General features: G+C 44.7%; 4 protein-coding genes and 1 long non-coding RNA gene across 8 annotated transcripts in view; 4 read left to right on the plus strand and 1 right to left on the minus strand.

The window, feature by feature from the left end:
- The first annotated feature begins 2,018 nt into the window (after positions 1–2,018).
- LOC132473328 (transmembrane protease serine 9-like) lies at positions 2,019–52,021 on the plus strand. Of its 2 annotated transcripts, XM_060073405.1 has the most exons (19): positions 2,020–2,153; positions 5,150–5,170; positions 5,563–5,722; positions 5,850–6,121; positions 6,457–6,590; positions 6,905–7,172; positions 21,363–21,522; positions 21,650–21,918; positions 22,327–22,463; positions 22,791–22,999; positions 44,273–44,331; positions 47,861–48,020; positions 48,147–48,415; positions 48,823–48,956; positions 49,269–49,536; positions 49,966–50,134; positions 50,577–50,833; positions 51,010–51,107; positions 51,554–52,021. In XM_060073405.1, the coding sequence occupies exons 1-19, from the start codon at positions 2,102–2,104 to the stop codon at positions 51,881–51,883; spliced, it is 3,426 nt and encodes a 1,141-aa protein (XP_059929388.1). In that variant the 5' UTR covers positions 2,020–2,101; the 3' UTR covers positions 51,884–52,021. The 2 variants fall into 2 exon arrangements, with proteins under 2 accessions (XP_059929397.1, XP_059929388.1); XM_060073414.1 differs by lacking the exons at positions 21,650–21,918; positions 22,327–22,463; positions 22,791–22,999 and adding exons at positions 39,228–39,496; positions 39,896–40,029 and having other exon boundaries at positions 2,019–2,153; positions 44,064–44,331.
- LOC132473983 (uncharacterized) lies at positions 26,502–28,791 on the minus strand. The gene is made up of 2 exons (XR_009529537.1): positions 28,489–28,791; positions 26,502–28,184 (listed from the first exon to the last, which is right to left on the minus strand). It is a non-coding gene; the product is annotated as an uncharacterized LOC132473983 (long non-coding RNA).
- A 5,045-nt stretch (positions 52,022–57,066) lies between the features above and the next one.
- Positions 57,067–60,932, plus strand: si:ch211-198p11.6 (uncharacterized). Its single transcript, XM_060068050.1, has 6 exons — positions 57,067–57,304; positions 57,574–57,630; positions 57,756–57,865; positions 58,934–58,983; positions 59,491–59,500; positions 60,011–60,932. Exons 3-6 carry the CDS (start codon positions 57,767–57,769, stop codon positions 60,095–60,097), a joined length of 246 nt encoding a protein of 81 aa, XP_059924033.1. The 5' UTR covers positions 57,067–57,304; positions 57,574–57,630; positions 57,756–57,766; the 3' UTR covers positions 60,098–60,932.
- A 1,288-nt stretch (positions 60,933–62,220) lies between these two features.
- Positions 62,221–70,422, plus strand: LOC132473578 (fructose-bisphosphate aldolase A-like). The gene is made up of 8 exons (XM_060073787.1): positions 62,221–62,381; positions 63,076–63,194; positions 64,924–65,190; positions 65,574–65,734; positions 66,693–66,776; positions 67,737–67,911; positions 68,629–68,828; positions 69,708–70,422. Exons 2-8 carry the CDS (start codon positions 63,083–63,085, stop codon positions 69,801–69,803), a joined length of 1,095 nt encoding a protein of 364 aa, XP_059929770.1. The 5' UTR covers positions 62,221–62,381; positions 63,076–63,082; the 3' UTR covers positions 69,804–70,422.
- A 388-nt stretch (positions 70,423–70,810) lies between these two features.
- Positions 70,811–71,232, plus strand: part of cln3 (CLN3 lysosomal/endosomal transmembrane protein, battenin) — a 9,947-nt gene continuing 9,525 nt past the window's right edge. For 2 of the 3 annotated variants that reach the window (XR_009529445.1, XM_060073717.1), the window contains exon 1: positions 70,811–71,096. Coding sequence is in view for 1 of the 3 variants with exons in the window: in XM_060073717.1 (XP_059929700.1) it covers positions 71,064–71,096 (33 nt within the window). In the remaining 2 variants the exon portion in view is untranslated. The other variant, XM_060073729.1, reaches the window with a different exon arrangement.

The raw sequence follows: 71,232 nt of genomic DNA on the forward strand, positions 1-71,232 counted from the left end.
GTTGAAGTAAGGGTGTAGATAGGCTATATGCAACGTTTTATCTATTGCTTTCTGTGTAGGAAAGGAGTAAATGATTTCAATATAGTTTAGTTTTACCATGGCAACGAATGTCACGTAGCCGAAGAGAGCACCGCAATCCATCTCTGTTTGTGGAGAACTACCTCTTCAGACAGTTTGCCTATGTTCGTAAACGTTTGCTTGCTTATGTTCGTTTAACGGAAAATGTTTAAAATCGTTCGCGAACGTTCGCCTATGTTTGCGATTCTGAACGCACCTCTGTTGTTAACTTCAGCAGATAATCGCGCGCTGGGCGCTGCCGCTGATTGGTTATAGTCGCGATACACTTTGACCTTTTGGTATTTTATTAAAAATAAAAAAGGAACGAGTAAGGAACGAGTGTTTCTGTAAATGTAAAGAAGTGAAAAGTAATAATTTTCGCTTTAAATGTAGTGAAGTAAAAGTATAAAGTCTTACCAAATAAATGTACTTGAGTAAAGTACAGATACATGGAAATGTTACTTAAGTACAGTAACGAATTACATGTACTTCGTTACTGTCCACCACTGGTATTAACCGATAAAAGCGTCTGCTTAATGCCCTATTTGTAAATTGTAATTATAGAGGCTAGACCACCGCTACTCAACCTGTGGTCCACGGACAACAATGGGTTCACAATGTTCAAACGACAATGATCAAATAAAAAATGAAATATCTACAGATGGGGGCCATTTGTAACGTTAGGAAAAGCATAGTGACCATTACTCACACCCACGTTAGCTTTGGGCCAAAATAAACTCTAGCTACCTTGTGACCATGGATAAATATTGGAGTCGGACCAATGACGCTAATTTGACGAAATATGATGGTTTATTGGATACGGCCGACGGGAGACGTGACGTGATGGTCTCAAGGTGCTTGCAGACAAAGCCAAGCTAAATCAGAATCGGATCAGAATCAGAATCAGAAAGGAGTTTATTGCCAAGTAGGTCTTCACATGCAAGGAATTTGTTTTGGTATCTAAGATGCGAACCATACAATGAACAATAAATGATAACCAGGCAGACAAATCCATAAGTAACAACAAAGTGAGAGATATATGCAATCACAATTCTCTCATTAGTGCAAACGTGTTTGTATGGTGACAGAGTGGGTCAAGGCAAGAGGCAAGATGAGTCAAGGCTTATTTGGTGGCTCAACAGATTGTAATATGGAAAAGTTATATTTGTTCAGTGCCTTTTATCACATATAATAACACTTATTATCGTAACTTGAAGCACATGTAAGACAGCTTTAGACGTCAACTGTTCAATTTCACTTGAAAAGTTAAAATGCCGTTGAGTCAAAATGCAATTCAAATAATGAATTATCCTCTGCTTAAAAGTACATAATTTGTATTATCATGATTGACATTTTTATGTATTTCTATTTATCGCTATGAAATAGGTCTGAAGTATTCAGGTTGAGAAGCTTTAGAATGTAAATAGTTTGGTATTGGTATGGTAGTATGGTAGTCAGTTTACGCTTAATCTGTGTTTCTATTATGAGGGGATCCTTGGTAGATTTCCTCTCCTGTAAGGGGTCCCTGGCCCCAAGTAGGTTGAGAACCCCTGGACTAGACTGGCTGCATACGGAATACACACATTCCCTGTATGATTTTAGTACTAGTGGCGGGCGATGGGTCAACCATCTAACACAGCCCTGAACATAGGGAAGGTTATGATGTGAGGAGTTAACTGGTAGTCCCTTTCCCATCAAGCTCTCTATCTCTTTCCATCTTGATCTATGATCTGGGGCACACCAGCCAACAATTGGACGAATTTGAGCCGCCCTATAATAATCTATCAGACAGGGAAGGGCCGTTCCGCCTTTCTCCTTCGGTATTTGTAAGGTTTTATATCTTACCCGTGTTTCTTTCCCTGCCCAAATAAACTAGCGATGACTTATGATGTTGTGATGTCGTTTACACGGGATGGAGAAGGTGCACCTGTACCGTGGGCGTGTCTCCCACCTGTGTTGTGCTGTGGCAGTCGAATGACAAGCAAAGGGGAGGAGAAAATGGTTTTAAAAGGCTCAACTGAATTGAGGACTTGAAACTGTTGGGATGGCTGGACTCAAGGCGCTATGGGTGGCGGTGCTACTGCTGGTGGTGCATGGTAAGTACCCCTCTCCTTCCTCCTGGGCTACCTGGACAGGTCACCTGGACATAGACCGGTTCACGGATAGGATTGTTTGTCCTCAGATCCCACTTGCGTGCGTATATATATATATATATGTATGTGTGTGTGTGTGTGTGTGTGTGTGTGTGTGTGTGTGTGTGTGGGTGTGTGAGTGTATACACTCTGAAGTAGGCTAAAAGCTTTGTATTGTAATCGCTGCCTTAATATATATCTGGTTTTCCTTAAAACACTTCCTCACGGGATTTGGTTTCCTTCATTCATGTCTTTCTTCATTAAGCATGCACACCACAAAAAGGACAGCGCTTCTATGCTTTAAAAGGGAACTGAACTAAACAAGAAACAAGACTGGCCGAAGCTGTGTATCAGGGGTTTTGCATTTACCATCTTAAAAAGACGACCAAACGAGATAATCCTTGTTGTAGTGAATAGCAGCCTCCCCCCGTTAGTCTGTTCATGCCATCCTTCGATGCGAGGAAGAAGCCATACAGGCGGCTCATGTTTCACTCAGTAGTGTAAGGCCTCTGGTCTGGTGGACGGGGAAGGAGTCAGACAAGGACCTGAACCAGATGAGGAGATGAACGCGTGTTAATGTTCAAAGTGAACATCCTCATTTTCTGAAAAAAAATTTTTTAACATTCAAAATGATAGCAGGCCTACAGATTGTGGATTGAGTGGTTCCCCGCTTTTTTGGGGCTGAAGGCTGAAGGCAGACCAAAATCTCCACCAGAAACTCAAGTAACACCAACCAAAAGTTGAGAGAATGATGTGTAGTATCTATTATTCTAATTATAGCAATTATACATTATATTCTAGATTATTGTCAATTTAATCCTCTGACAATGTGACATGTATATTGAAATGTAGCAAGAATAATTATAAAGCAAATTATTTAGGCTATAGTAGTAATTATATTTTAAAATGGAACATCATTCCAGTTTGAATTTGCAGACTCACCGGAGACTGTCACCTGTGTTAAACTCTGTCGCCTGTGTGAGAGGAACTCTGCGTTGGGCTCTATTTTAAGAGAGCAGCTGCCATTAAGTGGGGTACTTTGAATTGTAAACTGCTTTCACCACTGACTTTGTGTGAACATATTTTCCGTCAATAATTGACTCAGCAGAACCACAATAGTGGGGTGGTGGAGAATCCCTAAATGTTATTAAAATGCCTTTAGTCTCATTCCCCATGAACCATGCTTCACACATAGAGCGTGAATTTCAGTGTTGAAGAAGATAATATCATAGGGGAATGCGTATTTTCACTGGCAAAAAAGTCTCTATCTCGGTTCTCACCTACAATATTTTATTTAAACAGTGCTTCATGTCGGTTTCGGTCATGGCTAAAGCCCACATTGCTCCAATGAAAACAAGGGTGCCGGTTAAACCTGTTTGTGTCAGATTATGAATGGAGCTGTCAGCACTTCAGTTTCTGGGAACAAGTCCAACCCGGACCCAGGATCCTTGTTGTGTCAGAAATAATCCCACAGAGTTAACCACTTATTGTAGGACATGATTTTGAGATACACTCTCGTTTCCTGGTATGATGTCACTCTTTTAAAGTGCTCCCTGTTGTAGGACTGGAAGCATGACATACAGATGTCAGATACAGAATGCCAACAGCATGCCCACATCTGACCACAGATACTTGGACTAAACAGTCCCCCATGGGCTGCGTCAGACACCTACATTGTGTAGGATGCGCCAAACAGAGCCGAAACAAATCAGGGGGAGGCTGGGTTGGTGCTGGTTAAGACATGTATTGAAATTGGGTCCTATATGTAGTCAAATAATACAATAAAATTCTAATTTGGTGCCGTCTTGACCGAGAAAAGGCAGAAAGTGACTTTTTGGCGCTTGTGGATTGAAGACAACAACTCCCAGCATGCACCACGATGCATAGCTTCGCTGGCCACTCCCGCTGATCTAGATCTCCGCCTATATGACACCTCGCTGTTCCATCTACCAAGCTGATACCGCAAGACTGCTTGAAAATCATTTCACACAACATTTCTAGTGAAGAGTATTAGTTAGTGAACTCAGTGAATTAGTCCTACTAGAACTCAGTGAATTAGTCATAGTACTGTTTTATCAACAGCCTCTGTTAGCTTAGCTTCAGACGCTGTGGATGTTAGTTTCTGCTGGTGAAGTCCCACCCACTGGCACTGCTCTAAGGTCTGTAGCGTCAGTGGGTCCCATCCCACCCAGTGCTTGTAGTCTTACAAGAATCCTCCCCTCTTCCTATTTACTTCTACGCAAAAATCGTCATATTGCGTCATCTTAAACAGGAAGTGTTGGAGATCGATACGGATCTCTCCAGTCTCTCCAGAAAATAAGGGAATGATGCACGACCATTCAAAAATATGAGTGGGTTACTAACGATACAAAGCTTAATGGAAATGGGTGAAGTTTCCCTTTAACCTCACAGAGAGTGTTTGTGTGTGTGTGTGTGTGTGTGTGTGTGTGTGTGTGTGTGTGTGTGTGTGTGTGTGAGAGATAAGAGTCTTACCCCATTGGCCCTGCAGTGAGCAGCCACTCAATGGTCCACCTATCAGAGTACGTGCCTGAGATTGGACCGGTGAGCTGTCAACTGATAGGTCCTGCCTGAAATAGCCGCCCATTTGTTGAAAAACATATCTCTTAACATTTCTTTACCTAGTGACTATATTCTATGACTATTCTATTATACTTTATCTTAGGATAAATATATATAAAAATACATTATTCGATCAAATGGTAATCAATGGTAACTGGATGTGCACAACTTTCACATGGCAGTAAACTCAGAATCGTTCGAGTTAAACAGACTGCACTACACTCCCAGGGAACAGACACAGATGTGTGAAATTACAACATTGTGCGTTTCTTAGGACTTTTTTTAATTAAAAAGCTATTATTAAGTTATTATATTATATTATTATTTTCATATTATATTTGATTCATTTGTTAAACATTTTCTCTCTTTTCTTTTTGCAGAGGCGTCCTCACAGCTAAATGGTAAGAGATTCTAAATAAAAAAAATTCTACATTTCATAATTTCAATTGACTATTAATTTATATTCCCTAGAGGCTGCCCTATTTCCTTATCGATGCCCATTTGGTCAATTTTTCAGTTTATGTATAACGTGTTATCTTTGCATATATATATTGAAATTGTGTATTTTCAATGATATTTACTCGTTATTTTGTTTGACTCTTTTTTGGAATATGCATAGTGTCTGAATATTTTAAAAGAGCTGTATCAATTAAATGTATTCTGAGTAAAACTTAAAACATTAAAACTGAAGTGCAGCAGAGAATGTGGACTTTGTCTTTAGTCAGGGGCACTGCAGCAGCAGGCGTTCATAGAGGCCATTGCTCCTTCTCTGACACCCTTGAACCTTTTTCAGTGTGTGGTCGGGCTCCACTCAACACCAAGATCGTTGGAGGAGTGGATGCTGCTCCGGGCACCTGGCCCTGGCAGGCCAGTTTGCAGACGTCTGGTCACTTCTGTGGGGGGTCTCTGATCAACAATCTGTGGGTGCTGACTGCTGCCCACTGCTTCGACACGTAACGTCAATCTTCAACATCCGGCAATAGCCAAAACATGTTCCTCATCTCTGGTTCGTCAACAACTCGATGAACATTAATTTCAGACGAACGAGACTAACGGTGACGTTGTTTCCTTTCCGATCAGAAATGACACGACAGGTCTCACGGTCATCCTGGGCCGTCAGGACCAGGCGGGCAGCAACCCCAACGAGGTGTCCCTGAACATCACCAGGATCCTCTGTCACCCCGACTACAACGTCAGTATCGTCAACGACAACGACATCTGCCTGCTGGAGCTCTCCTCGGCAGTCACCTTCACAGACTACATCGCGCCCGTCTGCCTGGCCGCGGACGGAAGCACTTTCAACAGCGGCATCATCAACTGGGTCACTGGCTGGGGCACCACCTCGTTTGGAGGTGGGTCTTCTTCTTCTGGCGTATGTCCCTAGACCTAGTCCTGAGTGTCGAGGTGTCTCTGAGACAAGACACCTCACCCTAACTGGTCCTGACGAGCTGGCTGTCGCCTTGCATGGTTGACACCGCCGACGGTGTGTGAATATATATGCAGACCATGTACCATTTAACTAGTTAACATGTGTGCCACAGTTTAGAGTGGGGTCTCCGCACTTGCATTGTGTACTGTCAGATCCACTGAGGGGGGTCGATACGACCGTGAATCAAGTCGTTTCACACAGCAGGGCCCCAGCATGAGCTGCCTTTTCAAAGTCCCGTTTCATTCCTTCCATTCATAGGTTCAGCCGCGGACATCCTCCAGGAAGTGGACCTGCCCATAGTGGGCAACAGGGAGTGTAACTGTAGCTATGGCATAATCACCAACAACATGATCTGCGCTGGATTGTCGGCTGGAGGGAAGGACTTGTGTCAGGTAACTGTTAAACAGTCATGTTTTGAGAGGAGCTCCCTAGACTAGATTAGATTCAACTATTTTTGTTCTGGACAACAAAATGCAGTTTAGCATGCAAAAATAGTGCATTAGGTGAGGCAGGAGGGGTGACATAGTGAGTTAGGCCATATAGCGCACGAAAAAGTCATTAGTACAAAACAAAACGTACCCCACCAATTCAGCATCAGACACCCAAAGCCCAACACCAATCAAAAAGGACCTGGCAATGACTCTAACTTCATGCAGTTTGAGGTATTTTGCTCACCCATCGTGGCTTTGATCCTCTTCCCCTAAAGGGTGACTCTGGTGGTCCTCTTGTAGGCAAACAGGGTGTGCAGTGGGTCCAGTCGGGAGTGGTGAGCTTTGGTCAAGGATGTGCCTTGCCCAACTTCCCTGGAGTATACGCCAGAGTATCCGAATATCAGGATTGGATCAACGGTATCATCACCACCAACCAGCCCGGCTTCGTTGACTTCCAATCAGCGGGAATCAACAGCGACGCCACCTTCAACTGTGGCGACCCTCCATCCGGCCCAGTCACCGCCTCACCGACCGCCCCCGCACGTAAGTGGCCTTTTGTCTCCATCTGTGGACAATGAGGGTGTTGGATCCTTTTGTCTCCATCTGTGGACAATGAGGGTGTTGGATACTTGGTATTTGTTGACACACGTCGCAGTGGTACCCTAGTGATATGCTAGTGTGGAGGTAAAACTATCATTTGGTCATCTATGATGGACTGTTATTCTGACTGTTATTCTGACATACCAATGATCAATTCCCCCTAAGCCAGTAATACATATATTTAAGTAACAAAATACACAGAAAAACCAACTAGAATTTACTGGATTACTTCCCTTGACTAAAGCATTGGGTCGCGGCTCGGCTAAAGCTGCAAGGTTTCTATTTCATAAGCATTACAATGTTTGTTGACCTCTTCCATTTCTACCTTCTTTGGCCCACCCCTGATGGTCCCTGGTTCCAGCGTTGACGTGCGGCAGCGCCCCCATGAACACCCGCGACAGCAGGGGGCTGGTGCAGTCCGCCGGCGTGTGGCCCTGGATCGCTAGCCTGCAGGTCAACGGCACGCACATGTGCGGCGGCACCCTGGTGACTGCGGATGCCGTCCTGAGCGACGCCTCGTGCTTCACCATGTAAGTCTGCTTGTTGCGTCTGTCTTGACGATGAGGCTGTACGACGTGCGTTCTGTGTATGTTGCTCTTTGTGTTTTTTTCCGAGCACAACCATGTATCAATCCTTTCTTTCAGTTTTTACAGAATTTTACATTTTACAAAAAGGGGGGAATATTTCACACCTGACAATAATAATCCCTTACCCCTTGCTATCACTCAATGGTTACAGTCATTCGTCGTCCACACATTTATCAAGCGGTGTACAACTTATTTGCATGAATCAGAGTGTTCAAAAACGCATGCATCAATCCTGAGATATAAAAATAGGTGTGCCGTTGTTGTTGAGAGAAAAGCCTATCTGCACCGTGATCCAATTGGATCAGGGTTTCTTTTACATGACGACATCCTGTTTCCAATGGCCGTCGATCCCTCATCTTGGTGGTTTCCCTCCCTTCACTTAGGTACCCCAATGCCTCCTACTGGACGGTTGAGTTGGGCCGCCGGAATCTGAACGGCCCCAATTCCTTCAACATGACCCTGGGGGTGAAATCCATCACCCTCAGCAATCTCACCGGAGACAACATCGCCGTGCTCATGCTGTCCAGTGCACCGAGGCTCTCGGACTACATCCAGCCCATTTGTCTGGACCAGGGGATGGGCAGCTTCCTGAACAACACTGACTGTTGGATGGCAGGCTGGGGCATGGGCCAGGGAGGCGGTGAGGACCCCCATCCACAGCGCAACCCCTTCTAGTGTCAACAAGGCTTTTTGTTACAAAATCGGATCATTGATTGTAGTTCTACTAGTTCTTTGTTTCACTCACTCAGCGTGGCTCTGTATATTGTCCAAACTGTTTGGTTGACCGTGACTTTCTCTGACCTGACCGCAGCCCAAGAAACCCTGCAGGAGTTCAACACCACGGTGGTGGGTTGTAGCAACACGTCATCCAGTGACTACATCTGCACCGAAGCGCTGACTGTGAGACAGGTAAGGAAAGGACAACAGTTCAGAATCCTGTTCATGGCTCACAATCAGTGGCGGTGGGTCAATAGTGGGCGCTAGGGCGCCGCCCCTCCTCGAAGTATTCACTTGAATATATCTGCCAACTATTAATCAACTATTATCAATACGAAATAAATCAACAAAAATACATAGCGTTTATCCTCGTTTAATTGTGTGATATACTTGTCACTGCCAGCAACCATTTAAATGTGTCTGAACGACAATGATTTGGGCTAGGCTAGTTATTGGTCTTTCGAAATAAAGCCTTCCTCCAAGTCAGGGGCGCCGGCCACGTTGAAGTCAATGAAAGCTCGCTAACTTTTTGCTGTCTATCAAGCAGAGGCAACTTTTCATTGGCGCAAGAAAATTCGCCCTCGGGTCGCATCAGTTTGCGCCCCAGGCCAATGGTATTGCTTTTCTTTTTTGTTATCACCACATGATTGGACAATTCAGCGAATCAATCAAATAGGTTACCTCCCTCAGCAGCATTTCACGCAACACAACTACATGTAGAGAAGAGATAGATTGCTAAATAGCAGAGTTGCAAGCACTTTCAACCCTTTTCAGTGGAGGAATTGGACTCCCCAAGCAATGTTATACTTAAAAGGAGCACGTAAGTTACATATTAATTAAGTCCTTCGGCCTGTAGCATATGAACTAAATGAAGCAACTGTCCCATATTTCTAACTGCATTTGATGTAGACATTGATTTTCACAAAAAATGGACGCTATAGGACAGTGATCATGATTTTTCTCAATATCAGAATAACAACAATGGGTCAAATAGCAATGGCTGGTTGAATGGCCATAAAGTAGGTCTGTATATGCAGTGTAAGCTTGTCCAGGCCCTGTAAGTCAGGATGTAGGCTATGAATCTGAATGAATAGTAGGTAAATAGGTAGTGGCCATCCCCAAAATGCACCAGAATACAGGAAATCAATTCTGCGACCCACTGTCTATAACTGTGCCCCACCGACCTTTTTGATCACTAGCCGCCACTGCTCACCATGCCAAAATGTATGTTCAAAATTTACATCATAGCCGTTTGCCTTAGCATAATGCCTAAGCCATATTTTAAAGTTCATCGTGTATTTAGCGTAAAAAGTTAGAAGATATAGATATAAGATATAGCCAATGAGGCCCAGTGAATCAGATATCACAATTTGGCCAAAATATGACTTAAATATGGCAATCATGCCCTGATGCTAACGATATGTGAGAATTGCGCATGATTTGTCATTGGTAAGCTACATTCATAGGTTACAGTAATTTTTCAAGCTAGGGGTGGACACATGTTGGTGCTCTGGAGTTAGTTTGGAGGGCTGTGTGTGGCTCGGTGCCGGTGGGGATGACAACGTGTGTTTGGTTTCAGGGTGACGCCGGAGGCCCCCTGATGTGCAAGAGCGGCAACTCTTGGACCCAAGTGGCCGGGCTTCCCAACGTCATGGGCAACAGCAGCATGGTGCGCTCAGAGAGAGCCGCCGACCAGTCCATGTTCACCTCCACAACGCGATTTGCTGGCTTCCTGAGGGAAACTCTGGGGAGCCTGCCGTCCCCCGCCGTTGTCACCACAACCACCGCCCCCACGACCAGTCACGCGTCAGACGCACGCTTCTCCATGTCCTACCCCCTCCTCCTCTCCTCCATCTACCTCTTCTCTGCGCTGGTCTAGAGGCAGCGTGGCCTGGAAGGGCTCGACTCCGGTTTATTTTCACGTTGTTTGGATCTCATGGAGGGAAGTATGTGATCATGTAAAGAAACGATCACACAGCATCTTGTTTTTCCTTTTGGTGTTTTCATGGACTGCTGGAGTGGGTGGAGTCTCAGCTTACACATGATATATCGTTTGTGTTGATCATATTACGTGGAAAAGATCCTTTTTGCTCTGCATGTGAAGGTGCAGAGTTACAAAATACATATCTCTTTTTGATATGTGCTTCTTATTTTGTTTGGGGTTGGAATTGTCTTTCGTTTAGCTAGCAATGGTTAGGAGAGACTAAAGGTTGGGAATGTAATTACACTGGTGTGTCATATGACCTTAACAAGCTGAAAAGTCAATTTCAAAGTTTCCTTTTAAAAATAAATTCAGTTAACCAAGTTGATCATGACAAATGAATACCGCTGTAGAGGTTATTGAAGTGTGAATGCCCGATATGAGTACTTAATAATACCATTACAGTTGGGTTAACAGTCAATGGGAACCCACTGTTTCAGCAGGAATACAAACACTATGGCTGGGTTGCACCTACATTGATTGATTAATCCTGGTTTAGGGTTAATCTATGGTAAATACATCTAGGTTAAAACTGATTCATAATTAATCACTGATGTGTTGCACATCTTAGTTGTAACTCTGGATTAGGTAAACTAGTTTAGACAAGGATTAAATAGGATTAGTTTGTGTTCAGTGTCTGCCATGATGGATTCCGGCGAAATGTGAACAAATTCAGGATGTAGGTTAGATAAAGATGGCCATCAATATATTCACAAGCTCTTTCTCGTAAACTCGTTGCTTTTTGAATAAATGTAACCGTTGTTACCTTAACTGTTACAGCTGACACTACAGCACTTGATACTTGTAGCAAGCTAGCTTGGCTTGTACATTTTTTAGATATGGCACGTCACGTTAAATTAAGATATGGCACGTCAAAGAGGATCCAACTTTTTGACATTCGAAAAGATGTTGCTCAAGGACTTGATGGAGGAGTTTGGTGTTATAATTCAGGATAAAAGGATTGACAGTATGACGCTCAGTAGCGGTGTGGTAACAGGGAGAGTCGAGAGAATTCCCGGTGGGCTGTTAACATTTCGGGGGCCGACCGCCGGGCTGATTTTGCGAGCTAACAATTACATATATAAGTTCCTTGCTGCGCCGTCCGGCCAGCCAAAGCTGTGCGCTTCTGGTGGTAGCGTGTATGCAGCCAAAGACTTTTTTTAATGTTTGCAGCCAAAGAACTGAGGCAGCCCAGCGATGCTGATGAGATATACATATGCAGAACTATAGGAAAATATATCATATTTAGCAGGGGCGATAGTAGATTCTGACTTTTGAGGGAAGCCACTAGGAAGCCACAGGGGTACTAGGAAGCCACAGGGGTACATTTAGTTTATAAAGGGGGAGGGGATTTTGAATATCGTAGATTTGATTTCCTGCATTCTGCTGCACTCAAGGGAGACCAGGTGGAGATCCTGAATTGATTCTGGTGGGGGGTAAATCTGTATATTTATCCATCAATCCAACACATTGTGTATTTTTGAACAGTCTGCTGGTTTATTCAGTCAGAAAAGCACAGACCTTTAGTCACAGTTTAACCTCAGTTAAACTCATAATACCAATGAGTATTTCATCCAAGAGAAAAGGATTAAACACATTTTGGCTAGTCTCTAGCTCTTAAAGAAGGAATAATTTGTTCATGACTTAACCTTTTTATCTGAGTTATAGACAACATTGTTGTAAATTTAGTATTATGTAATATTATATTATCCATGATTTGTCTTTTGTCCTGTCCAAGATTCTGGGACCTTTATTTTCTTAGTTACTATGCTGTGACATGTCTAAGCCAATAGATGGCAGTGGGAGCTGAATAATGCAGTTCTGAACCACTATAGCTATGAAAGGAAAAATACATTTTGGATGAAGGAATAATCAAATTGAGGTGAACTGTAATAACAAATTCGAGGTATATTTAATTTCCTTTGGGTAATAATCACTCAATAATTACCACATTTCTCCCCCTTTTTTTGTGTTTACACAGTTACTGAAACACATCGGTTTTCAAAGTAATGTAGCTCCGGGGCTATGTTTGTTGTATTGTTTATAACACTGCTATTGGTCGCTGATGTGTTCCCATCATGCTTTGCTTGAGGAAGTCAGTAAGTGAGGAGTTAGTGAAGACAGTTAGTTAATGTTAAGTGCTCGGTTGAGTAAGGTCTTGGTCTACTCTTGGAACGATACCATAAAGTCACTAAAAGAATATCACACCTCTGCTTTCGACATTCGTCACAGTAAACTATAAATGGTAAATATGGAAAATGGATACAAAACATTTCAAACTATTATTCTATTGACACCGGAATTGTGTATTTTAGCGACCCTGGGACATTTAAAGAGTTTGTGTGTTATTTGTTTTTTTGTCAATCAGTGTGGGGGGCGAATCGCCAGGCCAGCTGGGGGCGGGGCTTGGGAGTACAGGAGGGTGGGAGCATGCGTGTCGAAGGGTTCTGGTTCGCAGTAGTGGTGGATTTAATGATTTGTTTACGTGAACCAGTTCGCGTCAGTCAGTTCGCCAAGAGGAGTCGTTCGCGAATCGTTCATTCGTTCAGTCAGTCCAGTTTCCGTTCCTGGTAGCGGTGAATCGCATCATGGAATGCACCCATTGCATGGTTCTCAGCTGAGTCAGTCAGACTCAGACTCTCAAAGGATCTAGTAACTTAAGTCGGTCATCAGCTGCTGACTTTATCCTGAAAGGGGAGTCAATATCGTTTATTGTATATATTAAAAAGATACCCGAGATAAAGGAACAATGTGTCAACCCTAACCCAAAGAATATACAAAGACAAGACATGCATTTACCATTTCACTGATATTTAATCCTATTATCGTACGCTCACTAAGCCCCTTTGTTTTTTCCCCCCAAGAAATCGGTTTATTTCTGTCTTGCATACGATTGTCTGGCTCTCGTGAGTCGTCTCGGCCCCTCTTCACCACTCACACAGTGAGTGAACGAACTGTCAGCGAGTCGTGGGTCTGGGAGGAGTCGAGTCTGATTCACGAACGAGAATAACGAGACGAACGAGAGAGACGAACCAGTTTGGTTCGTTCGTTTTAACAATTCGTTCATTCGAACGAATCAGTTCGCGAATGAACCACCTCTAGTTCGCAGTTGTGTGCGTCCTGGTGAACCTGCTGGTGTGTGTGTATTTCTGCTGTTAGTTACGGGTTACAGTGACCAGGTTTGTAGCAATAAAGGTTTATGAAAAAAAAAAAAAGTTTTTGTAAAACTGGTGATGGAAAAAAATTAAAAAGTGCAACACGTACTTACTAGACTAATACTATGAGATAGAGACCACTATTTCGGGAGCACTAAACTATGTCGCCTCACTTTCAGGGACCCATGAATTTTTATAAAACTTGTGATGCAAAAGAAAATCAACAAGTAGGCTACGCCATGTACTAGACTAATACTATGAGTCTAGAAGGTGTTGTACTTGTTGATTAGCTCACGTTGTTCTGGCAACGAAAACGCCTCCAGCTGATAAAATTCTTCCAGCGTTTTTTTTTCCCTGAAAATTAGTGTTACCGATTGTGTTTAACCGCCGACTTGTGTGGGTACCAACAGCGCTGGAAGGACGACACCGCTACACAGGACTTGGTCTTCGCTGGTCCTCTTTATTCTCCTGTTTGAATGGCGACACACAAACCGTGTGAACCACCATCAACTGCATTAATGTTCAGACCTGTCTAACAAAAAGTAACAATTATAATCCAGAAAAAAAAAAAAACATAACCGATAGCCCGCCAGCGAGCCAACAGCTAGCTAATTAGCTTTAGCTCAACACACGGTTGGGAGTACTGCTTTAAATATAATAGTAATTCCTGCACACAAATGTCTGTTACTTTCGTATTACATACAGGTAATATTTAGTCGAAATACACAACATTGGTCGGTACAAAACGAGCCAAAACCATTAAACACCACATCGCTCACGCGTACTCACCTACAGCCTAGATAGATTTATCTGCAGTGGTATGTACGGTGCGCGAAAATAGACAATCGATGCAGTTGCACCATTCAGTCGCTATGGTGTCAATAAAACAACACATCTTCATCATAAACATTTCTTTTGTAGTAATTAGGGATGTCCGATATTGGCTTTTTTGCCGATATCCGATATGCGATATTGTCCAACTCTAAATTTTCGATTCCGATATCAGCCGATACCGATGTCGATATTTGGGTTATTTTTCCTCAAACCTAATTTAGGTAACATTACATATCTCCTGTTGTGGAATTAACACAACATGCTTAATGTTATTGTGATGCCCCACTGGATGCATTCTTGAATGCAACAAGGCTTTCCAAATGTTAACATTGTCTGTGCAAAATAAGAAAAATACTTCAACTTAATTTAAGGGAAAAGTGCCATGTTTATTTATTTATTTTTAATGGTCTCAGACAACAGTTTGGATTACACTCTCCCTGAGATAATCTTGACAATGCCCACAACAAATAGGGCAAACTTGACTTCACAAATGATAAAACATTGTACCTGAACAACTATGAGCAACATAGCAGTATGTTTCTTTGACTAAAACTCAATAACCTTAATTTAATAAATGCAATTACAATGTGCACTGTAATGCACAATTTTGAAAACATTTATTTGAGCTATAAAAAAAAAAATATATATATATATATATATATATTTTATCGGTTTTAAGGCAAAAAAAATCCGATACCGATATTGACCGATATTACATTTTTATGCTAATATCGGGCCGATAATATCGGTGGGCCGATAATATCGGACATCTCTAGTAGTAATTCAAACTAAGGGTATTACCAACCCGGTTACATTAGCACCCTTGTCAACTTTTTCTGCTCCTTGCGCCTTATCATATGCTTATCATCCTATGCACAATTACAAGCCTCTGTCGATTTAAACATTAGGCAATTCAAGAAGAGGCATAGATAGAATCGCCTCGTGGTCAACTGTCGTTTAATATACATCTGACAGATTATGTCAAGGTTTTAAAATGAATTATTACCTGGTCATGTTATAACACAGCTGGAAATCGTGGATTTTCTGATAAAGCCTAGCCAGCCTCTTTGAAAGACGAAACAGCAGAAACTATCTTTGGTGCGCTCGTGCTGCATTAATCTTTTTGTCAAACAGGAGACGCCCACCCACCAATCAGAGATTCCTGCAGGAAGGTTGAGCTCGATCTCACTATCCCATTTGAGCCTGTTCATTAATGCATGCATCCTCTCATTGCTTGTGTAAAAAAATCTGGTACAATATTGAGAATGGAATTGAATGGGTTCTTTAGTTGATTTTTCAATTGTTTGTTTATTTGTTTTTGTGGTTTGGAGGCACGACAGCTTTGTCCAGTGCAGCGTTTCATTGTTCAGGGGCTCGTACTTAGAAAAATAACCCCCAGCCGCTCCCCCTAATTGGGGTGGGCTCGGCTGCATCACGGAACTCCCGTGCGGAAAGTGAGTCGCACTCCGGCCCTGATTACGCTGGACAAGAAGGAGGGGACCCGGCCCGGGTGAGTTAAGCAGAGCGCTTCAGTGGCTCAACTGGGATTAAGAAGACAAGGGACAAGTCACAACTGAAACCCTGCTGGAAAAACTCAAAGGCAAAGTCAAAAAAGGATGTAGCCGAAGATAAAGGGGATATTTCTCTTGACATGTACAAGTATCTGCCCTCCATTGTCACAATCTGTTGCATTTACTTTGTTATAAATAATATGCTGGATGCAGTGTTGTGTGTACAGCGGCAGCCAATAGGATGTCCCTGAATTGACATGTGACCGAGGAGAGGTCAAGTGAGCGCGCGTTTTAATAAACGATGGTCAGTTCCAGTCAAACAGCACTGATGCCCCACTGTGTGTTATTTCTACATTTATTATATTCGGCCTAGCACTGGGTAAGCACGCCAGGATCGTTGAGCAAACCATCTCTGCTAGCAGGTTATGGGCCCAGAGTTACACAGAGAGTTTCCATCGAGTTTATCACCGAGAGAAAAGTCTCGACGTACCGCGTGTCCGGTGAGTTAGCATACTAAGCTAGTGTCATGAGTGGAAGAGCCTACGAGTCAAGTGGCCGATGGTCACGGCTGGTTTTTGGGGCCAACCATAACGCACGGACCGGCCATCTTTTTACCCCCCTGTCGTGACCCCCCAGGCCCCATCAAGGACGCCAACACTTTGACGTGTCGTGTTTTAGTTTAGTGGTACGCGTCTCTCTCTCTCTCTCTCTCTCTCTCTCTCCCTCTCCCTCTCTCTCTCTCTCTCTCTCTCTCTCTGCTGTTTGTTGTGAAAGTCAACCTCCTGCTGGAACCCTGATGGCGGCGTCCCGTCTTTTGTCTCCCAAGGCGTCACAAGTCGTTTTTCGTTTGGTTTGCAAGGCTTTTGTGTTGTGCTTTAAAACGCGATGTGTATTGTATGTTTTGAAAATTAAATGTGTTTTCGAACCCAAGCAGTGTGGTGTGGTTTTTCTTATTGTATTGTTCAACGCTTCCTGTTTAAGTAAATAAGCAAATTAGTAAATAAGCCGATGTGTTGAGGATTGAAAAGGTTTTGTGTACACAAGATCACATGACACGAGGGACTGAAACACCGGATTATTAACTTACATTATGGAGTTAAAGCACACATGCCTTCAAGGTATAAACAATACAGTCTTCCTTTCATTTACTTTATGTTTTTCAATTCCGGTGCCACCAACCTATGTCATCCACCCTGATAAGAGAATATCAAACATTTCTACTTGATATTGTAAGATATTTTTTCTTTTACATTATTTCTTTGTACAATAGTATCAACAATAATTCATATCTAAAAGTAAAAATGGTTATAAATATAGAGACAAGCTTGCGCTTTCCCTGTCAGAATGACTTTGCACTTTGGAGTTGAAGGCCTAGGAAGTTACCGGAAGTTTTGATTAATGGGCACAGAAATCACTCACAATATGTGGATCATTTATAAAATGTCTCCAAAATAGGGTTAAAGTCCAGTTTTTGTCGTTTTTGGCATTAACGGGTGTTTTCTAATGCCATTCGGCAATGATATCACTTTGGGGAGACGTGGTGGAAGGTAGCCTAAACTAAAAACTAAATTCATTACGTCCATCGCATCAGGCCTGTCCTGACTGTTGCATTGCAGCTGTAGTCCTCAATGATGATAATAATAATAATAATAATAATAAAAATTATACATTTAATTTGAAGGCGTCTTTCTTGGCACTCAGGGACGCCGGGAAAAGACAGACAAAAGTCATTAAGAAAAAACAACAATAAGATAAAGAAAAAATAACAATAGTAAGGGACAGCAATTGGCATCAGATGGAATAGGCAGTTTTGATGATGTGCTGAAATGTCTTTGCTAGTGTCGCACTACTAAATTTTTTCTATGCTGAGGTTTTTACTATCATCCTACATGATCACTGACCAAGTATAAGTAACTACTTTTTGGTATTTGCCGATACGAGTACTTAATATTACAATTATAGTTTAAAGAACTAATTTGAACACACTGTTTCAGCAACCAATATACCAAAATACCAAAATACCAAAAAAAACTGACCAAGTACCAAGCCTAGTAGGGGCGAGCTGAGGCATTCAAGTGTTTTGCCGCTCTTTTGCATTGTTACCCAATTAAGGTTAGAGTTAGGGTTACCTAAACATGGTGACATAGATGTACTATAGGCTAGACCGCCTGCCTCCGGCGAACATGCATTCCCTGCATTACGTAAGTACTTGTGGCGGGTGATGGGCCAACCATCTAACACAGCCCTGAACATAGGTGAGGTAATGATGTAGTTTACACGGGCAGAAGCAGCCGCACCTGTCCCACCTGTCCCGTGGGCGTGTCTTCCACCTGTGTTGTGCTCAACTGAATTGAGGAATTGAAACTGTTGGGATGGCTGGACTCAAGGCGCTATGGGTGGCGGTGCTACTGCTGGTGGTGCATGGTAAGTACCCCTCTCCTTCCTCCTGGGCTACCTGGACAGCTCACCTGGACATAGACCGGTTCACGGATAGGATTGTTTGTCCTCAGATCCCACTTGCGTGGGTATGTGTGTGTGTGTGTGTGTGTGTGTGTGTGTGTGTGTGTGTGTGTGTGAGAGTGAGAGTGAGAGTGAGAGTGAGTGAGTGAGTGAGTGAGTGAGTGAGTGAGTGAGTGAGTGTGTGTGTGTGTGTGTGTGTGTGTGTGTGTGTGTGTAAGAGAGGGTTTACACTCTGAAGAAAGCTCAAAGCTTTGTATTGCAATCGCTGCCTTAATTTATATCTGGTTTTCCTTCGCAGTTTTTCCCAATGGGATTTGGTTACCTTCGTTAAATTCTTTATTCATTAAGAATGCACACTACAAAAGGACAGAGCTTCTATGCTTTATAAGGGAACTGAACTAACCGCCTTCAAACAAGAAACAAAACTGGCCAAAGCTGTCTACCAGGATTTTTGCGTTTACCATCTTAAAAAGACGATGTGAACCAAACAAGATAATCCACATTATGGTGAATAGCACTTTCTCCCAGGAATCTGTTTGTGCCATCTTCCGATGCGATGAGGAAGTCATACAGGTGGCTCATGTTTCACTCGGTAGCTTAAGGCCTCTGGTTATGCCTTGAGTGGTTCCCCACTATTTTGGGGCTGAAGGACGACCACAATCTCCACCAGAAACTCAAGTAACACCAACCAAAAGTTGAGAAAATGATTGTGCAAAATACCACACAAATATCACTAGGATATGATCTATATATTATTCTAATTCTAATTACATATTATATTCTATATTATTGCTAATTTAATCCTTTGACAGTGTGAAATGTATATTAAATTGTAGCAAGAATAATTGATGAATAATTATTAATCAAATCATAGGTAGTAGTAACTATATTGTAAACTAGATCATCATTCAATAAGAATGTACAGACTCCCCGGAGACTCTGTCACCTGTGTTAGAGAAACTCTGCATTGCACTCTATTTAAAGAGAGCAGCTGCCATTGAGTGGGGTTCTTTGACCTGTAAATTGCTTTCACCACTGACTTTGTGTGAACATATTTTCCGTCAATAATTGACTCAGCAGAACCACAATAGTGGGTTGGTGGAGAATCCCTGAATGTTATTTAAAATGCCTTTAGTCTCATTCCCCATGAACCAGACCGACAAAAACCTGTATGCGTCAGATTATGAATGGAGCTGTCGGCACTTGGCACTTCAGTTGATGTTTCTGGAATCAAGTCCAACCCAACTGCAGGATCCTTGTTGTGTCAGAAATAACCCCAGTTAATCAGTTATTGTAGGACATGATTTTGAGATACACTCTCGTTTCCTGGTATGATGTCACTCTTTTAAAGTGCTCCGTGTTGTAGGACTGGAAGCATGACGTACAGATGTCAGATACAGAATGCCAACAGCATGCCAACATCTGACCACAGATACTTGGACTAAACAGTACCAAATGGGATGTGTCAGACACCCATTGAGTAGGATACGTCAAACCGAGAAGAACCAACTTCAAGAATTAACTTCACAAAGTGTGCTTGTGAGATAAGATGTCTTAAATTGACTCACTCAAGTGATGCGTACTGCAGTCAAATTGCTGATTGGGTTTTATGCTGGTCAATCAACGAGGTGAAGGTAGGGTTATGGTTAGGTTTAGGGGTTAGGTTAAGGGTTAAAAGGGGATGTGGTTATGATTAGGGTTTAAGGTAGGGTTATGGTTTGGTTTAGGGGTTATGGTTAAGATTAGGGTTTAAGGTAGGGTTATGGTCGGGTTTAGGGGTTAAGGTAAGGTGATGGTTAGGGGTAGAATTGTTGGTTATGGTCATGGTTATGGTTAGGTAAAAATATATTGGTTTCCGGTACGGATCAGTGACACTCACAGGAGCAGATTTATTAGCTGTTTTGTTTTTTCGTTGTTCCTACTTCCGTCACGATATGTACATTTTCATCACAGTAGGAGAAATTCCATGGACCTATCAAAGAGTGTTATGGGCTCTGCAGTGAGCAGCCACTCGATGGTCCGCCTATCAGAGTATGAGCCTGAGATTGGACGGTTGAGCTGTCAACTGATAGTTCCTGCCTGAAATAGCTCCGCCCATTTGTTGAACAACATATCCGTTAAAAATTTTTTACCTAGTGAATGTATTCAATGACTATTCTACTATAATGTAGCTTAGGATAAATATATATAAGAAATATGTTATTCGATCAAATGGTAATCAATGGTAACTGGATGTACACAACTTTCACATGCCTGTGAACTCAGAAACGTTTGAGTTAAACAGACTGCACTACCTCCCAGGGAACATCGGGACTTTATTTTGACAAAATTGCATTTAAATATTATTATTATAGTTATCATTGTATTATATTATTATTATCATATTATATTTGATTCACTTGTTATACATTTTCTCCCTTTTCTTTTTGCAGAGGTGTCCTCACAGCTAAATGGTAAGAAATTCTAAATAAAAAACGCTACGTTTTAATTAATTATAATTTAACTTGACCATTTATTTGCATTCCCCTAGAGGCTGCCCTATTTCCTTAACGATGCCCATACATTCTGCTTGAATCAATGTATTTAAAATTGATCAATTTCACGCTAAAAAGATTTCAGTTTGCGTATGGCATGTTATCTTTGCATATATATATATAGGCATTGTATATTTTCATGGATATCTACCCGTGACTTTATTTGACTCTTTTTGGTATTGTGCAAAGTGTCCGACTTTTTTGAAAAGAGCTACATAAATTAAATGTATTCTGAGTATACTATTAAAAATGAACTGAGGCAGAGAATGTGGGCTTTGTCTTGAGTCAGGGGCACTGCAGCAGCAGGCGTTCAGAGGCCATTGCTCCTTCTCTGATACCTTGAACCTTTTTCAGTGTGTGGTCGGGCTCCTCTCAACACCAAGATCGTTGGAGGAGTGGATGCTGCTCCGGGCACCTGGCCCTGGCAGGCCAGTTTGCAGACGTCTGGTCACTTCTGTGGGGGGTCTCTGATCAACAATTTGTGGGTGCTGACTGCTGCCCACTGCTTCACCACGTAAAGTCAATCTTCTACATCCGGCAATAGCCAAAACATTTTCCTCATCTCTAGTTCGTCAACAACTCGATGAACGTTAATTTCAGACGAACGAGACTAACGGTGACGTTTTTTCCTTTCCGATCAGAACTGACACAACAGGTTTCACGGTCTTCCTGGGCCGTCAGGACCAGGCGGGCAGCAACCCCAACGAGCAGTCCCGGACCATCTCCAGGATTGTCTGTCACCCCGATTACAGTGGGTCCACCAACGACAACGACATCTGCCTGCTGGAGCTCTCCTCGGCTGTCGACTTCACAGACTACATCGCGCCCGTCTGCCTGGCCGCGGACGGAAGCACTTTCAACAGCGGCATCATCAACTGGGTCACTGGCTGGGGCACCACCTCGTCTGGAGGTGGGTCTTCTTCTTCTGGCGTATGTCCCTAGACCTAGTCCTGAGTGTCGAGGTGTCTCTGAGACAAGACACCTCACCCTAACTGGTCCTGACGAGCTGGCTGTCGCCTTGCATGGTTGACACCGCCGACGGTGTGTGAATGCGTTCATGAATGGTTGAATGGTTGACCATATTGTGAAGCGCTCTTAGTGGCCACTGGTTAGAAATGCGTTATATACATGCAGACCATGTATCATTTAACTAGTTAACATGTGTGCCACAGTTTAGAGTGGGGTCTCTGCACTTGCATTGTGCAATGTCAGACCCACTGAGGGGGGTCGATACGACCGTGAATCAAGTCGTTTCACACAGCAGGGCCCCAGCATGAGCTGCCTTTTCAAAGTCCCGTTTCATTCCTTCCATTCATAGGTTCAGCCGCGGACATCCTCCAGGAAGTGGACCTGCCCATAGTGGGCAACAGGGAGTGTAACTGTAGCTATGTGGGCGATATCACCAACAACATGATCTGCGCTGGATTGTCGGCCGGAGGGAAGGACTCGTGTCAGGTAACTGTTAAACAGTCATGTTTTGAGAGGAGCTCCCTAGACTAGATTAGATATTTTTGTTCTGGACAACAAAATTCAGTTTAGCATGCAAAAATAGTGCATTAGGTGAGGCAGGAGGGATGACATAGTGAGTTAGGCCAAATAGCGCAAGAAAAAGTCATTAGTGCAAGAAAAAGTCATTAGTGCAAAACAAAACGTACCCCACCAATTCAGCATCAGACACCCAAAGCACAAAACCAATCATAAAGGACCTGGCAATGACTCTGACTTCATGCAGTTTGAGGTATTTTGCTAACCCATCGTGGCTTTGATCCTCTTCCCCTAAAGGGTGACTCTGGGGGTCCTCTTGTAGGCAAACAGGGTGTGCAGTGGGTCCAGTCGGGAGTGGTGAGCTTTGGTCTAGGATGTGCCTTGCCCAACTTCCCTGGAGTATACGCCAGAGTGTCAAAATATCAGGCCTGGATCAACGGTATCATCACCACCAACCAGCCCGGCTTTGTTGACTTCCGCTCCGCGGGAACCGACAGCGACGCCACCTTCAACTGTGGCCCAGTCACCGCCTCACCGACCGCCCCCGCATGTAAGTGGCCTCTTGTCTCCATCCGTGGATAATGGACAATGGACACTGGTTGGATACTTGGTATTTGTTGACACACGTCGCAGTGGTAACCTAGTGATATGCTAGAGTGTGGAGGTAAAACTATCATTTGGTCATCTATGATGGACTGTTATTCTGACATTATTCTGACTGTTATTCTGACATACCAATGATCAATTCCCCCTAAGCCAGTAATACATATATTTAAGTAACAAAATACACAGAAAAACAAACTAGAATTTACTGGATTACTTCCCTTGACTAAAGCATCGGGTTGCGGCTCGGCTAAAGCTCTAAGGTTTCTATTTCATAAGCATTACAATGTTTGTTGACCTCTTCCATTTCTGTCTTCTTTGGCCCACCCCTGATGGTCCCTGGTTCCAGCGTTGACGTGCGGCAGCGCCCCCATGAACACCCGCGACAGCAGGGGGCTGGTGCAGTCCGCCGGCGTGTGGCCCTGGATCGCTAGCCTGCAGGTCAACGGCACGCACATGTGCGGCGGCACCCTGGTGACTGCGGATGCCGTCCTGAGCGACGCCTCGTGCTTCACCATGTAAGTCTGCTTGTTGCGTCTGTCTTGACGATGAGGCTGTACGACGTGCGTTCTGTGTATGTTGCTCTTTGTGTTTTTTTCCGAGCACAACCATGTATCAATCCTTTCTTTCAGTTTTTACAGAATTTTACATTTTACAAAAAGGGGGGAATATTTCACACCTGACAATAATAATCCCTTACCCCTTGCTATCACTCAATGGTTACAGTCATTCGTCGTCCACACATTTATCAAGCGGTGTACAACTTATTTGCATGAATCAGAGTGTTCAAAAACGCATGTATCAATCCTGAGATATAAAAATAGGTGTGCCGTTGTTGTTGAGAGAAAAGCCTATCTGCACCGTGATCCAATTGGATCAGGGTTTCTTTTACATGACGACATCCTGTTTCCAATGGCCGTCGATCCCTCATCTTGGTGGTTTCCCCCCCTTCACTTAGGTACCCCAATGCCTCCTACTGGACGGTTGAGTTGGGCCGCCGGAATCTGAACGGCCCCAACTCCTTCAACATGACCCTGGGGGTGAAATCCATCACCCTCAGCAATCTCACCGGAGACAACATTGCCGTGCTCATGCTGTCCAGTGCACCGAGGCTCTCGGACTACATCCAGCCCATTTGTCTGGACCAGGGGATGGGCAGCTTCCTGAACAACACTGACTGTTGGATGGCAGGCTGGGGCATGGGCCAGGGAGGCGGTGAGGACCCCCATCCACAGCGCAACCCCTTCTAGTGTCAACAAGGCTTTTTGTTACAAAATCGGATCATTGATTGTAGTTCTACTAGTTCTTTGTTTCACTCACTCAGCGTGGCTCTGTATATTGTCCAAACTGTTTGGTTGACCGTGACTTTCTCTGACCTGACCGCAGCCCAAGAAACCCTGCAGGAGTTCAACACCACGGTGGTGGGTTGTAGCAACACGTCATCCAGTGACTACATCTGCACCGAAGCGCTGACTGTGAGAATGGTAATGAAAGGACAACAGTTCAGAATCCTCTTAATTCATGGCTCACAATCAGTGGCGGTGGGTCAATAGAGGGCGCTAGGGCGCCTACCCTCCGTGAAGTCTTCACTTGAATATATCTGCCAACTATTAATCAACTATTATCAATACGAAATAAATCAACAGAAATACATAGCGTTAAATCAACAAAAATACATAGTTGTATACATTAAACAGCGTCTATCCTCGTTTAATTGTGTGATATACTTGTCACTGCCAGCAACTATTTAAATGCATCTGAACGTCAATGATTTGGGCTAGGCTATTTATTGGTCATTCGAAATAAAGCCCTCCTCCAAGTCAGGGGCGCCGGCCACGTTGAAGTCAATGAAAGCTCGCTAACTTTTTGCTGTCTATCAAGCAGACAACTTTTCATTGGCGCAAGAAAATTCTCCCTCGGGTCGCATCAGTGTGCGCCCCAGGCCAATGGTATTGCTTTTCTTTTTTATCACCACATGATTGGACAATTCAGCGAATCAATCAAATAGGCTACCTCCCTCAGCAGCATTTCGCGCAACACAACCACATGTAGAGAAGAGATAGATTGCATAATAGCAGAGAGTTGCAAGCACTTTCAACCCTTTTCAGTGGAGGTATTGGACTCTCCAAGCAATGTTATACTTAAAAGGAGCACGTAAGTTACATATTAATTAAGTCCTTCGGCCTGTGGCATATAAACAAAATGAAGCAACTGTCCCATATTTCTAACTGCATTTGAAGTAGACATTGATTTTCACAAAAAATGGACGCTATAGGACAGTGATCATGATTTGTCTCAATATCAGAATAACAACAATGGGTCAAATAGCAATGGCTGGTTGAATAGGGTTAGGGCCATAAAGTAGGTCTGTATATGCAGTGTAAGCTTGTCCAGGCCCGGTCAGGATGTAGGCTATGACTCTGAATGAATAGTAGGTAAATAGGTGGTGGCCATCCCCAAAATGCACCAGAATACAGGAAATCAATTCTGCGGGGGGGGGGGGGGGGGGGGGACCCCAGACCCACTGTCTATAACTGTGCCCCACCGACCTTTTTGATCACTAGCCGCAACTGCTCACCATGCCAAAATGTATGTTCAAGATTTACACCATAGCCGTTTGCCTTGGCATAATGCCTCAGTCATATTTTAAAGTTCATTGTGTATTTAGCGTAAAAAGTTAGAAGATATAGATATAAGATATAGCCAATGAGGCCCAGTGAATCAGATATCACAATTTGGCCAAAATATGACTTAAATATGGTAATCATGCCCTGATGCTAACGATATGTGAGAATTGTGCATGATTTGTCATTGGTAGGCTACATTCATAGGTTACAGCCGTTTTCAAGCTAGGGGTGGACACATGTTGGTGCTCTGGAGTTAGTTTGGAGGGCTGTGTGTGGCTAGGTGCCGGTGGGGATGACAACGTGTGTTTGGTTTCAGGGTGACGCCGGAGGCCCCCTGATGTGCAAGAGCGGCAACTCTTGGACCCAAGTGGCCGGGCTTCCCAACGTCATGGGCAACAGCAGCATGGTGCGCTCAGAGAGAGCCGCCGACCAGTCCATGTTCACCTCCACAACGCGATTTGCTAGCTTCCTGAAGGAAACTCTGGGGAGTCTTCCGTCCCCCGTCCCCACCACCAGTCACGCGTCAGACGCACGCTTCTCCATGTCCTACCTCCTCCTCCTCTCCTCCATCTACCACTTCTCTGCGCTGGTCTAGAGGCAGTGTGGCCTGGAAGGGCTCGACTCCGGTTTATATTCACGTTGTTTGGATCTCATGGAGGGAAGTATGTGATCATGTAAAGAAACGATCACACAGCGTCTTGTTGCTGGAGTCGGTGGAGTCTCATCTTACACATGATATATAGTTTGTGTTGATCATATTACCTTTTTGCTCTGCATGTGAAGGTGCAGAGTTATAAATACATATCTCTTTTTGATATGTGCTTCTTATTTTGTTTGGGGTTGGAATTGTCTTTCGTTTAGCTAGCAATGGTTAGGAGAGACTAAAGGTTGGGAATGTAATTACACTGGGGGTGTGTCATATGACCTTAACAAGCAGAATAGTCAATTTCAAAGTTTCATTTTAAAAATAAATTCAGTTAAACAAGTTGATGACAAATGAATACCGCTGTAGAGGTTTTTGAAGTGTGAATGCCCGATATGAGTACTTAATAATACCATTACAGTTGGGAGAACAGTCAATGGGAACCCACTGTTTCAGCAGTAATACAAACAATATGGCTGGGTTGCACCAACATGGATTGATTAATCCTGGTTTAGGGTTTCTATGGTAAGTAAATCTAGGTTAAAACTGATTCATAATTAATCACAGATGCGTTGCACATTTTAGTTGTAACTCTGGATTAGGTAAACTAGTTTAAACAAGGATTAAAATAGGATTAGTTTGTGTTCAGTGTCTGCCATGATGGATTCCGGCGAAATGTGAACAAATTCAGGATGTAGGTTTGATAAAGATGGACCACAATATATTCCCAAGCCTTCTCGTAAACTCGTTGCTTTTTGAAAAAATGTAACCGTTGTTACCTTAACTGTTACAGCTGACACTACAGCACTTGATACTTGTAGCAAGCTAGCTTGGCTTGTAAATTTTTTAAGATATGGCACGACACGTTAAATTAAGATATGGCACGTCAAAGGGGATCCAACTTTTTGACATTTGAAAAGATGTTGCTCAAGGACTTGATGGAGGAGTTTGGTGTTATTATTGAGGATAAGAGGACTGACAGTATGACGCTCAGTAGCGGCGTGGTAACCGGGAGAGTCGAGAGAATTCCCGGTGGGCTGTTAACGTTTCGGGGCCGACCGCCGGGCTGATTTTGCGAGCTAACTATTGCATAATATATAAGTTCCTTGCTGCGCCGTCAGGCCAGCCAAAGCTGTGCGCTACTCTCTCTCTCACTGTCTCCCACATACAAACACACGCAAGCACTCACAAACTGTTAGCGTTGCAACCAAGTCGATATTAGTAGAGGGGGAGTAAATGAGTGGCCCCTCCCCAAGTGGCACGACCGTGGTGGGCCTTGAATTGCAGAAAGCTAAATACGTACACAGCTATGACGACGTTGAACTCTATACGCCATAACAAATAAATGAGAGTAGGCCATGAAGAAGATGAAAATGGGCAGATTTTGAAAAAGTAGCTAGCTAACCATTATTATCAGTATGATTTATCAGTACAAATGCTGTATAATAACAAAAATAATCATACATTTTATTTCATTCGCCTTTCATGTCTCCCAAGGACACTGTGCAGTAAAGGTAAAACAAAATGTTAATAAAATAACATTAGACATCAAACAGAGACAATAAAACAGACACTGAACATTTGTTAAACACAGTATAAAAATCAAAACAACTAGATAATACATTAAACGGCGGTAAAAGATACATGGGAAGAAGAAATGGAAGGGGGTGGTGCATTGGTCAGCCCAGGTCAAGGTCAGGGTAGGAGGCGTTGGGGTAGGAGGGAAAAGCCAGGGTGAAGAGGTGGGTTTTCAATAGAGGTTTGAAAGTGGACAGGGAAGTGCATTGACGCAGTACAAGTGGGAGGGAGCTCCAGGGCCTTTGAACGCCCTGTCACCCATGGTGCGGAGGTGTGCAGCGGGGGTGGAGAGGAGGTGGGCTTCAGTGGAGCGCAAGGTGCAAGTTGGTCGGTCGGGGGGCCAGGAGGTTAGAAAGACAGGAAGGTGCAAGATGATGTTGTGCTTTGAAAGCAAGGAGAATGATTTTAAATTGAAAACAGTAACAGGGAGCCAGTGTAGTTGGTGGAGGATGGCAGTGATGCGTTGCCAGGGCCTAGTGCGGGTGAGAACTCTTGCAGCGGAATTTTGTACGTATTGTAGTCTGTTAAGTAACTTTGCTGAGACACCGAAGAGAAGGGCATTGCAGTAGTCTACTCTGGAGGATATGAAGGCGGGGATATGAAGAGGGTGGAATCTATAATGACAACACGGTTTTTATCTTCAGAGGTGGTGGTGGTGAAAATGACGAGGATGGATAAATGAGAGTGCAGTCAAACTGAGATAAATAACTGAGAATGCAGCCAAAGACTTTTTTTTAATTTTTGCAGCCAAAGAACTGAGGCAGCCCAGCGATGCTGATGAGATATACATATGCAGAACAATAGGAAAATATATAATATTTAGCAGGGGTGACTGTAGATTCTGACTTTTGGGGGAGCTCAGCCACCAGGAAGCCAAAGGGGTATATGAGGTTTATAAAGGGGGAGGGGATTTTGAATATCGTAGATTTGATTTCCTGCATTCTGCTGCACTCAAGGGAGACCAGGTGGAGATCCTGAATTGATTCTGGTGGGGGGTAAATCTGTATATTTATCCATCAATCCAACACATTGTGTATTTTTGAACAGTCTGCTGGTTTATTCAGTCAGAAAAGCACAGACCTTTAGTCACAGTTTAACCTCAGTTAAACTCATAATACCAATGAGTATTTCATCCAAGAGAAAAGGATTAAACACATTTTGGCTAGTCTCTAGCTCTTAAAGAAGGAATAATTTGTTCATGACTTAACCTTTTTATCTGAGTTATAGACAACATTGTTGTAAATTTAGTATTATGTAATATTATATTATCCATGATTTTTCTTTTGTCCTGTCCAAGATTCTGGGACCTTTATTTTCTTAGTTACTATGCTGTGACATGTCTAAGCCAATAGATGGCAGTGGGAGCTGAATAATGCAGTTCTGAACCACTATAGCTATGAAAGGAAAAATACATTTTGGATGAAGGAATAATCAAATTGAGGTGAACTGTAATAACAAATTCGAGATATATTTAATTTCCTTTGGGTAATAATCACTCAATAATTACCACATTTCTCCCCCTTTTTTTGTGTTTACACAGTTACTGAAACACATCGGTTTTCAAAGTAATGTAGCTCCGGGGCTATGTTTGTTGTATTGTTTATAACACTGCTATTGGTCGCTGATGTGTTCCCATCATGCTTTGCTTGAGGAAGTCAGTAAGTGAGGAGTTAGTGAAGACAGTTAGTTAATGTTAAGTGCTCGGTTGAGTAAGGTCTTGGTCTACTCTTGGAACGATACCATAAAGTCACTAAAAGAATATCACACCTCTGCTTTCGACATTCGTCACAGTAAACTATAAATGGTAAATATGGAAAATGGATACAAAAAATTTCGAACTATTATTCTATTGACACCGGAATTGTGTATTTTAGCGACCCTGGGACATTTAAAGAGTTTGTGTGTTATTTGTTTTTTTGTCAATCAGTGTGGGGGGCGAATCGCCAGGCCAGCTGGGGGCGGGGCTTGGGAGTACAGGAGGGTGGGAGCATGCGTGTCGAAGGGTTCTGGTTCGCAGTAGTGGTGGATTTAATGATTTGTTTACGTGAACCAGTTTGCGTCAGTCAGTTCGCCAAGAGGAGTCGTTCGCGAATCGTTCATTCGTTCAGTCAGTCCAGTTTCCGTTCCTGGTAGCGGTGAATCGCATCATGGAATGCACCCATTGCATGGTTCTCAGCTGAGTCAGTCAGACTCAGACTCTCAAAGGATCTAGTAACTTAAGTCGGTCATCAGCTGCTGACTAAAGGGGAGTCAATATCGTTTATTGTATATATTAAAAAGATACCCGAGATAAAGGAACAATGTGTCAACCCTAACCCAAAGAATATACAAAGACAAGACATGCATTTACCATTTCACTGATATTTAATCATATTATCGTACGCTCACTAAGCCCCTTTGTTTTTTCCCCCCAAGAAATCGGTTTATTTCTGTCTTGCATACGATTGTCTGGCTCTCGTGAGTCGTCTCGGCCCCTCTTCACCACTCACACAGTGAGTGAACGAACTGTCAGCGAGTCGTGGGTCTGGGAGGAGTCGAGTCTGAGTCACGAACGAGAATAACGAGACGAACGAGAGAGACGAACCAGTTTGGTTCGTTCGTTTTAACGATTCGTTCATTCGAACGAATCAGTTCGCGACTGAACCACCTCTAATTCGCAGTTGTGTGCGTCCTGGTGAACCTGCTGGTGTGTGTGTATTTTGGCTGTTAGTTACGGGTTACAGTGACCAGGTTTGTAGCAATAAAGGTTTTTGTAAAACTGGTGATGCAAAAAAATACTTACTAGACTAATACTATGAGATACAGACCACTATTTCGGGAGCACTAAACTATGTCGCCTCACTTTCAGGGACCCATACATTTTTATAAAACTTGTGATGCAAAAGAAAATCAACAAGTAGGCTACGCCATGTACTAGACTAATACTATGAGTCTAGAAGGTGTTGTACTTGTTGATTAGCTCACGTTGTTCTGGCAACGAAAACGCCTCCAGCTGATAAAATTCTGCCAGCGTTTTTTTTTCCCTGAAAATTAGTGTTACCGATTGTGTTTAACCGCCGACTTGTGTGGGTACCAACAGCGCTGGAAGGACGACACCGCTACACAGGACTTGGTCTTCGCTGGTCCTCTTTATTCTCCTGTTTGAATGGCGACACACAAACCGTGTGAACCACCATCAACTGCATTAATGTTCAGACCTGTCTAACAAAAAGTAACAATTATAATCCAGAAAAAAAAAAAAACATAACCGATAGCCCGCCAGCGAGCCAACAGCTAGCTAATCAGCTTTAGCTCAACACACGGTTGGGAGTACTACTTTAAATATAATAGTAATTCCTGCACACAAATGTCTGTTACTTTCGTATTACATACAGGTAATATTTACAGGTGAAATACACAACATTGGTCGGTACAAAACGAGCCAAAACCATTAAACACCACATCGCTCACGCGTACTCACCTCCAGCCTAGATAGATTTATCTGCAGTGGTATGTACGGCGCGCGAAAATAGACAATCGATGCAGTTGCACCATTCAGTCGCTATGGTGTCAATAAAACAACACATCTTCATTATAAACATTTCTTTTGTAGTAATTAGGGATGTCCGATATTGGCTTTTTTGCCGATATCCGATATGCGATATTGTCCAACTCTAAATTTTCGATTCCGATATCAGCCGATACCGATGTCGATATTTGGGTTATTTTTCCTCAAACCTAATTTAGGTAACATTACATATCTCCTGTTGTGGAATTAACACAACATGCTTAATGTTATTGTGATGCCCCACTGGATGCATTCTTGAATGCAACAAGGCTTTCCAAATGTTAACATTGTCTGTGCAAAATAAGAAAAATACTTCAACTTAATTTAAGGGAAAAGTGCCATGTTTATTTTATTTTTTTTAATGGTCTCAGACAACAGTTTGGATTACACTCTCCCTGAGATAATCTTGACAATGCCCACAACAAATAGGGCAAACTTGACTTCACAAATGATAAAACATTGTACCTGAACAACTATGTGCAACATAGCAGTATGTTTCTTTAACTAAAACTCAATAACCTTAATTGAATAAATGCACAAATATGAGTCAATTACAATGTGCACTGTACTGCACAATTTTGAAAACATTTATTTGAGCTATAAAAAAAAAAAAAATATATATATATATATATTTTATCGGTTTTAAGGCAAAAAAAATCCGATACCGATATTGACCGATATTACATTTTTATGCTAATATCGGGCCGATAATATCGGTGGGCCGATAATATCGGACATCTCTAGTAGTAATTCAAACTAAGGGTATTACCAACCCGGTTACATTAGCACCCTTGTCAACTTTTTCTGCTCCTTGCGCCTTATCATATGCTTATCATCCTATGCACAATTACAAGCCTCTGTCGATTTAAACATTAGGCAATTCAAGAAGAGGCATAGATAGAATCGCCTCGTGGTCAACTGTCGTTTAATATACATCTGACAGATTATGTCAAGGTTTTAAAATGAATTATTACCTGGTCATGTTATAACACAGCTGGAAATCGTGGATTTTCTGATAAAGCCTAGCCAGCCTCTTTGAAAGACGAAACAGCAGAAACTATCTTTGGTGCGCTCGTGCTGCATTAATCTTTTTGTCAAACAGGAGACGCCCACCCACCAATCAGAGATTCCTGCAGGAAGGTTGAGCTCGATCTCACTATCCCATTTGAGCCTGTTCATTAGTGTATATAGCATGCATCCTCTCATTGCTTGTGTAAAGAAATCTGGTACAATATTGAGAATGGAATTGAATGGGTTCTTTAGTTGATTTTTCAATTGTTTGTTTATTTGTTTTTGTGGTTTGGAGGCACGACAGCTTTGTCCAGTGCAGCGTTTCATTGTTCAGGGGCTCGTACTTAGAAAAATAACCCCCAGCCGCTCCCCCTAATTGGGGTGGGCTCGGCTGCATCACGGAACTCCCGTGCGGAAAGTGAGTCGCACTCCGGCCCTGATTACGTTGGACAAGAAGGAGGGGACCCGGGTGAGTTAAGCAGAGCGCTTCAGTGGCTCAACTGGGATTAAGAAGACAAGGGACAAGTCGCAACTGAAACCCTGCTGGAAAAACTTAAAGGCAAAGTCAAAAAAGGATGTAGCCGAAGATAAAGGGGATATTTCTCTTGACATGTACAAGTATCTGCCCTCCATTGTCACAATCTGTTGCATTTACTTTGTTATAAATAATATGCTGGATGCAGTGTTGTGTGTACAGCGGCAGCCAATAGGATGTCCCTGAATTGACATGTGACCGAGGAGAGGTCAAGTGAGCGCGCGTTTTAATAAACGATGGTCAGTTCCAGTCAAACAGCACTGATGCCCCACTGTGTGTTATTTCTACATTTATTATATTCGGCCTAGCACTGGGTAAGCACGCCAGGATCGTTGAGCAAACCATCTCTGCTAGCACGTTATGGGCCCAGAGTTACACGGAGAGTTTCCATCGAGTTTATCACCGAGAGAAAAGTCTCGACGTACCGCGTGTCCGGTGAGTTAGCATACTAAGCTAGTGTCATGAGTGGAAGAGCCTACGAGTCAAGTGGCCGATGGTCACGGCTGGTTTTTGGGGCCAACCAAAACGCACGGACCGGCCATCTTTTTACCCCCCTGTCGTGACCCCCCAAGCCCCATCAAGGACGCCAACACTTTGACGTGTCGTGTTTTAGTTTAGTGGTACGCGTCTCTCTCTCTCTCTCTCCCTCTCCCTCTCCCTCTCTCTCTCTCTCTCTCTGCTGTTTGTTGTGAAAGTCAACCTCCTGCTGGAACCCTGATGGCGGCGTCCCGTCTTTTGTCTCCCAAGGCGTCACAAGTCGTTTTTCGTTTGGTTTGCAAGGCTTTTTTGTTGTGCTTTAAAAAGCGATGTGTATTGTATGTTTTGAAAATTAAATGTGTTTTCGAACCCAAGCAGTGTGGTGTGGTTTTTCTTATTGTATTGTTCAACGCTTCCTGTTTAAGTAAATAAGCAAATTAGTAAATAAGCCGATGTGTTGAGGATTGAAGAGGTTTTGTGTACACAAGATCACATGACACGAGGGACTGAAACACCAGATTATTAACTTACATTATGGAGTTAAAGCACACATGCCTTCAAGGTTTAAACAATACAGTCTTCCTTTCATTTACTTTATGTTTTTCAATTCCGGTGCCACCAACCTATGTCATCCACCCTGATAAGAGAATATCAAACATTTCTACTTGATATTGTAAGATATTTTTTCTTTTACATTATTTATTTGTACAATAGTATCAACAATAATTCATATCTAAAAGTAAAAATGGTTATAAATATAGAGACAAGCTTGCACTTTCCCTGTCAGAATGACTTTGCACTTTGGAGTTGAAGGCCTAGGAAGTTACCGGAAGTTTTGATTAATGGGCTCAGAAATCACTCACAATATGTGTATCATTTATTAAATGTCTCCAAAATAGGGTTAAAGTCCAGTTTTTGTCGTTTTTGGCATTAACGGGTGTTTTCTAATGCCATTCGGCAATGATATCACTATGGGGAGACGTGGTGGAAGGTAGCCTAAACTAAAAACTAAATTCATTACGTCCATCGCATCAAGCCTGTCCTGACTGTTGCATTGCAGCTGTAGTCCTCAATGATGATAATAATAATAATAAAAATTATACATTTAATTTGAAGGCGTCTTTCTTGGCACTCAGGGACGCCGGGAAAAGACACAAAAGTCATTAAGAAAAAACAACAATAAGATAAAGAAAAAATAACAATAGTAAGGGACAACAATTGGCATCAGATGGAATAGGCAGTTTTGATGATGTGCTGAAATGTCTTTGCTAGTGTCGCACTACTAAATTTTTTCTATGCTGAGGTTTTTACTATCATCCTACATGATCACTGACCAAGTATAAGTAACTACTTTTTGGTATTTGCCGATACGGGGTACCGATACGAGTACTTAATATTACAATTATAGTTTAAAGAACTAATTTGAACACACTGTTTCAGCAACCAATATACCAAAATACCAAAAAAACGGACCAAGTACCAAGCCTAGTAGGGGCGAGCTGAGGCATTCAAGTGTTTTGCCGCTCTTTTGCATTGTTACCCAATTTAGGTTAGAGTTAGGGTTACCTAAACATGGTGGCATAGATGTACTATAGGCTAGACCGCCTGCCTCCGGCGAACATGCATTCCCTGCATTACGTAAGTACTTGTGGCGGGTGATGGGCCAACCATCTAACACAGCCCTGAACATAGGTGAGGTAATGATGTAGTTTACACGGGCAGAAGCAGTCGCACCTGTCCCGTGGGCGTGTCCTGTCCCGTGGGCGTGTCTTCCACCTGTGTTGTGCTGTGGCAGTCGAGTGACAAGCAAAGGGGAGGAGAAAAAGGGTTTAAAAGGCTCAACTGAATTGAGGACTTGAAACTGTTGGGATGGCTGGACTCAAGGCGCTATGGGTGGCGGTGCTACTGCTGGTGGTGCATGGTAAGTACCCCTCTCCTTCCTCCTGGGCTACCTGGACAGCTCACCTGGACATAGACCGGTTCACGGATAGGATTGTTTGTCCTCAGATCACACTTGTGTGGGTATGTGTGTGTGTGTGTGTGTGTGTGTGTGTGTGTGTGTGTGTGTGTGTGTGTGTGTGTGTGTGTGTGTGTGTGTGTGTGTGTGTGTGTGTGTGTGTGTGTGTGTGTGTGTGTGAGTGAGTGAGTGAGTGAGTGAGTGAGTGTGTGTGTGTGTGTGTGTGTGTGTGTGTGTGTGTGTGTGTGAGAGAGGGTTTACACTCTGAAGAAAGCTCAAAGCTTTGTATTGCAATCGCTGCCTTAATTTATATCTGGTTTTCCTTGGCAGTTTTTCCCAATGGGATTTGGTTTCCTTCGTTAAATTCTTTATTCATTAAGAATGCACACTAAAAAAATGACAGAGCTTCTATGCTTTATAAGGGAACTGAACTAACCGCCTTCAAACAAGAAGCAAAACTGTCCAAAGCTGTCTACCAGGGTTTTTGCGTCAACCATCTTAAAAAGACGATGTGAACCAAACAAGATAAGCCACATTATGGTGAATAGCACTTTCTCCCGGTAATCTGTTTATGCCATCGTCCGATGCGATGAGGAAGTCATACAGGCGGCCCATGTTTCACTCGGTAGCTTAAGGCCTCTGGTGCTGCCTTGAGTGGTTCCCCACTTTGTTGGGGCTGAAGGCTGAAGGACGACCACAATCTCCACCACAAACTCAAGTAACACCAACCAAAAGTTGAGAAAATGATTGCGTAAAATACCACACAAATATTCCTAGGATATGATCTATATATTATTCTAATTCTAATTATATATTGTATTCTATATTATTGCCAATTTAATCCTTTGACAGTGTGAAATGTATATTAAATTGTAGCAAGAATAATTGATGAATAATTATGAATCAAATCATAGGTAGTAGTAACTATATTGTAAATTAGAACGTCATTCAATAAGAATGTACAGACTCACCAGAGACTCTGTCACCTGTGTTAGAGAAACTCTGCATTGCCCTCTATTTAAAGAGAGCAGCTGCCATTGAGTGGGGTTCTTTGACTTGTAAATTGCTTTCACCACTGACTTTGTGTGAACATATTTTCCGTCAATAATTGACTCAGCAGAACCACAATAGTGGGTTGGTGGAGAATCCCTGAATGTTATTTAAAATGCTTTTAGTCTCATTCCCCATGAACCAGACTGACAAAAACCTGTATGCAGGGCCGGCGATCGGCATAGGCGAGCTAGGCGACCGCCTAGGGCGACAAATGCGTTGGGGGCGCCCTCTGGTGGCGCCCTTAATTAAAAAATATATCAATTAAAATATACGAAGCGAACGGAGAAGCGAGGGGGCGCGGGAGCAATTGTCAGGGCGGCCCGAAACCGTCAGCGTAGCACCCCCCCCCCCCCCCCCCCCCCCCCGCTCGCAAGACCTGTCCAGGGCGCAAGTTGATTTCGAGTCGCCTAGGGCTCCGAAACGGCCAGCGCCGGCCCTGCCTGTATGCATCAGATTATGAATGGAGCTGTCGGCACTTCAGTTGATGTTTCTGGAATCAAGACCAACCCAACCTCAGGATCCTTGTTGTGTCAGAAATAACCCCAGTTAATCAGTTATTGTAGGACATGATTTTGAGATACACTCTCGTTTCCTGGTATGATGTCACTCTTTTAAAGTGCTGCCTGTTGTAGGACTGGAAGCATGACATACAGATGTCAGACACAGAATGCCAACAGCATGCCAAAACCTGTATGCGTCAGATTATGAATCGAGGCGTTGGTGTTGCGGGAAACAAGTCCAACCCTACCCCAGGAACCTTGTTGTGCCAGAAATAACCCCATAGATCTAACCACTTATTGTAGGACATTATTTTGAGATACACTCTCGTTTCCTGGTATGATGTCACTCTTTTAAAGTGCTGCCTGTTGTAGGACTAGAAGTATGACATACAGATGTCAGACACAGAATGCCAACAGCATGCCAACATCTGACCACAGATACTAGGACTAAACAGTACCAAATGGGTTGGGTCAGACACCCATTGTGTAGGATACACCAAACAGAGAAGAACCAACTTCAAGAATTAACTTCAAAAAGTTTGCTCGTGAGATAAGAGGTCTTAAATTGACTTACTCAAGTGATGCGTATTGCAGGGTCAAATTGCTGATTGGGTTTTAAGCTGGTCAATCAACGAGGTGAAGGTAGGGTTATGGCTAGGTTTAGGGGTTAGGTTAAGGGTTAAAAGGGGATTGTGGTTATGATTAGGGTTTAAGGTAGGGTTATGGTTTGGTTTAGGGGTTATAGTTAGGATTAGGGTTTAAGGTAGGGTTATGGTCGGGTTTAGGGGTTTAGAGGTTAGGGGTAGAATTGTTGGTTATGGTCATGGTTATGGTTAGGTACAAATATAGTGGTTTCCGGTACGGATCAGTGACACTCACAGGAGCAGATTTATTAGCTGTTTTGTTTTTTCGTTGTTCCTACTTCCGTCACGATATGTAAATTTCCGTCACAGTAGGAGAAATTCCATGGACCTATCAAAGAGTGTTATTGGCTCTGCAGTGAGCAGCCACTCGATGGTCCGCCTATCAGAGTATGAGCCTGAGATTGGACCGTTGAGCTGTCAACTGATAGGTCCTGCCTGAAATAGCTCCGCCCATTTGTTGAACAACATATCTGTTAACATTTTTTTACCTAGTGAATACATTCAATGACCATTCTATTATAATGTAGCTTAGGATAAATATCTATAAAAAATATGTTATTCGATCAAATGGTAATCAATGGTAACTGGACGTACACAACTTTCACATGGCTGTAAACTCAGAAACGTTTGAGTTCAACAGACTGCACTACCTCCCAGGGAACAGACACCGAATTACAACATCAGGACTTTATTTTGACAAAATTGTATTTTATTATTATTATTATAGTTATCATTATATTATATTATATTATATTATTATTATTATCATATTATATTTGATTCACTTGTTATACATTTTCTCCCTTTTCTTTTTGCAGATGTGTCCTCACAGCTAAATGGTAAGAAATTCTAAATGAAAACGCCACGTTTTAATTAATTATAATTTAACTTGACCTTTTATTTACATTCCCCTAGAGGCTGCCCCATTTCCTTATCGATGCCCATACATTCTGCTTGAATCAATGTATTTAAAATTGATCTATTTCACGCTAAAAAGATTTCAGTTTGTGCATAGCATGTTATCTTTGCATATATATAGGCATTGTATATTTTCATGGATATCTACCCGTGACTTTATTTGACTCTTTTTGGTATTGTGCAAAGTGTCTGACTTTTTTGAGAAGAGCTACATCAATTAAATGTATTCTGAGTATACTATTAAAAATGAAGTGAGGCAGAGAATGTGGGCTTTGTCTTTAGTCAGGGGCACTGCAGCAGCAGGCGTTCATAGAGGCCATTGCTCCTTCTCTGACACCCTTGAACCTTTTTCAGTGTGTGGTCGGGCTCCTCTCAACACCAAGATCGTTGGAGGAGTGGATGCTGCTCCGGGCACCTGGCCCTGGCAGGCGAGTGTGCAGAGCTTTGGCCACATCTGTGGGGGGTCTCTGATCAACAATCTTTGGGTGCTGACTGCTGCCCACTGCTTCGACACGTAACGTCAATCTTCAACATCCGGCAATAGCCAAAACATGTTCCTCATCTCTGGTTCGTCAACAACTCGATGAACATTAATTTCAGGCGAACGAGACTAATGGTGACGTTGTTTCCTTTCTGATCAGAACTGACACGACAGGTTTCACGGTCTTCCTGGGCCGTCAGGACCAGGCGGGCAGCAACCCCAACGAGCAGTCCCGGACCATCTCCAGGATCGTCTGTCACCCCGATTACAATGGGCTCACCAACGACAACGACATCTGCCTGCTGGAGCTCTCCTCGGCTGTCACCTTCACAGACTACATCGCGCCCGTCTGCCTGGCCGCGGACGGAAGCACTTTCAACAGCGGCATCATCAACTGGGTCACTGGCTGGGGCAAAACCTCGTTTGGAGGTGGGTCTTCTTCTTCTGGCGTATGTCCCTAGACCTAGTCCTGAGTGTCGAGGTGTCTCTGAGACAAGACACCTCACCCTAACTGGTCCGGACGAGCTGGCTGTCGCCTTGCATGGTTGACACCGCCGACGGTGTGTGAATGCGTGCATGAATGGTTGAACATATTGTGAAGCGCTCTTAGTGGCCACTGGTTAGAAATGCGTTATATATATGCAGACCATGTACCATTTAACTAGTTAACATGTGTGCCACAGTTTAGAGTGGGGTCTCTGCACTTGCATTGTGCACTGTCAGATCCACTGAGGGGGGTCGATACGACCGTGAATCAAGTCGTTTCACACAGCAGGGCCCCAGCATGAGCTGCCTTTTCAAAGTCCTGTTCATTCCTTCCGTTCATAGGTCCAGCCGCGGACATCCTCCAGGAAGTGGACCTGCCCATAGTGGGCAACAGGGAGTGTGACTGCAGCTATGGCGGAATCACCAACAACATGATCTGCGCTGGATTGTCGGCTGGAGGGAAGGACTCGTGTCAGGTAACTGTTAAACAGTCATGTTTTGAGAGGAGCTCCCTAGACTAGATTAGATTCAACTATTTTTGTTCTGGACAACAAAATGCAGTTTAGCATGCAAAAATAATGCATTTGGTGAGGCAGGAGGGATGACATAGTGAGTTAGGCCATATAGCGCACGAAAAAGTCATTAGTGCAAAACAAAACGTACCCCACCAATTCAGCATCAGACACCCAAAGCACAACACCAATCATAAATTGTATCTAGGCAACAAACGGAGAGGACGCTGGCGCTGTCTGTTCGCCGCTTTTCCAAGCAATCTTTGGGCCAATTTTGGCCAATTTTACTTAAAAAGTGATTTTTTGTTGACATATAATCTCTACTTGGTTCCCTGCAAGCTACATCAGCGATGAAAAGCAAGCTTATGGACTGTCTTTAGTTGTTCCAGTTTTATTGTGTTATTGTGAAGAGCCGTGTAGCTCACTTGTTATTTTGGTATCCCTAGTAACGGCTAAAAACAACGGCTAAAAACAAGTAGCCGATGTGACATTTTCCTGGTCACTGCTGGCGTTTTTTTTTTTTTTTTTTCGGTGATCCTGGTGAGGAATATGCCCTGGTCAACCTGCTAAGCTGTCTCTACTGTCTCGTGGATTTTCTGCACTGCCTCCCAGCTCTTCCCCAGATGCGTCGGGTCCGTACCTAGCTGCTAACAGGCAAACATCACTCAACATCAGGTTCGATGTTGACGTACTTCGCCCCACAGCTGCTGAAGTACAACAATCGCTCCATCCCACCCTGTATTTCCACCATTAAGCAGCTAGGACTATTGCGTAGACCTCGATATATCCACAGAGGCTCAGGGAGAAACTTTATTTATGGTCAGCCTGCCGGCTTCATCACATCCATTAGGTCCGCTGAGACGGCTGAGGGCAAAAGACGTAACATCGCGAGATCCCAGCACTCCCGGCTGGATAGATTTCATGGAGTGGATTCCAACCTGCGCGGAGTGGATTTTAAGGCTCTGCGACCTGTACTGAGAAAAACTCCACAGTCACTGGTTAAATTTGAACTTTTCAACACTCAATCCTTAAATAATAAATCCAGCTTGATTGAAGAGCATATCAGGGAAAAAGGACTTGACTTCATGTGTCTAACAGAAACCTGGCACCAGCCAGAGGTTTACTCTGCCCTAAACGAAGCCTGTCCCCCAGGCTACAGTTACTTGGAGGCAGCCCGCAGAACTGGACGCGGTGGTGGCCTAGCTGTCATCCACAAACAGGACCTGGAGTTGTCCCCCATGGTGCTGCCTACAACTTCCTCCTTTGAATGTCTTGCATTCACATGCAAGCCCCCCCATCCCATGACTGTTCTACTCATATACAGGCCCCCAAAACCCAACTCTGCTTTCATCCCGGAAATGTCTGATCTCCTCACAACACTCTGTACTACCTCTGCCAATACCATCATTCTGGGTGATTTAAATATTCATGTTGACACCCCCTCATGCCAGCCCGCTGCTGATTTTCTTCAGCTGCGAGACTCCCTCAACCTACAACAACATGTTGATGCCCCCACACACTCCAGAGGACACACAATTGACCTGGTCATCTCAAACTCCGCCCCCATCAGCAACCTACAGGTCTATGATCTTGGCGTCTCGGATCACAGAGTTGTGTCAATGGAGCTCCCTTTTCCTTCCTCCCACACCAAACCAAAGCGGCAGATTCACTTCAGGAATGTGAAAAATATCAACATGGATGCCCTGGCCCTGGACCTTCAACATCTCTCCTCTGGCTCAACTGACTCCCTCTCTGTTGCTGACTCAGTGGACTTATATAACCAGTCCCTGAGCAGTCTCCTGGATCTCCACGCCCCCTTAACATCGAGGTCAGTCTCCTTCTCGCGCTCCGCACCCTGGTACACCAGTGAACTACGTACAATGAAGGCTGCTGGGCGTGTCCTTGAGCGGCGACTCAAGGCCTCTGGTCTGACCATTCACAAACAGGCATACAGGGAACACAGGAGGGCATATGCTGAAGCCCTGAATAATGCACGGTCCAGGTTCTATTCCGCAATAATCAACAATAGCCCTGGTAACTCCAAACAGCTCTTTTCAACTATCCATCACCTTCTCAAACCCCCTTTACCATCCCAATCTGATGTCACCACGGAGAGGTGCAACATGCACATCAACTTTTTTAAACAAAAAGTGAATAACATCCGCTCACACCTCTCCATCACTACTGCCCTGCCCCTTCAAACTGCTGACCCACCGATTGACTCTGTCCAGACCCTCTGCTCCTTCTCCAGCATCACAAAGGAAGAGGTGGAGGACGTCATCAGGAAAATGAAGCCATCCACCTGTGCACTAGACCCTACAGCTCTGCTGAAGGCCAACATCTCTGCTGTCTCTCCACTCATCACCAATATCATTAACCACTCCCTCCTGGCCGGCCATATCCCATCTGCATTAAAAACTGCTGTCATCAGACCAACATTAAAAAAACCTACCCTTGATCCAGAAGTCCTCTCCAACTACAGGCCCATCTCAAATCTCCCATTTCTGTCAAAAGTTCTGGAAAAAACAGTTGCAGCACAACTCCAGGATCACCTCATACAACATCACTTGTTTGAAAAATTCCAGTCTGGTTTCCGCTATGGCCACAGTACAGAAACAGCCTTGGTCAGGGTCACAAATGACCTCCTGATGGCAGCAGACACCGGCTCCCCATCTCTCCTCATCCTCCTGGACTTAACAGCTGCTTTTGATACGGTTGACCACAATATTCTCCTTCACCGCCTGCAATACACCATTGGACTATCAGGAAATGTAAAGAACTGGTTCACCTCGTACCTCACTGACAGAACTGAGCACGTTGCCCTGGGCAAAGCAAAATCACACACCAACAACGTCACCTGCGGTGTCCCCCAGGGCTCGGTGTTGGGCCCCACACTGTTCTCACTGTACATGCTCCCCCTGGGTAGTGTCATTAGCAGGCATGGCTTGTCTTACCACTGCTATGCTGATGATACACAGCTCTACATCAGGACAACCCCCACTTCTTCTGCCCCTCTGCCAACATCCACACTGACCACCTGCCTGGAGGAGATAGAGGCGTGGATGAAGCTCAACTTCCTACAACTTAACAGCCATAAAACGGAAGCCATCCTTGTTGGCACGCCACATCAGCTCCGCTCCCCCACCATCACCAATATCACCTTCTCTGGCAATAACATCCCCCTTTCCACATCCGTCACCAACCTCGGTGTTAAAATGGACCCACAACTTAATTTGACACCCACATCAAACACCTCTGTAAGACAGCTTTATACCACCTCAGGAACATCGCCAAACTCCGCCAATCACTCACCCTGGCTGATGCAGAGAAGCTCGTCCATGCCTTTGTCTCCTCCAGGTTGGACTACTGCAATGCACTCCTCATTGGGATCCCTGGCAAGAGCATCCAGAGGCTCCAATACATTCAAAACAGTGCTGCCAGGGTCCTGATGAGGGTGCGCAAGCATAACCACATCACCCCCATCCTGAAATCACTGCACTGGCTCTCTGTCCCACTCAGAATTGAGTACAAGGTCTCCCTCCTCACCCACCAGTGCCTTCACGGACTTGCCCCCCTCTACCTTCAGGAACTCCTCACCCCCCCGACAAACTCACGTACACTCCGTTCAGGATCCACTCACACCCTCCAAACCCGACATACGAAGCTGTGCACCATGGGTGATCGGGCCTTTTCTGCTGCTGCCCCTAGACTATGGAACGCCCTCCCTGACCACCTGAGGGCTCCACAGACTACAGCTCTTTTTAAACGGAACCTCAAAACCCATCTCTTTAAAAGAGCATTTAGCTAAACTTTCTTTGAGGTTCCCACTTTTAATAGTTTTTTGGTATTTTTTTCTCTGAAGCACTTTGAGATTCTTGAATATAAATGTATTATTATTATTATTATTATTATTATAAAGGACCTGGCAATGACTCTAACTTCATGCAGTTTGAGGTATTTTGCTCACCCATCGTGGCTTTGATCCTCTTCCCCTAAAGGGTGACTCTGGTGGTCCTCTTGTAGGCAAACAGGGTGTGCAGTGGGTCCAGTCGGGAGTGGTGAGCTTTGGTCAAGGATGTGCCTTGCCCAACTTCCCTGGAGTATACGCCAGAGTGTCAAAATATCAGGCCTGGATCAACGGTATCATCACCACCAACCAGCCCGGCTTCGTCGACTTCCGATCCGCGGGAACCGACAGCGACGCCACCTTCAACTGTGGCGACCCTCCGTCCGGCCCAGTCACCGCCTCACCGACCGCCCCCGCACGTAAGTGGCCTTTTGTCTCCATTTGTGGACAATGAGGGTGTTGGATCCTTTTGTCTCCATCTGTGGACAATGAGGGTGTTGGATACTCGGTCTTTGTTGACACACGTCGCAGTGGTACCCTAGTGATATGCTAGAGTGTGGAGGTAAAACTATCATATGGTCATCTATGATGTTATTCTGACATTATTCTGACTGTTATTCTGACACACCAATGATCAATTCCCCCTAAGCCAGTAATACATATATTTAAGTAACAAAATATACTGAAAAACCAACTAGAATTTACTGGATTACTTCCCTTGACTAAAGCATTGGGTCGCGGCTCGGCTAAAGCTGCAAGGTTTCTATTTCAAAAGCATTACAATGTTTGTTGACCTCTTCCATTTCTGCCTTCTTTGGCCCACCCATGATGGTCCCTGGTTCCAGCGTTGACGTGCGGCAGCGCCCCCATGAACACCCGCGACAGCAGGGGGCTGGTGCAGTCTGCCGGCGTGTGGCCCTGGATCGCTAGCCTGCAGGTCAACGGCACGCACATGTGCGGCGGCACCCTGGTGACTGCGGATGCCGTCCTGAGCGACGCCTCGTGCTTCACCATGTAAGTCGGCTTGTTGCGTCTGTCTTCACGATGAGGCTGTACGACGTGTGTTCTGTGTATGTTGCTCTTTGTGTTATTTTCCGAGCACAACCATGTATCAATCCTTTCTTTCAGTTTTTACAGTATTTTACATTTTACATAAAGGGGGGAATATTTCACACCTGACAATAATAATCCCTTACCCCTTGCTATCACTCATTGCAGTACAGTCATTCGTCGTCCACACATTTATCAAGCGGTGTACAGCTTATTTGTATGAATCAGAGTGTTGTAAAACGCATGTATCAATCCTGAGATATAAAAATAGGTGTGCCGTTGTTGTTGAGAGAAAAGCCTATCTGCACCGTGATCCAATTGGATCAGGGTTTCTTTTACATGACAACATCCTGTTTCCAATGGCCGTCGATCCCTCACCCTGGTGGTTTCCCTCCCTTCACTTAGGTACCCCAATTCCTCCCACTGGACGGTTGAGTTGGGCCGCCGGAATCTGAACGGCCCCAACTCCTTCAACATGACCCTGGGGGTGAAATCCATCACCCTCAGCAATCTCACCGGGGACAACATCGTCGTGCTCATGCTGTCCAGTGCACCGAGGCTCTCAGACTACATCCAGCCCATCTGTCTGGACCAGGGGATGGGCAGCTTCCTGAACAACACTGAATGTTGGATGGCAGGCTGGGGCATGGGCCAGGGAGGCGGTGAGGACCCCCAGCGCACCCCCTTCTAGTGTCAACAAGGCTTTTTGTTACAAAATCGGATCATTGATTGTAGTTCTACTACTGTAGCTCTTTGTTTCACTCACTCAGCGTGGCTCTGTATATTGTCCAAAATGTTTAGTTGACCGTGACTTTCTCTGACCTGACCGCAGCCCAAGAAACCCTGCAGGAGTTCAACACCACGGTGGTGGGTTGTAGCAACACGTCATCCAGTGACAACATCTGCACCGAAGCGCTGACTGTGAGACAGGTAAGGAAAGGACAACAGTTCAGAATCCTGTTCATGGCTCACAATCAGTGGCGGTGGGTCAATAGAGGGCGCTAGGGCGCCGCCCCTCCGTGAAGTCTTCACTTGAATATATCTGCCAACTATTAATCAACTATTATCAATACAAAATAAATCAACAAAAATACATAGCGTTTATCCTTGTTTAATTGTGTGATATACTTGTCACTCCCAGCAACCATTTAAATGCGTCTGAACGTCAATGATTTGGGCTAGGCTAGTTATTGGTCTTTTGAATTAAAGCCTTCCTCCAAGTCAGGGGCGCCGGCCACGTTGAGTTCAATGAAAGCTTGCTAACTTTTTGCTGTCTATCAAGCAGACACAGCTTTTCATTGGCGCAAGAAAATTTGCCCTCGGGTCGCATCAGTGTGCGCCCCAGGCCAATGGTATTGCTTTTCTTTTTTGTTAACACCTCATGATTGGACAATTCAGCGAATCAATCAAATAGGCTAGCTCCCTCAGCAGCATTTTGCGCAACACAACTACATGTAGAGAGGAGATAGAATGCTAAATAGCAGAGAGTTGTAAGCACTTTCAACCCTTTACAGTGGAGGAATTGGACTCCCCAAGCAATGTTATGCTTAAAAGGAGCACGTAAGTTACATATTAATTTAGTCCTTCGGCCTGTGGCATATAAACAAAATGAAGCAAATGTCCTATATTTCTAAGTGCACTTGAAGTAGACATTGAGACTCAAATCGACGCTATTGGACAGTGATAATGATTTGTCTCAATATCAGAATAACAACAATGGGTCAAATAGCAATGGCTGGTTGAATGGCCATAAAGTAGGTCTGTATATGCAGTGTAAGCTTGTCCAGGCCCTGCAAGTCAGGATGTAGGCTATGAAACTGAATGAATAGTAGGTAAATAGGTAGTGGCCATCCCCAAGATGCACCAGAATACAGGAAATCAATTCTGCGGGGAGGGGGGGGGGGGGGGGACGACGACAATGAGGTCTATAACTGTGCCCCACCGACATTTTTGATCACTAGCCGCCACTGCTCACAATGCCAAAATGTATGGTCAAGATTTACATCATAGCTGTTTGCCTTTGCATAATGCCTAAGTCATATTTTAAAGTTCATCGTGTATTTAGCGTAAAAAGAGAATATATAGATATAAGATATAGCCCATGAGGCCCAGTGAATCAGATATCACTATTTGGCCAAAATATGACTTAAACATGGCAATCATGCCCTGATGTTAACGATATGGGAGAATTGCGCATGATTTGTCATTGATAGGCTACATTCATATGTTACATTCATATGTTACAGTCGTTTTCAAGCTAGGGGTGGACACATGTTGGTGCTCTGGAGTTAGTTTGGAGGGCTGTGTGAGGCTAGGTGCCGGTGGGGATGACAACGTGTGTTTGGTTTCAGGGTGACGCCGGAGGCCCCCTGATGTGCAAGAGCGGCAACTCTTGGACCCAAGTGGCCGGGCTTCCCAACGTCATGGGCAACAGCAGCATGGTGCGCTCAGAGAGAGCCGCCGACCAGTCCATGTTCACCTCTACAGCGCGATTTGCTAGCTTCCTGAGGGAAACTCTGGGGAGTCTGCCGTCCCCCGCCAACGCCACCACAACCACCGCCCCCACCACCACCAACGCCGCCACCACCACCGCTCCCACCACCACCAACGCCGCCACCACCACTGCTCCCACCACCAGTTTGTGTATAGCATGTTATCTTTGCATATATATAGGCATTGTATATTTTCATGGATAACTACCCGTGACTTTATTTTACTCCTTTTGGTATGGTGCAAAGTGTATTTTTAAAAGAGCTATATCAATGAAATGTATTCTGAGTATACTATTCAAAATCAAGTGAGGCAGAGAATGTGGGCTTTGTCTTTAGTCAGGGGCACTGCAGCAGCAGGCGTTCAAGAGAACATTGCTCCTTCTCTAATACCTTGAACCTTTTTCAGTGTGTGGTCGGGCTCCTCTCAACACCAAGATCGTTGGAGGAGTGGATGCAGCTCCGGGCACCTGGCCCTGGCAGGCGAGTGTGCAGAGCTTTGGCCACTTCTGTGGGGGGTCCCTGATCAACAATCTGTGGGTGCTGACCGCTGCCCACTGCTTCGACACGTAACGTCAATCTTCAACATCCGGCAATAGCCAAAACATGTTCCTCATCTCTGGTTCGTCAACAACTCGATGAACATTAATTTCAGACGAACGAGACTAACGGTGACTTTTTTCCTTTCCGATCAGAACTGACACGACAGGTTTCACGGTCTTACTGGGCCGTCAGGACCAGGTGGGCAGCAACCCCAACGAGCTGACCCGGACCATCTCCAGGATCGTCTGTCACCCCGATTACAGTGGGTCCACCAACGACAACGACATCTGCCTGCTGGAGCTCTCCTCGGCTGTCAACTTCACAGACTACATCGCGCCCGTCTGCCTGGCCGCGGACGGAAGCACTTTCAACAGCGGCATCATCAACTGGGTCACTGGCTGGGGCACCACCTCGTTTGGAGGTGGGTCTTCTTCTTCTGGCGTGTGTCCCTAGACCTAGTCTTGAGTGTCGAGGTGTCTCTGAGACAAGACACCTCACCCTAACTGGTCCTGACGAGCTGGCTGTCGCCTTGCATGGTTGACACCGCCGACGGTGTGTGAATGCGTGCATGAATGGTTGAATGGTTGACCATATTGTGAAGCGCTCTTAGTGGCCACTGGTTAGAAATGCGTTATATATATGCAGACCATGTACCATTTAACTAGTTAACATGTGTGCCACAGTTTAGAGTGGGGTCTCTGCACTTGCATTGTGCACTGTCAGATCCACTGAGGGGGTCGATACGACCGTGAATCAAGTCGTTTCACACAGCAGGGCCCCAGCATGAGCTGCCTTTTCAAAGTCCCGTTTCATTCTTTCCATTCATAGGTTCAGCCGCGGACATCCTCCAGGAAGTGGACCTGCCCATAGTGGGCAACAGGGAGTGTGACTGCAGCTATGGCGGAATCACCAACAACATGATCTGCGCTGGATTGTCGGCTGGAGGGAAGGACTCGTGTCAGGTAACTGTTAAACATTCATGTTTTGAGAGGAGCTCCCTAGACTAGATTAGATTCAACTATTTTTGTTCTGGACAACAAAATGCAGTTTAGCCTGCAAAAATAATGCATTAGGTGAGGCAGGAGGGATGACAGCGAGTTAGGCCATATAGCGCATGAAAAAGTCATTGGTGCAAAACAAAACGTACCCCACCAATTCAGCATCAGACACCCAAAGCACAACACCAATCATAAAGGACCTGGCAATGACTCTAACTTCATGCAGTTTGAGGTATTTTGCTCACCCATCGTGGCTTTGATCCTCTTCCCCTAAAGGGTGACTCTGGTGGTCCTCTTGTAGGCAAACAGGGTCAGCAGTGGGTCCAGTCGGGAGTGGTGAGCTTTGGTCAAGGATGTGCCTTGCCCAACTTCCCTGGAGTATACGCCAGAGTATCCGAATATCAGGATTGGATCAACGGTATCATCACCACCAACCAGCCTGGCTTCGTTGACTTCCGATCCGCGGGAATAAACAGCGATGCCACCTTCAACTGTGGCGACCCTCCGTCCGGCCCAGTCACCGCCTCACCGACCGCCCCCGCACGTAAGTGGCCTTTTGTCTCCATCTGTGGACAATTAGGGTGTTGGATCCTTTTGTCTCCATCTGTGGACAATGAGGGTGTTGGATACTCAGTCTTTGTTGACACACGTCGCAGTGGTACCCTAGTGATATGCTAGTGTGGAGGTAAAACTATCATTTGGTCATCTATGATGGACTGTTATTCTGACATTATTCTGACTGTTATTCTGACATACCAATGATCAATTCCCCCTAAGCCAGTAATACATATATTTAAGTAACAAAATATACAGAAAAACCAACTAGAATTTACTGGATTACTTCCCTTGACTAAAATATTGGGTCGCAGCTCGGCTAAAGCTGCAAGGTTTCTATTTCATAAGCATTACAATGTTTGTTGACCTCTTCCATTTCTGCCTTCTTTGGCCCACCCCTGATGGTCCCTGGTTCCAGCGTTGACGTGCGGCAGCGCCCCCATGAACACCCGCGACAGCAGGGGGCTGGTGCAGTCCGCCGGCGTGTGGCCCTGGATCGCTAGCCTGCAGGTCAACGGCACGCACATGTGCGGCGGCACCCTGGTGACTGCGGATGCCGTCCTGAGCGACGCCTCGTGCTACACCATGTAAGTCTGCTTGTTGCGTCTGTCTTGACGATAAGGCTGTACGACGTGTGTTCTGTGCATGTTGCTCTTTGTGTTTTTTTGTGAGCACAACCATGAATCAATCCTTTCTTTCAGTTTTTACAGAATTTTACATTTTACAAAAAAGGGGGGAATATTTCACACCTGACAATAATAATCCCTTACCCCTTGCTATCACTCAATGCAGTACAGTCATTCGTCGTCCACACATTTATCAAGCGATGTACAACTTATTTGCATAAATCAGAGTGTTAAAAAACGCATCTATCAATCCTTAGATATAAAAATAGGTGTGCCGTTGTTGTTGAGTGACAAGCCTATCTGCACCGTGATCCAATTGGATCAGGGTTTCTTTTACCTGACGATATCCTGTTTCAAATGGCCGTCGATCCCTCACCCTGGTGGTTTCCCTCCCTTCACGTAGGTACCCCAATGCCTCCTCCTGGACAGTTGAGTTGGGCCGCCGGAATCTGAACGGCCCCAACTCTTTCAACATGACCCTGGGGGTGAAATCCATCACCCTCAGCAATCTCACCGGAGACAACATCGCCGTGCTCATGCTGTCCAGTGCACCGAGGCTCTCGGACTACATCCAGCCCATTTGTCTGGACCAGGGGATGGGCAGCTTCCTGAACAACACTGACTGTTGGATGGCAGGCTGGGGCATGGGCCAGGGAGGCGGTGAGGACCCCCATCCACAACGCACCCCCTTCTAGTGTCAACAAGGCTTTTTGTTACAAAATCGGATCATTGATTGTAGTTCTACTAGACTAGCACTGTGTTTCACGCACACAGCGTGGCTCTGTATATTGTCCAAACTGTTTGGTTGACCGTGACTTTCTCTGACCTGACCACAGCCCAAGAAACCCTGCAGGAGTTCAACACCACGGTGGTGGGTTGTAGCAACACGTCATCCAGTGACTACATCTGCACCGAAGCGCTGACTGTGAGACAGGTAATGACAGTTCAGAATCCCCTTAGTTCATGGCTCACAATGCCAAACGCGTGTTCACGATTTACATCATAGTCGTTTGCCTCAGCGTATTGCCTAAGTCATATTTAAAGGTTCATCTTGTATTTAGCGTGAAAATTAAAAAAGTTGATTTATGCAGATAGTGATTATGGAATGTAAAAATCACTCTGATTGGCTTAAGATATAGCCAATGAGGCCCAGTGAATCAGATATCACAATTTGGCCAAAATATGACTTAAATATGGCAATCATGCCCTGATGCTAACGATATGTGAGAATTGTGCATGATTTATCATTGGTACATTCATATGTCACAGTCGTTTGCAAGCTAGGGGTGGACACATGTTGGTGCTCTGGAGTTAGTTTGAAGGGCTGTGTGACTCTGTGGCAAGGTGCCGGTGGGGATGACAACGTGTGTTTGGTTTCAGGGTGACGCCGGAGGCCCCCTGATGTGCAAGAGCGGCAACTCTTGGACCCAAGTGGCCGGGCTTCCCAACGTCATGGGCAACAGCAGCATGGTGCGCTCAGAGAGAGCCGCCGACCAGTCCATGTTCACCTCCACAGCGCAATTTGCTAGCTTCCTGAGGGAAACTCTGGGGAGCCTGCCGTCCCCCGCCAACGCCACCACAACCACCGCCCCCACCACCACCACCGCCCCCACCACCGCCCCCACCACCAATCACGCGTCAGACGCCCGCTTCCCCGTGTCCTACTTCCTCCTCCTCTCCTCCCTCTCCGTCTTCTCCTCGCTTGTCTAGACGCAGCGTGGCCTGGAAGGGCTCGACTCCGGTTTATTTTCATGTTGATTGTATCTCAGGGAGGGAAGTATGTGATCATGTAAAGAAACGATCACACCGTTTTATATGTTTTTCCTTTTGGGGTTTTTATGGACTGTTGGAGTCGGTGGAGTCTCAGCTTACACATGATATATAGTTTGCGTTGAGCATATTACATGGAAAAGATCTCTTTTGCTCTTAAATCTGAAGGTGCAGAGTTATAAAATACACATCTCTTTTTGATATGTGCTTCTTATTTTATTTGGGGTTGGAATTGTCTTTCGTTTAGCTAGCAATGGTTAGGAGAGAATAAAGGTTGAGAATATAATTACACTGGTGGTGTGTTATATGACCCTAACACACCAAAAATGTTTGAAGTGTCAATGCAATCAATAAAGTATAAGGCAGACAACTTTTTTTTTTACTTAAAGTACCAGCATGGTGTTCATGGACTTCAAGAAGTGCTGCAAACACACAAGTCACAGAATGACTTGGGAGCGTGACAGAGATGTCTGGTCTTTTTTATATTAAAAAACGGCATTACGGTCTACTTAAATTATCAATTTGGAGGCAGTTAGTAGGTGACCTGGAGGTCAACGACACTTGTGAGCAAGTAAGAGTGAGCAAGTAAGATTATCAATGTGGGGGCTCAAAGCATAATATAATCGTATATAATATATAAAATGAACCTTTGGAATGGACTTTTAGGCAAATCAAAGCAAACATACACTTCTGGGTTGCCCCACGAAAACACGTCGGCCTAATCCGTCCCAAAGATCATCTCATTAAATGACAACTCAGATGACTTCACAACGCAAAGACAAGGTTTCCAAAAACATGCAAGCTGCGTGATTTAAGCGGCACTTAGCATCCATAACAACCACCATGAAAAAAACGTCTTGACTAAATAACTAAACATCATATAGGCCTACATACCCTGAACGGAAATTTTATAATGGAATGCAAATTTCTCCCTGGAAGGGTTATCAAAACGCAATTCAATGCCGAAACTATCTCCATTGACAATTAAAAGATGCAGGGAGAATCTGTGTTGCAAAGGGATTCTGAGAGAAGAGCTGACCGGGAAGCTCTTTGGTGATGGATCAGCGGGCACACAACCCTCGCTCAAGAGACTTCAGAAGGTAGTTTGTGCTAGTTATTCATTAACGAAGTAGGGGGTGACTCGTTAAATAAGGGGACAGCAAACATGGGTGGATTTGCTCCAGACGGGTAAAATGTAATTAAATATTTGGCTGATTGCGAGCTAGCTATGCTAATGTGCAAACTAAAACTTAAAATATGAACGAGATTCCCACTGTCCCTACCTACTATCCAGCGAAACCACAGCCAAGGGAACGGGCTTGGCAGAATCAGCGGGGAAAGAAGACCCTGTTGAGCTTGAGAGTTGACTACGAAAGACAATCTCTTTTAAATATCAATGTATATGTTTCTTTATAATTCGGATTAAGCTAAATGCCGGCCCCTTTTATTGATTGGTTCTTCATTGGGGATGTCAATTAGGACTAATTTCCCTGACGGTTAGCCACAGTCATATGAAATGCTTATTTGTTTAACAAAGTCCTGTTTAAATCAGGCTGAATATTTTTTTTCCAAAGCAGACAGCTCTCCTGTAGCGAATGTGATCTGCATCACAATTGACCTGTGAGATGGGATACCATTTATAAAAAAAATCAGTCAGAAAACCTCAAATTTGGGCAAACGGGGTGTTTCGCTTTCTCTCGCTTATTAGGGGTGGGCAATACTGCAAAATTTGGTTTTGATCTAACACCTTGAAATACTGGACTAGAATTGAAGATTTCGAGACCTATACAAGTTTTTAAAGGCAAATATCCTAAATAATGTTTTATTATTGTAAATTGAATGTGGCAACGTGAACAAAGTTTTTTGGAATAAACAAAGTGAATACACTTACTCGTGGAGAACAAACCAAAAAAGCAGTGTTGGACAGTAACGGAGTACAAGTAATTTGTTTCTGTACTTAAGTAACTTTGTAGCGTATCTGTACTTTACTTGAGTATCATTATTTTGTGAGACTTTATACTTTTACATTCCTTTCAACGTTCCTTTCACGACATGCATGCGTGACCATAGACACAGCTAACAATTGCGGACATCGTGGAGCCTAAACAATGTCAATATTTATCCTAGAAACACCATGTCAAGCCTAAAATTATTAATCCATTGGAAATATGATGGTTATATATCAGCCGTTTGTCTGTGGGGACCCCCGTTTATATGGCTAGAGGCTAGGTGCTTTCTACATATCCAGGTGTACTCCCGGTAGAAGCTAAATGCTTAAAACAATAGCCGCGTTTAGATTGACACATCTGACCCGATTAGAAGTGGAAGAACAGCTCAATCAGAATAGAAAAGGATCATAGATAAGCCTCAATCGAAATACTATTCTCTGATCGGAATACAATTCTATGCGGAATAGATCGAGGTGGTGCCCTGTCGGGGCTTATGTTCCCGATAATGACCGGCGTTCTGTACAACATTATCCCTATAAGTCCAGACCAACATAACGGTGTTGCGAAAGATACATACGAATGTAGCTTACCACCATTTGTAAATGCCATGCATACAGTACATTCGGATTGCATGATAGGAATAGATCTATTTCAATTAGAAATCTAATCGGATCAGAAGGGTCCATGTAAACTCGGCTAATGTCAAATAGTAATTAGGGGCGAGGAAGGGACATTAGATCAGTCAGTCAAACCTCTGCGTCAGTTTGATTCATGATGTTTAGTTGAGCTGGTATTGACTGTAAGGTGGATGTTCTTTAAGTTCTTGTATGATTATTTCAAGTTGAAGTTCTACATAAACGTAACATCATTTTCTGCATAACAAGTTTTTTTTTATTTTAGCTCATTTACCAAACATACATTTTCTGTGGCTGTGTCCCCTGCGCGCGCGCACACACACACACACACACACACACACACACACACACACACACACACACACACACACACACACACACACACACACACACACACACACCAAGATTTAACATTTCTTTACATCTATGTGGCTTTACTAAAACATATTTTCAACCTCACTTTGCACAACAGCCCAAACGGCATTTTCTGCAGGAAATGCACTTTCTTGTTTCAAATGTTATCAGTATCAGATATCACAAACAGAAAACATTGTATGAAGAATGTTGTTAGTGTTTTTTTTTTTTACCAGAAGTGCTTGCACTGGTAGTAAGGCCTGTGTAAAAAGCGAAGTCTGAACTGAAGCTGGGAAGCTGGTTTTCGTAAAGTACTGGTGCACCCCCTGTAATCTCAGATGCACCCCAAGGCATTCTGTTCTGGAACCGGGCCTGGTTGGAGCTTAGTGTGATAAAGGGGGAAGTAGGTCTAAAATAGTGGTTCTCAACCTTTTTTGAGCAAACGCCCAATGTTATTAAACAATAACATTGAACTGTATTTATTTCTAGCCCTACATAGATTTAATATGTTGTTGGTGTTATATGGAGCAATCTTTCACATCTTTTCAACTTGTACTCCATGCAGGGTTCGAGTTATGATTCTTTGTGGGGGTCTCTTAAATTGTTGAAGGGGGGGGGGGGGGGGAGAGAAGACCGTACCGGCCTTGCGCTGGATTGTGTTGAGGGGGGGGGGGGGGTGCTTGTGTGTGTGTTTGTGTGTGTGTGTGTGTGTGTGTGTGTGTGTGTGTGTGTGTGTGTGTGTGTGTGTGTGTGTGTGTGTGTGTGTGTGTGTGTGTGTGTGTGCGCGTGTGTGTGTGTGTGTGTGTGCGCAGGGACACATCCACAGAAAATGTATGTTTGGTAAATGAGCTAAAATAAAAAAAAACTTGTTATGCAGAAAATGATGTTACATTTATGAAAATGATGTTACATTTATGTAGAACTTCAACTTGAGCCCCGTGCGTAATGCTGCACCATGACACTGCTGCACTGCTGGAGGACCATGCAAATGGCAGGATTCGGAGGGAGAGGGTCTTCAGGGATCATAACGATTTATTGGTACATAAAATTATGTACCAATAAATGTGTCAGACCGCTTCTTTTTTAATTCTGGGACTGTGCGCTCTGTGCCACTGACAGAGTTCACTGCTGCAGCAACATGTATACTCACTCTGCTTTTTGTTGTTAGTGATCCCAATCCTGTGACGGCCGAACAAAACTACTTTTGGGGCCTCCACCTCACCCACAAGTGTCTCCACTTCAACCTCCGTGAAAATTTCGCTTTTTGCTTTTCTCAGTCCTTCTGCCATTTTTTCCGACAAGACATAATACAGTCTGTTTTATATGCAGAAGCTCATCCAGCTGCACACACTTGTAGGCACTCTGGGATTTATAAACCAAAGATTGCTTTGAGGTGTGCGTAGTACGCAGGTTTTTGTAAGTCCAAATATTTTTTGGCGCACGCAAAACTTGGCTTTTGGGCGTACGTACACTTTTAGTAACGATCCCACGCCAAATTTTATAAATGAGACCCCTGGTAGCTACACGCATAGACATCTTATAGCATAATATGCATAAATGATATAAGATGTCTATGCCTACACGATTTTATAAATGAGACCCTAGGGGGGGGGGGGGGGGGTTGTGCGCCCCCGTTGAGAAACCATGGTCTAAAACAAAAAAGCGAGCGCCTCGGTCCGCACACACACACGCTTGCTCATTTACCCACCCTGTTGGATACGTCAACGTCCGCTGCTTGGCGTTCATCTATCCAACAGGTTGGGTAGCAAGGGCTTATGAGCGAGCCTACAGTGTGGGGACTGGAGCACCCACTCCATTTAAAGACTGACATCTCACCTCTTTATATAGGGCTCCCGAAGGCCGTGAAATAAGCTCATGGTGCTTATTTTGAAAAATTCAGGAAAAGGACACTATAAGGCACGGTGCTCACTTGTTTTGGCCCTAAAATACTTTAGGCCTATATGCTACTTATAATGTCCATAATTTAAAAAAGAAGACAAATATTTCTCACGAAAGACTGCCTTCTGGGATATGGAACACCCAGAAGAACGTTGGGTCCAGTTGCGTCCAGTGGGGTTGAGGTTATTTCTTGTCATGGTGATTGGAACCGCGCTCTCCGCTCGGATTTAGGTGTGTATTCCCCTGGTCGCCGGTAGGGGGCGCCGTAGTGCGCCATCATATAGTTTTTTTCCTCCCAGGGAACGAGGAGAAGCAGAAGAAGAAGCGCATGCCGTTTCTATAGTAACTTAGTTTGCACTGTAAACGCTGTTTAGCCAAGAAGCTAACGGGGTTGTTCATGATTATCGGGCTATATTTGGTCTGGCCATTGCACATATAAGCATGACTAAATTACACTACAGAGTCCTGGTAAGATAGAAACGTGATCATGTTTCAATTTGTGATGCTGGGAACCAGGAGGCGAGGTAAGAAGAGTGGTTTGTAAACTAAAATACATCAGAAATCTGCATCTAATTTGGTTTCTTAGAAACCGAAAGTATATTCTTATGATACAATTCATCAGATTACGCCCTGGCTTGAACACAAGGTCAGTTAAACTATAGAAATCCCAAATGTATCAAGGAAAAAGATTTATTTATTTTCAGTTTCAATAATCTCACTGGGACGTGAACTTGTCATATTGCTGTCCTGGTAAACATCTAAGATCTAACTTCTAGCATATAACTTCATTCAGCTTCCTCCGGAGAAGTGAACCATTAAAGACATGTCTTCCCCAGAATCAACGGTGGCGGTAAGAGGAACTACTAGCATGACGTTGATCAATATCCCGGAGCATCTGTTACAGACCGATGTGTAACAGATGTGTAACACCTGTATTGATCATTAATCCCTTCCCGATTCATTCTCCATCCCCAGGTCCTGCCCATATGGGCATGGCGCTGCCTCTTCCCGCCGTGCTGATGATTGCTGTCGGCATTTACGTCTTCGTCCTCGCGATGGCGCTCTGGTTCCGCCATTGTCTCAAGGTGTGTCCCGACCCTACCCAGTTAAACGTCATCACTCAAGGATACATTTTATGATATATAACGATGTGTGCAACATTGTATATTGTATCCATTGTATCCAAGAATACACTCCCTCCCGCTCCCTCCGCTCAACCTCTGCTGGACTACTATGTATCCCCACATCACGACTCACTACAATGGGTGCCCGGTCATTCAGCTGTTCAGCACCCAGGCTCTGGAACTCCCTCCCCCCACACATAAAACAGTCAGACACCATTACAACCTTCAAGTCACAACTCAAAACTCACCTGTTCAAACTCGCACACAACGTCTAACTGATCACTGTTTTGATTGTTTGTTTGTTTTGTTTTGTCTTGTTTTTGTTTTATTTATTTTTATTTTTTATGTTTATTTATTTATTTTTTTTCCACAATGTCTTGTTTTTTTAAACGATTTATGATGACTATATGCTCTGTAAGGTGACCTTGGGTGTCTTGAAAGGCGCCTCTAAATTAAATGTATTATTATTATTATTATTGATATTGTAATGAAAAACTACAATATGATGGAACTACTTAATACTGTCAACATATAATGTGTCATAAACGTAATGGTGACTACCTCTTAATAGTGTCAACATATAATTGTGTCAAAAACATAATGGTAACTACCTCTTAAAGGTGACACATTATAGGACAAGGTGTGATTAGCCGTTACAAGCGTTTGAAAATCTGCCACTTCTGACATCATTGGTGGGCGTGTCCACCTTGACTTTGGACGAATAGATGAGTAACGTTCGCTACAGTCCACAGGTTGGCTGGTAGACTGATCTATCCATCATACATCTAGGTTGACACGGCCAGTTGTGATGTCAGAAGAGGCAGATTTTCAAACGGCTTGTAACGGCGTATCACACTCGCACCTGGTGGTATAACGTGTCCCCCTAATAGTGGCAACAAATACTTATGTCAAAACATAATGGTCACTCCCTCAATAGTGTCAACATATAATTGTGTTAGGAGAAGAGTGCTATAAAGGTACCACCTCCCGGTCACCATCCACGTGCTGCTGTGTCTCTTCCCCCTTTAGGACCGCTGTACAGGCATGTGGAAGGGACTGCTGTCCGGACCTCTCCCCCTGTGAGCACTGCTTGGTGTGGCAGAATCCTGCGACTGTCGCCCGCCGTCTGTCCGCTCGTGCCTGGACAATACCTGCCCTCCCCTCACCGTACGTAGAGTCCTGAGACTTGATGCCTCTGCTGTCGACCGTTTAACTTTGGCCCGAGACTGAAGGCTGCTGCAGGGGAGATTTCAGGATGATGGAGGGAGGGAGGGAGGGGGGGGGGGGTGGGAGAGAGAGAGAGAGAGAGAGAGAGAGAGAGAGAGAGAGAGAGAGAGAGAGAGAGAGAGAGAGAGAGAGAGAGAGAGAGAGAGAGAGAGAGAGATGAGAGAGAGAGAGAGAGAGAGAGAGAGAGAGAGAGAGAGAGAGAGAGAGAGAGAGAGAGCACAGAAGAGGGCTATATAAAAAGAAACAAGATACATACAGTATAAATATATAATACAGACAGACACAAAAGCCCCCCCCCCCCCCCCCCTATGTTTTTTCCGCCATCAAGAAGTGTTGTGTTCACTGCACTTGTGGTGGAGGAATGTTGAGGTATGATTTCGCTGTTAGAGCACATGAAGGGATTTCCAGGACAAATGAGTGAAGGGATGCGCCGATGGGTCAGAAATGAGCTTGAAGCGTCTCAAGTCAAACTCGTCCCATACAGACGCATGCAGAAACCAGAAAGGATACTTTCACAGGGAATTTCACCCACAATTGCTGACGGATGGTTATGGCTGAAAAAATAAAACACTGAAACAATGATGGCACCTATTGCACTCCTGATCATGGGTGGTAGTAGGGATCCTTCCAGGGATTTGTTTGGCCTTCTGAGGTGCTAGGGTGAGGGGGCTTTCAAAATATATGGCCTGTTAATCCCTTTGAGACTGTTCCTGTGATTAAGGGCGATACAAATGAAATTGGATTTAAATTGAAAAAAAGAAGTCTTCAATCTTAACTACAGCGCCTTCAATACCCTTTGAGCAATGACTCCCCTGTAGCCCACACGGTGAAGGCCCCCCCCCGTGACCTGTCCTCCTTCTCTCCCCATCCCTCCCACAGTGTGCCAACTGGGACTGCACCTGCACATGCCAGCCGCCCGAGTGCGAATCCTGCAACTGCCTCTGCTTCGAGATCAAGCTCCGCTAGCGTGAAACACCTAAGGGGGTCCCCTCTGCGCCGGTGGACGCGTGGTGACCGATGATCCACGGATGGAGGGTGTCCGAGCGCACAGCGGTCGAATGCTTTTGTGATACACGGCGCCAGGCTGTTGTCGGGACCACAGGGGCTGGTGTGTATCTAGACGTTCCGCTCTTTCCAGCTCGGTTGGTGCATTTGTTTGAAAAGAGCAGACTCTCAGACACCACCGGACTGACTTTCACACAGACAGTGTTGTGTTTTGACGCAACAAAGGCACATGTGAATATGTTGCGTCATAGGTTCACGTGAATGTCTGTATCCTTCTTTCATACCACTGTGCGCGAGTGATCTGCATTTGTACCTGTGCTGCCTTCCCTCGATTACAACTTTTGTTACTGTGTCAAATATAATCTTAATATTCGATATGATGTTCTTTTATCCCAGGTGGGAAATTACAATAACATATACTTGTTTACAACACTGTTTGGTATTTTACTTTTTTTATTAGAAAATTAACTCTACATGATTTGAGTTCCTTATTGCCTTCGCGCTATATTTGCTATTCTTTTTTTTTTAATCTTTGATGTTCTTCATATCCATTAGGTACATAATGCTTATTTTATATAGATTTTAGTACAGTTATAAAGTCACTTGTTTAATGTACTATATATGTTCTACTCTTAAGTAGAACAATATATTGTTTACTCTCATTCCTTGTGTGAGTGTTGGACATTTGTAGCGCTGCATAATGCTCTGTTGCCAACACAACTTTTCCAAAACAAAGGAGGGAGAGAGAGAGAGAGAGAGAGAGAGAGAGAGTGAGAGACAGAGAGAGGGACGGAGAAAGAGAGACAGAGAGAGAGAAAAAATATTGATCAGAGGGTAGGCTTAGCGTTTGAAGGTGGGTAATGCTTGACCAGTCGCATGTGTCGTGTGACCCCGAGGGCTGAGTGGGAGAAAGAGAGAGAGAGCGAGAGAAGGCCATGATAGCCAGCTTGTAATGTTGACAAAGGTCTGCCTGACAAAGAAAACCGGTCCCCCAAGATAGCAGTATAGTCTTTCACCTATCTTAATATTCTATTGTAGCAATCTTCATGAATACTGTCTGTGCAATCGCCAACGTTGCTGCAAGAGGAAACGTATAACCGTAACACTGCTGTGTGGTGATTTGAGCGTGTTTGAAATGTTGCAAGATATATAAAGGCCTCTGGTGACACATTCATAATCATTCAGCATTCTGCTTATCACACAGGCTTGCCTGCCTGCGTGTCTAGGTTATAGTGACTAGGAAAGCCAAGCTGTGTGGCCGTTCCTTCTAATGTCCTAGCAGGACTTATCCCCTGGTGGGAGACAGCCGACCACGTCAGGAGGCAGCATCAGTCGTCCCATAAGGGGACCGCAGTGGAAACGTGTTACGTAACGCTGGCTGCCTCAAGGTCGAAAGCTACTGCGACTGATATCTGATTCAGCCGGAATGTGTCAGATAGGCCCGCTATTGTATGGGCCTATTACGATGCCCAAATCCATTTGGGCATCGTAACAGGCCTAATAGTAATAGGACCAATATATAGTAATAGGTCCAATTCTAATATGACCAATATATAGTAAAATGCCTTATAATAATAGGCCCAATACTAATGGGACCAAAATATAGTAACAGGCCCATATATCGTTCACATAAAAGGTCTTTTTGGTATTGCTCCTTATCCACACTTCCCATAACGGTGACCGTGACACATAATCAGTGTTTCATTCAGTTGCATCACTTTGCGTATTCGACTGATTAATGCATCTGCAATGTACGATTTTCCTAGTTTATTTTTTAATTCCATAGGCCTACGTCATCTGATCGCTTAGCGTCGTGCCTCCAACTTGGTTATTTTCTTTGACGCAAGTCGTGCTGAGGTTCGGCCATTGGCGCTATCTGAACAGCACGTATTGAAAACACGCATCGTGCATGTGATGTGCGAGCAGACACGTACAGAACCGCACAAACCATCCCTCCCTCTCCGCTCGGCAAGGGCGTCACCTGACGACACGCCCTGTGAGGAGGTCGGCCAACCGCTGCGAAGCTGAGCCCAGCGCTCCCATCTCATTGGAGGACGCAGGACGTCACTCGCATCAGACACCGTTTTGATTGGCTGCTTGCCGCTGTGGCGAAGCCCCAAGCTCCCGCCCAGCCTCTTGATATTTTACGGGGCTGGACATCCTCTTCCTACATTGCCTGACATTGCCACAGAGAGCTCAGCACTTCCTGATCTGTTTCCTCCTCAGCCATCGCACACAATATTTGGTAAGTGTTTCTGGCAGCCATACACATTTACACCGACGAATATAATGTATAACTGTTGATTATGCAGGTTTTATATAAGAATATATCGTGATCCCTATGGAAATGTATCGGTAAGACCTTGTCTCATTTTGAGCTCAAGTCGACGTGAGGGCCCGTTTTATTGGTCACGTCCCAGCTCGACCCAAGGTCGTTCGGGTCTCCCCTACTGGTATACTGTTGACGTCTGTCAACGGGCCGTCAAGAAGCATCGCAATGTCAGTGTTAACTATTGCTCCGTCAGTGTAGGGTCTGTTATATAACAAGCGTCGAAATAGCTGCCATATTTTCTGTACAACCCTCATAGAGGCATATGTAACACATAGATACACATAGACAACTCGATTTGATTCGAATATTGTATTGTGGGTTGATGACGTCCTGAGTGGAACCGTAATTGGACCATCATCCAGCAACAGGCATATAGATGGGAACCTATACCCACCTATATCCTTCGATATTATCACATGACCTCTACATAGATGGATGCACCGAATGCAACCAATGGCCCTTAGGCATCTTACGATTGATTTTGTGAGACTGCATCACTCGCCGTCTGTCTCACTCTCTCTCTCTCTCTCTCTCTCTCTCTCTCTCTATCTCATACCCTCACGCCACCCCCCCCCCCCCCCCCCCACCCTCTCTTTTCTGTTCTCAGAGTCAACATGCCTCACGCTTACCCCTTTCTGTCGACGGAGCAAAAGAAGGAGCTCAGCGACATTGCCAAGAAGATCGTGGCCCCCGGGAAAGGCATCCTAGCCGCCGATGAATCTACAGGTAACTGAAGACCGGAAGGCCTCGTAGCAAGACACAGCTTGCCTCTACACGGCGATGTGGTCAGAGAGGATTTCAACCCAACCCAGGGAAATTAAATGAGCAAACACTGATCAGATAAGGATAAGAAGGAAGGCGTATGAATGGGCTTTTGTTGTGCAAAAGGAAGAACATGTTGGATTATTAATATTTCCTGAGTTGCTTTTAGCAATAGTGCTGTCAGGCTAGTTTGGTTAGGAGTTGTAAACGGCGTATTCGCGCGGTGGCTGAAAGTCAACAAGCATTGTTCAGATGCGGAAGAATCCACCTGTTTGGTAATCTGCCCAGAGAGTGACTCAATAGCACACACACACACACACACACACACACACACACACACACACACACACACACACACACACACACACACACACACACACACACACACACACACACACACACACACACACACACACACACACACACACACACACACACACACACACACACCGGACACACGAGGCACTAGCCAGACAGACTGGAGTGTTGGAGGTCGCTTACGAAACCACAGGAATCGGCATCCCCGATAGCAGACACTCTGTCGCCATGGTAACCTTGGCATGCCTGTCGCAGTGTCAAAACTGTCCTGCAGCACATCAGCCAGACACAATATGGATGATTCAGAGTGACGGCCCTGAGGAAGTGGCCCTGGCCCAGTATGGTCGGGCTCCATCAGTGATAAGGCCCCCAACAGGACAACCCCAGATAGGTCAGATTTGTTATTTGTGAGACATTCCATTTGTTATCTGAGAGGACTGCTTAGTCTAAGGGATCTCGGTCAAGTAACCTATTTCTGATGCGCAAATAGATCCATTCAGACACAGTAAAATCGACTGTATCTATAACAAATGTTTTATACTTTTTTACAAATTATTATATTGTACTTTTCTCTTGTTTGGCCTCTCATGCTTCTCATTGCCCTAAAATAACCAAAATACTGTAACTGTAACGCTGAAATTATCAATCCACTTTATTGCTGACCTTTATTACTTTATATCTGAATTGCTCCGTGGTAAATTCCCAGATCCTCCTCAGATGCAGTCTTAATTCAACCTTAAACGATCGCCATTAACCAATCATTTGTTTAAATATTAAACACTGAAAAAACACCACATTGCTTATGGGTCGCTGACGCCATGGCAACCGCCTGCCCTCTCTCTCTCCATCGACCAACCGTCGCGTCGATTCGTCTGTTGACCAGAAGCCCACCCTGGCACTGTGCCTAGCAACTCCGCCGCTAAGCCAATTCCATTAGCGCTTGTCTAGATCCCGCCGCCAGAACCACAGCCTCCTCTCACTGAACCTCCCCCTCCCCCTCCCCCTGCATTTACATTTAGGTTAACGTTTAGCAGAGGCTTTTATCCAAAGTGACTTACTTTGGAACAAGTACATTTTTCAGAAGAAGGAGAAACAATATATCGTACATATATACAGTATAGACGTGTATATATATACAGTAAGAAGTTCAAGGGCCAAGCACAAACAATTGTTAGGTTAACCCATTCCCCGTACACAACAAAGATAGCATTGTGTAGCATCTTATCCTAGCTAGCACAACGCTATACACAAAGTACTGTTTTTAACTGCCAGGAAGCACAACACACGCTAAGTGCGTGGGAGGGGAGTGGCTATGCAGAGTAGGTGAACCCTGAAACAGTGAGCCTTGACTTAGCCCCTCCCCTCCCGTCTCCAGGCAGCGTCGCCAAGCGCTTCCAGGGCATCAACGCGGAGAACACGGAGGAGAACCGCCGGCTCTACCGCCAGCTGCTGTTCACGGCGGACGAGCGCGTGGCGCCCTGCATCGGCGGCGTCATCTTCTTCCACGAGACGCTATACCAGAAGACGGACGACGGCAAGCTGTTCCCCCAGCTGATCCGGGAGCGCGGCCAGGTGGTGGGCATCAAGGTGGACAAGGGCGTGGTGCCCCTGGCCGGCACCGACGGCGAGACCACCACGCAGGGTGAGCAGGGGGGCGGGGGGGGGGGGGGGGGGGTTGGTGTCACACACGGAGAACACACTCACACACACACACACGTACATAGAGAACCCTCTCACACACACACACACACACACACACAAACACATGCATAGGGAACACGCACACAAACCAAATACAACACACACACACACACACACACACTCTATTGCATAAGTTTATATGAACTTAAATACATAATGCTATAATATAATACACAAAGTATCGGCTTAATACAGATAAAACATAGTACACATTACACACTCAAAACCATTATACTTATTCATGAATAATGACTCTAATAATGACTTCCCTTCCTTGATTATTTTCTCTCTTATCCTCATGGTCTCTGTCCGCCCTGGTCTCAGGTCTGGACGGTCTGTACGAGCGCTGTGCTCAGTACAAGAAGGACGGCGCCGACTTCGCCAAGTGGCGCTGCGTGCTGAAGATCACCGAGAACACGCCCTCTGAGCTGGCCATCATGGAGAACGCCAACGTCCTGGCCCGCTACGCCAGCATCTGCCAGATGGTGAGACACACACACACACACACACACACACACACACACACACACACACACACACACACACACACACACACACACACACACACACACACACACACACACACACACACACACACACACACACACACACACACACACTCTCTCTATTGGTTCAACTTTCCATAGCTTCATTATATCGTTTCAATGACTACTAAACAAATGTCAATAAATGCTGAAGGAATAGTCGATTAAAAAGTGAGCTGGTTGAGTCGATCGAGTCACAAGCAAACCACATTAATAGCACAGAAGTCTCCTCACAAACCCATGAAGCGACCTTTAGAGACCCTGTTTATTTACATAACACTGTGGACCGTGCTGCACACAAACTGGTTCTCTGTGGCAGGGGCGCTGAATATCCCGCCCCTTTGGCACGAGATCTCGCCGCAATGTGACGGACACCCACTCAGCCCATCACTAGAAGTACCATTGGTCTGTTTATTCATCTAGCCACTTAGCAGGGACCCAAGGGAGGGACAAATAAGGCGGGGAACAAATCGTAGTGTACTATCACAACCTGTGTACAACCTGCGAGCAAAGTAGTGCTGCACAAACCGTAGTTTGGTGGAGGGAATGTAAACGGCTACTTAGTAGGCATCACAAATTCAGAACGCACGCAGGACTTTGAGTTTTAATTCATGGCGTCCACGGCGATAGACCCTTTTCGCACAGATCCGTCATAAGACACGTGGTGTTCGCTCTGCTTGCACCGACCAGGGCGTGGATGGTAGACTTATTACCCAGGGCTGCCCTGGCACATAAAAGGAGCAGACCCCTCATTAGTGTTAGCAGGCACAGCGGTGATTTGTCGGCCTGTTGTAAGGCCATACAAGGTCCCTCCTGGCCTCCTGGTGCCGTCGTCTCTGTGGGTTCCTGACGGAGGTCAGTCGGTGACGATGTGATCTCCCCCCCCCCCCCCCCCCAGCACGGCATCGTGCCCATCGTGGAGCCCGAGATCCTTCCCGACGGCGACCACGACCTGCAGAGGACCCAGTACGTCACCGAGAAGGTCAGTGGCCGCGGCCGGTTCCCGTGGCAACCTGTGTGTGTGTGTGTGTGTCCAGGTGTGTGTTTGTGTGTGTGTGTGTGTAGTTTGGTAATCTTGTGCAATACCTCCAATATTTGAATGATTGAATGAATGGCTGCAATGTGGGCCCTTGGCTAATCTATGCTTTGTTGTCCGTACAATGAACGAGCACAATAGTGACCACGGGAACAGTTATGACTCAATCAAGGAGCCCAAATGAAGAGAAGTTCAACACAAGGTCAAATTCTGCCTCCTCACAATCAGTTTGGACCTTCCAATGATACGGTGTTGTGATAGGACAAAAAAGGCTTGTTTGATTTTCTCTTTGTGTCCGATTATATGTTTGGCGTATTCCCTAATCCATTATATCAAATTACATTGAATTTACATAGTTGAGGCCTTTAGCAAAAGCACTTGCAATGAGTGCATTCAACATTTGGATTTTAATTTAGGGCGTTTAGCAGACGCAAGTGCCAAGCATTAACCATCGTGAGGTGAACCCCTTCCCCGTATACAACAAAAAATTCAACCATGAAAAAACAACCCAGACATTGAAAGAATCATGCATCAAACTCATCATATAAGCAAACCACATCAAGTGCTCCATTGAGACGGCGAATCAATCTTGTTCACCTGCATGTTCAATGTGTTTATTGACATGACGACGGTAATGTGCTGCCTTAAGGGCTGATTAGGGTCCCACGTCCACGCAACGCAACGACCACGCACATACTACGGAAAACCCGGTTTAGTCGTGAACCTTTATGGGTTTCAGTGAGCGGACCAATCACAGCCTTTGCTGTTGCGTCGCCTCGACGGAAGGTAACAGACATACGGGGTCCGTGACCCCCTTGCGTTGCGTGACCTCGGGGCCCTAATCCGGCCCTTCAGTGTGGTCCACGGTGGGCCGGGAGTGACGTGAAGGGGGGCCGTGCTTCACAGGTGCTGGCGGCCGTCTACAAGGCCCTGTCGGACCACCACGTCTACCTGGAGGGCACCCTGCTCAAGCCCAACATGGTCACCGCCGGACACTCCTGCACCCGCAAGTACAGCGCCCAGGAGGTCGCCATGGCAACCGTCACGGCCCTGCGTCGCACCGTGCCCCCCGCAGTGCCAGGTGAGGCTGACGGACGGATGAGTGGATGATGAGTGGATGACGGATGGCGGGGGGGATGACAGTAGGGGTGCAAAGGTGTACTCGAGACAATAATATACTTTTATATTTATACTATGCTGTATAAATATATAAAATAGCAATGCATCATGTTTTATGATGTGTTTTGGAGCAGGATCTATTATTAAATGCTTAAAAGCCTTTGCTGTCGCGCAGTCATGCGTTGTTGTTGAGAGGCCAACGTTCAGCAGCTGGCCTGGGCAGTGATACGGTTGACACTTATGATGGTGGACGTTGATGTATGGAGGGGTGACAGTGAGATGGATGATTGCACAGGTTGAAAGATGAATGAATGAATAAGACTGTAGCGAGGCCATTTTCTAATGGGAAAAAATAAAGGCTTCACTTACTTTCGCTAAAGTTCAACCAAACAAAGTGCAGGCAACCCAATAGTTATTATAATCAATCAATAGTCATTCAAGAATCCAACCGATGACTTTGAAGTACGGTCAATGATGGTATGATGATGAAGAAATAACTCGGTATTCTAGATCTCGCATACTATCAACTACTAATCAAATGTTAATTTGTACAGCGTTGACACATGTAACACGTAACACATCTCTCTACTCTGAGCCGTTACTTATAACTCTCAAACCACATGTAACACGTAACACATCTCTCTACTCTGAGCCGTTACTCATGACTCCTTCTCCCCAGGCGTGACCTTCCTCTCCGGAGGTCAGAGCGAAGAGCAGGCCTCCATCAACCTGAACGCCATCAACCAGTGTCCCCTGGGCCGGCCCTGGGCCCTGACCTTCTCCTACGGCCGCGCCCTGCAGGCCTCGGCCCTCAAGGCCTGGGGAGGGAAGAAGGAGAACGGCAAGGCCTGCCAGGAGGAGTACATCAAGAGGGCCCTGGTGAGTGTGGCGGTCTGGGGGCAAACGGTCACAAAATTAACAAAACCGGGTTTTCCGGTTTCTTTTTAAATGTTTTTTTTAATGTTTTATAGAAAGTACAGCTGGATATATATCAGTACATTATTTTAGATTTGTACATATTCTTTCTGACCATTTTGTGTTTATTCAGCATGAGACATCCTGAATGAATGCATCATGTTTTCAAACTCCAAAAATAACCGTTTGATTAATCGGGATTTCAATTTTGACCAAAATAATCGTGATTATGATTTTTTCCATAATCGAGCAGTTATGGGATGTTTGCTGCAGCAAATAACTGCGTGGATTCTGCAGTTGCCTCCCACATTTACATTTACATTGAGGGCATTTAGCAGGACTTTTTATCCAAAGCGACTTACAATTAAGTACATTCGTCGGAAGAAAGAGAAACAATGATTCACGTCGTAGTCAGGATGTCTGTAGAAACGAGTGCTAAGCATTTACAGTTGCTAAATGAACCCATTCACCATGTACAACTAGATAGCTAGGATAACACGCTACACGATTCCAAGTACTTTATTAAACTGAATCAAAGGTTGTGACGTATTGTACAAGTCAAAGAGTATCCTCCTGTGATCAGGAAAAGCTTTTCTGTATCAGAATCCGAATCGTGCACCTCTGTGAGGCTGCCGCGCTGCTCCTTTTGTCATTTCTACATGGACTTTGAGCGAGTCTTATAGCTTTAAGTTAAGTTAAGTTTGGTATCACGCCTTATCGACAATGGACTTAAGAGACGGCTGCAGGGACAGAATCACTGATGAGCGTCTCTTTTGTCTTCCGTTTGAGTCGTGTTGTCGCCGTCTAACCGTATCTTTCGTCCGTCCCCCCCCCCCCCTACAGAACAACAACCTGGCCTCCCAGGGCAAGTACGTGTCCAGCGGAGACAAGGGGGCCGCCGGGGGAGAGTCCCTCTACGTGGCCAACCACGCCTACTAGACGTCTCCCAGCCCCCCCCCCCCCGTCCCGTCATCACATGACTACGACGTCGTCCAGTGAGCCCAGATGTTTTCCAACCGGCCACCTGCTGCATCGCACACGGGCACATCAGATACTACCCCATTACCACCCCCCCCCCCCCCCCCCCCACACAGACACACACACCCCCCCCCGCCCCACAGTTTCTAACCACGGACTTTGTTAACGTCACTCACAGTTCTTATTATTTGTTGTTCTGCTGTCACATGTCGTGCCGTGTCACTTTAGCCCCTGTTCTCCCCCCACCCCATCTACTGTGCACTCAAAACACCCTCCGTATGAGTATAAAAACCAGTCGTCCCCCCCCCCCGTCCCCCCCCCGTCCTCCCTCACTGTTGCCAGGGATACGATCCTGCTGTATTAACGTTGTCCAGTGAGGTGTATGCGTCTCTTGACCCCTAGGTCTTGTGTGAGTAGAAGAGCTATTTTAATAAATCCTAAGTAGTCGTGCCTTCATCTCTCCAATCTCCCAACACCCTGCTGGAGGAAGACCTAGGCTGGTTAATCCGAATTGTGTCGACGCTTATAACTAAAGTATATGCACTGGAAAAGAAAAACAAATAAAATATTACTGATACTATTACATTTTTTGGATTCATTTTTTTCTTCAACTTTCTTAACAATGAGCTTACTAGTGTCAAATAAATGAATATGCACGCCATTCAGATGACCTTGTTTAAATACGCCAACTGTTGTAATGGTGGACGGTACGCCACTTTTCTAATTACTTGACATACAAAGATGAGTGCTTTGTGATCTTAGATATACCTCCTTTATTGTGGTCATTAGTCTAGGGTGCAGTAATAGGAGGTCGATTAATTGATCACGATTTGAAATACTATAATTAAGTTTTTACATTCAACAACATTTATCATTCTTTAGTCAAGTCCTATTTAAAACAATACTAAACAATACTATTTTAACAGTCGGTAAGCAGGTAGAGAGTCTCAACGGCGCCCCCGTGTGGTGTACTAGTGAAATAGCAGCCTGCTCCTCAATGTGCTCCGTCGTCCAAATTCAAGGAAGCAGATTTTTACATCATAAGCTGAAGCTTGGAAATAAATTATGTACGTCATAACCAGGGTTAAGAAAATTAATTAAATGAAACGATATCTAGTCAATTAATGGTTTGATCAATGGCGTAAATTAATAATAGCGGAACGTTCGTGTTGAATGTGTTTTCAGAAGGACTTATTTTTGTGAAACACCGCAGGTTGAAACATGAAAATGCGAAGAGGATGTGAAACAAGACAAGTAGCCTATATTTTATTAGTGTCAGCTCATATTTCTTTGTCATTCGTCTTTAACATAAAGCTACCATTCGCTATGGATATATTTGGCCATATGCAGTGAATATAATATTGGGAAAGTCAACATTGTCTAAGTGGCA

The sequence above is a fragment of the Gadus macrocephalus genome, chromosome 2 (assembly GCF_031168955.1).
Source record: "Gadus macrocephalus chromosome 2, ASM3116895v1".
NCBI lineage: Eukaryota > Metazoa > Chordata > Actinopteri > Gadiformes > Gadidae > Gadus > Gadus macrocephalus.

What these genes read in the sequence shown, in the direction of transcription:
- LOC132473328 (XM_060073405.1), top strand. Translation starts at nt 2,102, where the DNA reads ATGGCTGGACTCAAGGCGCTATGGGTGGCGGTGCTACTGCTGGTGGTG. An exon ending in GCTGCCCACTGCTTCGACAC is followed by an intron (nt 5,723 to 5,849) that starts GTAACGTCAATC and finishes CTTTCCGATCAG; the next exon opens with AAATGACACGACAGGTCTCA. An exon ending in GCTGCCCACTGCTTCGACAC is followed by an intron (nt 48,021 to 48,146) that starts GTAACGTCAATC and finishes CTTTCCGATCAG; the next exon opens with AACTGACACGACAGGTTTCA.
- si:ch211-198p11.6 (XM_060068050.1), top strand. Translation starts at nt 57,767, where the DNA reads ATGGGCATGGCGCTGCCTCTTCCCGCCGTGCTGATGATTGCTGTCGGC. An exon ending in GGTTCCGCCATTGTCTCAAG is followed by an intron (nt 57,866 to 58,933) that starts GTGTGTCCCGAC and finishes TTCCCCCTTTAG; the next exon opens with GACCGCTGTACAGGCATGTG.
- LOC132473578 (XM_060073787.1), top strand. Translation starts at nt 63,083, where the DNA reads ATGCCTCACGCTTACCCCTTTCTGTCGACGGAGCAAAAGAAGGAGCTC. An exon ending in CGTGCCCCCCGCAGTGCCAG is followed by an intron (nt 67,912 to 68,628) that starts GTGAGGCTGACG and finishes CCTTCTCCCCAG; the next exon opens with GCGTGACCTTCCTCTCCGGA. An exon ending in AGTACATCAAGAGGGCCCTG is followed by an intron (nt 68,829 to 69,707) that starts GTGAGTGTGGCG and finishes CCCCCCCTACAG; the next exon opens with AACAACAACCTGGCCTCCCA.